This window comes from Sciurus vulgaris (genome assembly GCF_902686455.1).
Source record: "Sciurus vulgaris genome assembly, chromosome: 6".
In the NCBI taxonomy this organism is placed as follows: Eukaryota; Metazoa; Chordata; class Mammalia; order Rodentia; family Sciuridae; genus Sciurus; species Sciurus vulgaris.
This window is the reverse complement of record NC_136466.1, coordinates 130,852,736-130,924,824: the sequence shown is the minus strand read 5'-3', so window position 1 is coordinate 130,924,824 and position 72,089 is coordinate 130,852,736.

The window sequence follows — 72,089 nt, the reverse complement described above, 5'->3', positions numbered from 1 at the left end:
GCAGAACCAACCTGGATGATCTGTGTCCTTTGGTCCCTGGACTCTAAGTCACCCAATGTTAAAAATAAAAAGAGGCATACATTATGTGGCGGTTGTAAGGGTTGAAAACATCTGGCTGAGCCTGCAGCACATATGAGCTTTCCTATAAGCAATCATTAGTCTACATGATTCCCAGTGGAGGAAGTAACACAAACACAATTACAGCAAACTCAAAACAAAAAAGTTGTTCAACTGTGTAGTCAGCTGACTTCTCAGGAAGTCCATTTTTACTGAAAGAGTTTAAATGGATAAATGGCCACACATGAACTATTTTGTAAGGTCCTTTCATTTCCATGATTTGAATATTTACTGTCATCTCTGTCACTGTGGTGGAGTTTAGGAAAATGTAAAGAAGTGTATTGTTTATGAATAACATGTATTATACTTACTAATGCAGCAAAATGACTTTAATGTATTAAAGTATCTTCACAGAATATCAGAAAGTTCTTGAAAGATAGCACAGGCTTTGAATTCCAGCTGTATCACTTGGCAGCCTAGATCTCTTTGACAAGTTCTAAATGTCTCTTACCATTAATAAGTAGAGCATGTAGAGGTGATTATCATCTCACAGAGTCATGGAACTTAAATTTCTACACTTGGTGCAGACTTTACCACATTGTAATCACTCACTAAATTATATCTTCTCTCCTACTCCCTAGAGAAATAAGAAGTTATGATTTTTTTCTCTTTTGTTCTAATTTTTTATAATGAAAACCAAGATGCAATATCACTGTTGTAGCAAAATAACGTTTGAGAAGACACCCTTATGGTTATTCCAAATAAAAAGTAATCGATTTATTGCTGGTTTTTAAAGAACAATGAGCCAAAGAGTCAGACAATAAGTATTTAGTAAAATAAAGTCTAGCACTGATGCTGACACATTCTTAGCTTCATACAGAACAAACAAGGAAAGTGCTCCTAACTAAATAGGAAGAAGCCACAAGGTAAATATAGATGGTACAAAGTACTGTGTGTTTTACTTAATAAATTATACATTTTATTTCAAAGCTGCCAAATGCATCATTTGTATGAAATAAATAGAAAGACAGTGTCACTACATACGAAATAATTCTTTGTCAACACAAGACTTTATTTCTTCCAAGCAATAATGAATTATAATGATCAAGGTTTTTACTTTTATAGGAAAAATTGAACAAGTAAGTTAAATTGAACAGGCAAATTAAAAATTTTCAGTGAGTTAGTTCTTAAAAAGTAATTATATAATTTAGAGTCTTGTTAGATGGCAAATAATGTGAGGGAAAATATCTGTTGTTTGCTTTTATATCTCTAGTTTTCTATAAATATAAGTTCAATGATTACATTTTGAATAGATAAATGAATTCAATGGGACACCCATAAGTTTATCCCAGAGAGGAACCAACAATGTGTTCCTATTCTCCCCTTCATGCCCACTTCATGGGTACTCAATATATCCCACCCCTCATCACAGACATATTTGATCAATTTTATTATTTTCTTGTTTGGTTTTTTTGATCAGAAGACTTATCATATTAGTTTTGCTTCCACACTGGGGTAATAGGAGGCCATCAAAAGTGTCCTGTAAATGACAGAACAGAGACCTAATAATGTCAGGGAAGAGAACAGTCAATGCTGACAAGTTTCCGGCAGTCTGTGACTTGTCAGCTGCTTCAGCATTGAATTATTATGGCCATTATTCCTACATTTCTATTTCTGTTACACATGCCTAGAAACATACTTAGAAGCAAGAATTATATTCAAAGTATTCAACAACTGCTAGAGAGTGGGCACTGACCCATCAAACTAGTGGTCATTCTTAGAACATCCAGTTAGAGCAAAGTCTCAAAGTCTGCTTACAATGCTAAACATCATATTGTAGATGCAAAATAGTAAATTGGGCCAGGGGGTGCTGGGGATGTGACCAACTGGTAAACTGGGGTAGGAGAGGGGCACTAGGGGGCATTGAGTAATGGCTATTTACCTACTGGAATAGAAATATTTGAAAATCTTTACACTCAGTTTGGCTATGCTGGAACATATTGACTGAATATCAGTTCTTAGGAATACACGTTAATACAAGAACTGGCAGAATGTCAACCAGTTTTCCCAGCTGGAATCCTGCCAATTCTTTTTAACTACCACAACTCTTAACAATCTCTGCTAACATCCCTTTTCTTGAAGAATGCAGACTGGAAAATGAATGGGAAATTTTAGTATCTGCAGAAATGTGAATGGTATAACTCAATATTTTACAGAAGCCTGATTTATAGGAGGGGAATGGGAAATTACGTGCGAGATCTAAAATTGCATTCTCTTGGGATATTTTCTAGTTTTCAAAAGAGAGGCAGGTCAGGTCAGAATTTTATTATTTTTGGCTAACGGCCAATGAAAGTCTTACAATGTGATCTTAACATGTTATAAAAAGTCAAATCTAAACAAAGTTAGAGTGAGATTCTTAGGGTAACAGTAATAAAAGTGGAGAATTAATTTCATAAAAAAATGACAGCAGTCTAATACTTCACTGTGTCATTTCACTTGTGGTGTCTCAACTTTTCCCTGTTAGAAAAAGATACTCTAAAATATTCTAGACCTAAAGAGTGTCTTCTTTTGTAATTTTAAAAATCAGAACTTTACCCAAGAAGCTTGGTATAAATTTGCAGATTTATGCAACAGAATGCAAAACATTATAAATGGGGTCTTAGCAGAAGAATTCCAAAGTCACCAACTCACTGCCTTCCATGAGTCCTGCATTCTTGCTGTTAGTCATAGCACTTATCATGACTTTTTGCAGTTGAAGAAAGCTAAAAACTAAATGCGAGATTAAATCTTTTATGAAATACTTTAACTTCTATTCATAGTGGAAATTGAATATTTGCAAATTCCTCACAACCAGAGTAACTCCATGTCATGTACAATCACAACAATGGGATTCTAATTAGAATAAGCTCTACTCCAAATAAATGTCAGAATACACTATCATGTATGTCTAAAAAGATTTTTCAAAAAAGTCACTCCAGAGAGACTCTACGGTACATATTTGGCATCGTACAACCTTCTTAATAAGAGGGGTGAGAAAAATAGAGGTGCCTAATGAATCCCAAATTTTCTTAGTATGTTTCTTTGTGTGCATCCCCTTCCCTATAGTTAAACCTGGTGATGAAGAGAAGGTCTGGTGACAGTAGAATGTCCTCTGGATTTTCAAGGTGTGCTGATGTGTCGAAGAAAGAAACAGAAGCCATGCCAAGAAGAATGAAGGACACATTCACCAAGAACAAATTAATAATTACTTTCCACTGACAACAGTCATGCGTGCTGGTCACCCCTTATTTCTGGATCGATGCTTCTCAGGATCTTAGTATCATTACATTGGCTGGACATTTTGAGGTTGTAAAAAGTGACAAGTACTGGCCTGTGAGTTGAGTAAAGGGGTCACTTTCTGACCACAGTATTTAATTGTGTTAAAAGCACAAATTGTCTTTCCTTCTAGCTCAGCCAAAAAGAAGGTAGTGGCCCCTCTATCGTCTTGCTCCATAAATCTGCCTATCTTGATGAGGAGAATTCCCCTGCAAATCCTGGGTGGAAGAAAAACAGGATAGAGAAATAAGTCTACAGGGTTGTAATACCCCAGGACTTGGGGATCACTTGTTACCCTAGTGTATTTTTACCTACCAGATGCATCGCTGTACCCCCATATTCAGGTCTTGTGGAATTGAATTGGTGAATATCTTTGCATATCTTCATGCGCACTAGTGAAAAATAATGCAAACATATAAATTTAGGACATTTTCATAATTCAAATGAAATGTTGTTCTCATTGATTCGTAGTTTTTTCCAAGGTCGAATTTATTATACGTTACTGATTCTACGTATAGCATTTTATATGAAGCAACTGGCATATTTCTTTATTTAATAATACTGAGTATAATATTATTTAATAATACTGAGTAATAATATTATTATTATAATAATACTCAGTTTATAATTAGGGTAGAACTTTCAAATGAAAAGAAGGACAAATTATGTCTTCTGTAGAAAGTGTTCTTAATTTGGGAAGGTAACACTGTTCATAATGGAAGTTTTAAACAGACAGCCCTTCTCTTTTTTACACTATATGATGTATAGGTCTTTCCAAATTAAATTATTCACACTTAGAAATATAAGGAAATAAACAGGGAAGTATAATTATCAAGGAAACCTTCAAACAAGCTCTCAGAATTGCATCTAGAGAAAAATAGATTACAATAAAATACTGCTTCACTTTGGCAATAATTAAGCCTACTAAAGTTTCATGTAAATGCTAGGTTATTTTATAAATATTTGTTTGCTCTTATATTTACAAATTTAATTGAATACATAAATTTTGTTAACTCACAAATTATAGTGAGATGAAGTATAAACTAATGATTCTGTCAACTGAGCAAGTAGCTATGTACATAAAAGTTGGTGTATAGGTAACCTTTCGAAAAATTTGTCTGCAATGAATTTCCAAAATTTTCTGAAGACACAACATATTTCAAATAATTTAAAAGCAGGAGATTATAACTAAGTGCTAGTCAACTATTACTCATCAAATTTTAAAATAAAACTAACTTTTTAAAACAAAACTTTCTCACTGGTTATGTCAATCATCTTCCAAAAACAAAAACAAAACCATAGTCTTAATGAAAGAGAAAAATCACCAAAACCTTTCTGAGTATGTGTTTGCACTATGATTTAAGTATGCAATATCTTGGTACACATTATACAGTCATAGCAAAATTAATTTTTACTATAATTGCTTATTTGTGATGTATGTGATACAAACATCTGAAAATTGTCTAAGTTGCAAGTATGGCATTTATTACCTGTAGAAATAATTAAAATATATGAATGCATATTTTTTCTCACCACTGATGAAGTTAAATGGTTATGTACACATATAAATAAAATACATGTTTAATTATATCTCAATACTAGTTAGTTAATTTTATGATTTATATTTACATTATGTAAGCAAATATGCAAGTCCAAGGACAAAGATTTTGGTTTTTTTATCCATGAAAAAAACAGGAAGATAGAGGGGAACTCATGGTATAAAGTCTATTATTCTTTACAATATTAATTATTTTAAATCATTACAGGCAACAAATACTTTTATAAAAAACAGCCTCCTCATATCTAACAACATATTTAGATTCACAGGGGAAATATACCATGAGAACAGATGCCTTATGGGCTATTTCTGAAAGTAATCAAATTGTTTTATGAAGCACACTGCCTAATTCAAGACAACACAGAAGCCCAGGTAGGGGAAGTGAATCAGATTCTTATTTTTGAATAAAAAGTTTAATATCTGGGTTTATAATGATATGCATTCATCACAGTGAAAGAAAAGTCTTAAGTCCTCTTTCCTATATAAAGTCTGAGTTCTCTTTCCTGTATATAGAGAAAAATGGAAAGAAGAGAAGGGAGACAGGGGTGGGAAACAGGTAGTAACAGGCATTGAACACAAGGGCGTTCAACCACTGAGCCACATGCCCAGTCCCATTAATTAATTAATTAATTAATTAATTAATTTATTTATTTATTTATTTATTTTTGAGCCATGTTTCACTGGGTTTCTTATAGCCTTGCTAAACTGCTGACGCTGGCTTTGAACCTGCAATCCTCCTGCCTTAATCCCCCAAACTACTGGGATTACAGCATGCACCACCACACCTGGATACATCATTCTTATATTATAACTTCCTTCCTACATGAAACAACCACCAGAGAAATAGCTTTAAGATTGCCCAACAAACTAATTGATCACTTTAAAAAAAAGTTTTACTCAGACATAAACTTCAGTACTTTTCTATGAAGAGAAAAAAAGCAGGCATAAAGAATGATTCTTCCAATTGCTCAGACTTTCTCTTAGAAAATTACCTGGCTTCAAAATTCATGTTTCAGGATTAATTTTCCTGAAGGCACTAATGGAAATGCAAACCAGGAACAAGTAAGGAATTTAGGACAGGAGAAAATAATATATAAATTGGAGAAGTATCTTACCTACAATATTCTTTATCTTCCCCTCTTAGAAGGGGAGCATTTCAAGACACTTGAGCTCTATTTGAATAGTGGGACAAAAATTAAAATCAACTACCACCGTGAATATATATGTACAACATGAGATCCAAATTATAATTTTCATTTATTCCATTATTTAGCTTTTAATGAAAATAGTATTCCTATAGCTTCTTATTGCATACTTTCTGTGTACCACCAAGTGCCGATAGTTTTATGTTATTTAATTTAATTATCTTAATCACCTTAAATTATTTCTTTTTCTCAATTTACACACAGTAACCTTGAGGTACAGTCAGGTTAAATAAACTGGCCAAGGTTGTACATCTAGTAAATGGTAGACCCAGGATTGATAGTAAAGTTGTTTGGTTAATGAATCTTTATTTATTCCACTGTGTCACAATGAAATTAATTCAACGTGAAGGTAAACATCCAGCGATAATAGCAAGCTTTTATTGTAATTACAATAGTTGATACTTACTGTGGAAGGATTATGTATTGTACTTACTGTGGGAGTATTAAGTATTTAGTTAACTAAAATATTTTTAAAATGTATTATTTAATCCTCCCAATAGCCTAACAGCATTATCACTCTTATGATTAAAAAAATAAATTAAAAAAACTGAGCCACAACCTGGTTAGGCCATTGCCATAATCTCACATGGTTAGACAGTGCTGGAGTTGTGATTAGTTCCAGAGCAGACAGATGCTATAGCCTGAAGAATGTTTATTATGTGAAGTTTACATTCTTGGCATGAACATATATGGAAAGGAGGGATGAGCAATTGCTTAGTAAATTTTCATTTATATACACAAGGTAGTTTACCAATGATGAAGGTAGTTACGTTAACATTTCACTACACTAACCTTCCCAGACAGTAACAAAACCATAGTGTAGTCAATACTAAAATCTTGTTTGTTTACAATCAATAAAATTATGCCTAAGGGAAATCAGAAAAAGTCTTTTGGCCCAAGTGATGGTCTTCTGTTTTTGTTTATGTGCTACTGCAAAGGTTTTATTTAGGAAAATACTCTAAACAACAACAACAAAAAAGGATAGGCGAAGGAAAGACTTCGCAAAGACTCTTAACAAAGATTTTTAGGGTGCTGATTCTTATATTCTTGTATATAGATTATCCTTATATATAATTGAGAAAGTACAAAGAAGTAGAAAGAAGTGCATAGACACAAAGGATCTACAGCAGGTGGGCTATGTAGTAAAGTAAAACAGTGTTTGACAATTAATGTTTATGAGTCCACTTGGCTAGGCCATAGGCCTGGTTATTTGATCAAATATTAAACTTGCTGCTGCTACAAAGGTGTTTTGCTGTTGTGGGGAACACCTACAATCAGTTGACTTGAAAAGGAGATTACCTAAATATATGAGTGAGCTTGTACAATTAGCTGAAGGTCTCAGCAGAAAGAGCGGAGGTTTCCAGCCAGTCTCAAGACTACAGCATGAACTCCTATGAGTTCCCAACCTGTTGGACTATCTCACAAAATAAAAAAAAAAAAAAAAAAAAAAAAAAAAAAAATTAGTTGTAGATGGACATAATATATATTTTTTTTACTTATTTTTATTTGATGCTGAGGCTCAAAACCAGTGTTTCACATGTACCAGGAAGCGATCTTACCAATAAGCCACAATCCCAGTCCCAGCCTCTCATGTTTTAAACTTTCCAGCCCCCACAATTATGTGGGCCAACTCCTTACAATAAATCATATATATCTCACTATACACCTATTTGTACCTGAATGATACAAGCATTTCTTACACTCATCTTGAACTGTAATGGCATTAATGCCCATTAATAGTATGGTATGTTCAGGTCACAGCCAACTGCAGAGAAGTCCATCTTATGACTTCTGCCATCATTTGAAACACTCATACAATGCTTAGATACAAAAAAATCTGCTGGAAAACATACTTTATGACTGAGCACTGTGGCACATGCCTGTAATTCCAGCGATTCAAGAGGCTAAGGCCAGTAGAATTACAAGTTCCAGAACAGCCTGAACAAGACCCTGTCTCAAAATAAACAAAAAAATTAAAAAATAAGGGCTAAGGATGTAGCTCCATGATAAAGTACCCTGTGTTCAATCCCCAGTACCTCCCACCAAAATGTCACTTTCCTAATTTTCAGAACACTGACTTCATTTTGACAACAAATCACTTTGATTTGACTATTGGTCAACGGAGTTCAGCATTGTGATCTATTGTGTTTGAAGAAGAAAACTTCTTGTTTTATCAAAGTAATATTTCTGAATTTTTAAAATATTTCTGTGATTTAGAGGAAGATAATAAATTTTTCTTATGACCAATACTTTTATAGACAAGTGTATGTAAATTAAAATAATGAAAAACTTAAGAAAATAAAAATGATGACCTTATTACAATTTTTATTATTCAGGGTTATTCTGATAATCATTAAGTTAAAATGCTACCCAGTTATATTGATAAACTTGATAGCTTCTAGTAAGATATTGTAGGAATATCACTTACTATTCAAATTTCAACAGAGGTGGATTAATATTAAATGTTTTACTCTGAAAGTCTTGAGTAATGAAAATAATTTTTCTAAATTACTGTGAATTTACTGTGGTAATTTTAATAAAATTATAACAAAGTATTTTCTACATATTAATTTTGAATACAAATTATTATATGCAAATATAATACAGATCGTCTCTCCAGAGAAAGGAAATTAAAAGACTTATTTATTCTGACAGTCTCACCAATGACTATGGATTAATATTATAAGTAAAAATCAGTGTAAACAAATTATTTATGTCCAGAATAGTGCTAGTATTTTAATTATAAAACAAAAAATAATTCATGAAAATGTTATTTCCTAATTTCATGGTGACTTTAATTGAAATTGCATTTCTTATTTGAAAATAAGCTACCAACACAATCACAGTCAAATTCATTAAAAAAAAAAGTTTAGCAGTGAAGAGTATTTCATTAGCAAAGAATAATGAACTGATTGCACATTTACAAAATGTTCTTATAAGTAAGATTCATGAAGTCAACAAAAAGAAAAGAAGTCACAATATATAAAGTTATAAACAGTTGCTGACTTTTGCTTGGTCTGAACACCATTTTTCTTCAATTTATTTAAGATGAACCTTCAGATTAGGGTGCCCTAACAACAAAGTCAAAGTTAATTAGTCTTAACTAACAGACAAGTAGTAAACTTCTTGAGGTCAGCTCCACCCCCAAGAAGGTAGACATTAGGGAGAGATTTTAAAGCAATGTCTGTTTTTATAGGCAGTGCAGGGAAAGGCTAAGCCAATAAAATGTAATGGTTCCCTTCTATATTTTAATAGCCACCTCCAAAGGACAGAGCACTTCCCTGTGATTTGAAGGCAAAGCCTTGTACCAGGTTAAAAATGACACGTGAGCAAAGAAAATTACTGTCATTTTACTTTCATCCTGAGCACTGAATGTAACAAGTGAATAGCAATCAAATACATACCAATCATTGGCATTTGGGGTGCAGGATCACTCTGGGCCCCGGGCCAGGAGGAGACCCAGGGACTGCAGTGAAGCTCCCTCAGTTTACCTGGTTGATAAACCATGGGAGGAACACATAGGTCTGTGCTTGGGAGGGAGAAAGAAATACCCACCCAAGAGTCTTGGGATGCTGTTAGGAAATGTTAGGGTGAGCAGCTGTAGTCAATTATGGCTTCATTTTCTCTTCAGTCGTCTTTGGTTGCATGCCATAACTGCATGGGGCATTGAGGTTTATGGCTCTAAAATAGCCTTGTCATTTTGTGAAGCCTAACAGAGCAAAGAGGTTTGATAAATGGTTAAAAAAAATGTTACTTAGAAAGCTGCTTCAATCAGATTAGTTTTCTGTTATTTGTTTTCAAAATCTCAGTAGTACTCGAGCATCTAGTAGCTAAAGACAGATGGCACCAAATTGATAAGTAAAGTGAAAGCTCAAACAAATCCTTTTATTTATTTGTTTGTAAGGTGTTTATGCTGAATTCTATGGTAAATTAGTTCAAAAAATGGTGTGTGTGTGGTTTACTCTTACAGCACTTTCATGTTATAAATCAGTCACAAAGAAGATATGGTCTTCAACTCTGAATGGTTCAAAGTTTTTTATTTTATTCCCAGAAAGAAAGCCTGATTTGTTTTAATGACATATTTTTTATTTATGTCATCACTTAATGAAGTTATGAAATAATGCACAATTGTGTATTCCAGCATCAGTAGATCTATCAGAATGCTTACAGTGTGAAAGAAGAGAGAGAGGTCTACTTAAATACAGAAGGCGCTTTCTAGACTCAATCATTTAGTTTAATATTGAGAATCCACATGTAAACAAATTTCAACTTACGAAAATCATGTGGAATTCTGAAGCAAGGGACTTGAAATTTTTTTATTAACTTGCAGCAGATGGCAGAAGCAACAGGGTTTTATCCTAGGGGTGTTCAATGTAATTTTAACAGTGATGGGATCCGGACTCTCCTCCATGTGAAATTTGTCTCTCATCCAATCAACGCAAACAACTAATGCACTGCAAGGTATATTATATTCCATCCACTTCCCAATAAAGCCAGTGGTGTCCAATCAGACACCTATTGTTAGCAGAGAACCTGAAATTGATACAATCATCACATTGATCCAAAGTTGTCAATCATCCTACATCTTTACTTCCTTCTCCCACTTCTCCTAGAATTTATAAATTCCAATGAAAATTGTCGTATTTATTTTAAATTTTAGAAAGTAGATTGTTAAATAATAAGTTTTCTAATTATTGGAAGACATAATTTTTAAAAAGTGCTTCAATATTTTTCCTACTTGACACTTTGACAAATATTACATACTTTTAACTTAAAACTAGTTTTATACTAAATGGATTTATTTTATGTATTCTCTATTAAAGAACTATATAAAGTCTATGCTATATCATAAAATTTGGGGACATACAGATCTCTTTAAGATGAGTGAATAAAGAACATTTGGTATATATATACAATGAAGTTTCACTCAGAGATAAAGAAGAATGAAATTATGGCATTTTTTGGTAAATGGATGGAAAAGGAGAACATCATGCTAACTGAAATAAGCCAGACTCAGAAATTCAAGGGTCAATCATTTTCTCGCATGTGCAGAAAACCAAACTATTTTTTTTTTAATGGGGAGGGGTTGGTGAGTCTTATGAAAATAGAAGGGAAATCAATGGACTAGTAAAAGGCAATTGAGGGGGAGGAAAAGAGAGAAAAGATGGAATGAAATTGACCAAACCATGCTCTGTACATATATGAATATAGCACAGTGGACTTCACCTTTGTGTATATCTATAAAGCACTAATTTTAAAAAAGTTATAAATAAATGGAAAGAAGACAAGTATAGCAGAGGAAGGGAAACATGGAAGGGAGGAGGCAAGGACAAGGGAAAGTACTGAGGACTGATGCAATGCTGTAGTAAAAAAAAATGTAAAACCCTCTTGAAGTTTCATCTTATTTCCATTTTAAATATAAATATATAATTTATATATATAAATAAATATATATATATAATGTATGTGAATATATGTATGTTCACACACACATATATATGTCAGTTCTTTCATTGCCTATCAAAAGACATAACAAGAACAATTTCTCCGTTGCTTTGTGTCAGAGGTGAGGCAGAATATCAGGGAAGAAGGGTGTGACAAACAAAAGCAGCTCAGAACACGATAATTAGAAGCAGAGAGCGCTCCTTTCATTGCACACAAAATGTAAACACCAAGGGCACATCACCAGTGATCCACCTCCTCCAGTCACACCCTACCTGCCTATAGTTACCACCTGATTCATCTCCATCAGTGGACGAATGCATTGATTAGATCAAGGATCTCCTAACCCAATCATTTCACCTCTAAACTTTCTTGCATAGTGTCACACATGAGTTTTGCTAGGACACCTAATTTCTAAAACATGATGTACACACACACACACAATGAAAATATATATATATATATAATGTCATTTATGTGTATATATATACACACACATACATATATGTGTGTATATATGTATATACACACATACATACTTAAGCATGTATGCAAAGCTGAGAACTATCAGGTATGCTGTTTCTTTAAAAAGTTGTTTATTTTTCTGCTATAAACTCTTGTGCTTTTTCAAATGAGTAGATTGTAAACTTCTCAAAGTTAGGAGTGATCTATGTATAATTATAATCTTAAATATTCCATTTATTTTCGAATTATGTTAAATAGTAAAAAAATTAATGGATTTTATGTTAAATAGGTATCTCCTTTATTACCACTTTTTTTCTGAAGGTGTCTGAGTTTATTATCCATAATATTTGTGTTTGATTTTTTATAGTATGGTGGTGTCATTTCTTTAAATGTTAGGTGATTTTAGGGCACTAGTTGGAGCAAATTAATAGATTACACATAAAAGACCTCTGGTCTTAACATAGTAGTAGAAGCATTAAAATATTCCTTGATTCTTCCTCTGGAAGTGTGAAGGAATCGACTTTCATTCACATTTAGGTCTCCATCTAATTATTTCATACCATTTGTTATAAAATTCTGTTAGTGTATCAAGGTTGGTTATGAGGTAGTATTTTTTTTTTAGAATTGCTCTTATGACCAATCTAAATAACACAATTGATTTAAGAAATTATATTTAAATAACAAGAGCAGATCTCTAAATGATATATTTAATGAAATAGATCAAGTTCACAATGATACTAAAATTGAGATGAACATTTAAGATATTTTTTGTTGAAAATTAAACATAAAGGTAGAAAACAAGAATGTAGTCCAGGAATGTCAAATTTATATATTCAGACATCAGAATTTATTTGTACTGTTCTCATTGAGAGCAAAATGTATAAAGTGTTTAAAATCTCATCTCATCTGTGACTCAATGCAATGAAGAGTTCAAAGAGAACATTACTGAGTCTGTTTATCCTAATTCATTAGAAACAGATAAGTAAACCAATGTGAATCATATATATTAATACAAATGTGTTTTTACTATATTCATTTCTGTATCACAAATAGAAAGATAATTACCATTTCTCAGATTCTGACTTCCCCACCCTCAACTACAGTTGCTGTTTGTTTCAAAAACGACTGCTAAGAATTTATGTATATATACATATATGTATATCAGCGGCATGGAGAGCAGATGCAACCCATAGGGTAAATGATGTCATTGCCATTCAAACTATTAGATAGTAAACAGTGACAAAATTAGGTCATTACTGACCAGGGCCATGCACATGTTACAAAATTATTTCACAAAGGGAAGAATCAAAGCACCTGTTTACAGAGTTGCTATTAATATTCATATATCCATCCAGAAAATTATATGTAAGCAGATGGATGAAATTTGAAACCTGTCAAAGCACAATTTCTTAATTGCTTTAAATAAAATATTCCTGCAGTTGGTGGAGAAGCTATTAGATGCATGCTATATTCATTATCATTTTCCAGTGTCACAGTTTTTATAATTAGGAAAAACTAATATGCTGGGAATTTATCACAACATTGGTGATTGGTACAAAATTCAACTTGCAGATCTTTAATGATAACTGTAGAGAATCCAGGCACACTTAGTGCCATATAGGTAGGCAAATGATGTTTTGAAATATGTTCAAATTATTATGTCATTATTGTAAAGTGGATTTTTTTCTGGTCATATTTAATGTTAGAAAATGTAGTACTATTTAACAAATAATGTCTAATGAAATAATTTGTCATGATTTTTATAGGTGGATGAATAAAACCAACATGGAAAAGTGGATTAGTTGGACCTACAATTTGAACCTTCCATATTTTGAAAAATTTGCACTTTTTAACCAGGGCATTTCATATTATAACCATAGACTTTATGCTATGTAGTCGTTGCTTAGTGGAAAAATGACAATATAATCATGTAATATTGAGCTTTATAGTTTGTGTGTAATTTCAAATTTTTTCTTACTACTTTTACTTCCAAAAAGTAATTCTGAATTGCCATGTTTAAGTTATCAGACACTATTGCTCATTTCACATTGAGAGGGTGACATTGATCTGACTATTGCTTAGAGGAAGGATCCAAGGGCCAAAGCATTCAAAACTCTTCACAAATTAATATTTTTCATTATGACCCCCAATAAAAATCTGATTTTATATAAAGAAATCGTAGGAAACCAATAGACACTTAGAATTTATAAAAATGACTAGGTACCAGATGAATGCAATTTTGTAGGGGTTCCTGTGTTTGAGGAATAATCAATTTACAAATTTCATGATAAAAATTTATAGATTGAAAATAATAGAATGAACAAAACACCAGAAATGTTCTGAAAAGAAATATGATAAATCAATATATAACCCAAATTCTTAATACTTGTTACAAACATGTATTTGACTAGTTGGAGAAATTGTGTGTGTGTGCGTGTGTATGTGTGTGTGTGTGTGTGTGTGTGTGTATGTGTGTGTCTGGGGATTGAATGAGGGTGATGTGCATGCTAAGCCTGTACTGTATCATTGATCTACACCCAAGCCTTAGAGAAAGATCTCCAAATGGCAGTATGAGTAGTCCAGAAAGGATGAACAGTAAATGTAAATGTCCTTCCTTCAGAAACAGTAAACAGGCATACTTCAGAGACATAATAGGTTTATTTCCAGTCATCACAATAAAGCAAATATCATAGTGAAGTCGTATAAAATATTTGGTACCCACATGCATGTGAAAGTTATTTGTATGCTATACTGTACTCAGTGTGCAAATGGAATATGTAAAAAAAAATACCTTAATGTCAAAATCCTTCAGTGTTAACAATTCTAATGAAGATCTGAGCCTTCAGTGAATCATAGGTTTTGCTGGTGGAGGCTGTTGTCTTGATGTTGATGGCTGCTAACTGATCACGGTGGTGGTTAATGATGATTGAGTTGGCCTGTTACAATCTCTTAAGGTAAGTTGGAATATCGAGTTTGCCATATTGATTGACTCTTCACACACACACACACACACACACACACACACACACACACACAATTTCTCTGTATCAGGTAATGTTTGATAGCATTTACTCATTCTAAAGCTTTCAAAATTGGAGTTGATCTTCTCAACCCTTGCAACTTCTTAAACAACTGAGGTTATGGAGTATTTTAAGTTCTTGTTTTCATTTCAACAATGTTCATGATATCTTCACCAGTAGTAGATTCCTTCTCTGCAAATCTCTCTCTTTATTCATCTATAAGAAGTCACTCTACTCTAAGATTTCATCTCACTCCAATTAGAGCCTACAGAGTGGGAGAATATCTTTGCCAATCATACTTCAGATAGAGCACTAATCTCCAGAATCTATAAAGAACTCAAAAAACTCTACTCCAAGAATTCAAACAGTCCAGTCAACAAATGGGCTAAGGAAATGAATAGACACTTCACAGAAGAAGATCTACAAGCAATCAACAAACATATGGAAAAATGTTCAACATCTCTAGTAATAAGAGAAATGCAAATCAAAACCACCCTAAGGTTCCATCTCACCCCAATTAGAATGGCGATTATCAAGAATACGAGCAACAACAGGTGTTGGCGAGGATGTGGGGAGAAAGGTACACTCATACACTGCTGGTGGGGCTGCAAATTAGTGCAGCCACTATGGAAAGCAGTGTGGAGATTCCTTAGAAAACTTGGAATGGAACCACCATTTGACCCAGCTATCCCACTCCTTGGCCTATACCCAAAGGACTTAAAATCGGCATACTACAGAAATACAGCCACATCAATGTTCATAGCTGCTCAATTCACAATAGCCAGACTGTGGAACCAACCTAGATGCCCTTCAATTGATGAGTGGATAAAGAAACTGTGGTATATATATACTATGGAATATTACTCAGCCATAAAGAATGATAAAATTATGACATTTGCAGGCAAATGGATGAAATTGGAGAATATCATGCTAAGTGAGATAAGCCAATCTCAAAAAGCCAAAGGACGAATGATATCGCTAATAAGTGGAGGTTGACACATAATGGGGGGAGGGAAGGGTTAGAGTTAGGGTTAGGGAGGGGGGCAAGTATGGAGGAAGGAACTACTGTATAGAGGGTAAAGAGGGGTGGGAGGGGTGGGGGGAAGGGAAAAAAATAACAGAATGAATCAAACAACAATGCTCTATGTAAATTTATGATTACACAAATGGTATGCCTTTACGCCATGTACAATCAGAGAAACAACATGTATCCCATTTGTTTACAATAAAAAAAAAAAAATAGGATAGCAATTATCAAGAATACAAGCAAAAATAAGTGTTTGTGAGGATGTGGGGGAAAAGATATACTCATACATTCTTGGTGGGACTGCAGCTTGGTGCACTCCAGAAAGCAGTATGGAGATTCCTTAGATAACTTAGAATGGAATCACCATTTGACCCAGCTATTCCACTTCTTGGCCTATACCCAAAGGACTTAAAAATCAGCATACTACATTGACACAGCCACATCAATGTTTATAGCAGCTCCATTCACAACAGCTGGGTTATGGAACTAACCTAGATGCCCTTCAACAGATGAATGGATAAAGAAACTGTGGTATACATACACAATCATACTCAGTCTTAAAGAAGAATAAAATTATGGCATTTGCAGGTAAATGGATAGAGTAGGAGAATATCATTCTTAGCAAGATAAGTCAATCCCAAAAATACAAATGCCAAATGTTTTGATAGGTGGATCCTGATACATAACAGGGGTTGCGGGAAGGGAAGAATGGAGGAACTTCAGACTGGGCAGAGAGAAATGAGGGGAGGGAAGGGGTCATGAAGGTGGAAAAGATAGTAGAATGAGACAGACATCATTACCCTACATACATGTATGATTGGTGTGACTCTACATCATGGACAAACAGAGCAATGGAAAGTTGTACTCCATTTGCATATGATGTATAGAAATGCATTCTGCTGTTGTGTAAAACTAAATAGAATAAATAGAAAATAAATTTGCAAAGTAAAAAAAGAAAGAAGCCATTCATCTTCCCTTAAAATTTTGTCCTAAGATTGCGGCAATCCAGTCACATCTTCAGGCTCCATTTCTAATTCTAATCATCTTGCTATTTCTACCATATTTGCAGTTACTTCCTCCACAGAAGTTTTGAACCCTTCAAAATTGTCAACAAGGGTTGGAAACAACTTCATTCAAACTCCCATTAATGTTGATACTTTTATCTCCTTCCACAGTTCATGAATGTACTTAAAAGCCTTTTGGTGAAACTTTTGGAGGTTTTCAACTTACTTTTCCCAGATTTATCAGAGGAATCACTATCTATAGTAACTATAGCCTGTGAAATGTATTTTTTAAATAATAAGACAGAAAAGTCAAAGTTATTCCTTAATCCAAGGACTGCAGAATGGATGCAGTGTTAGCAGGTATAAAAACAACCTTAATCCTATTGTATATCTCCATCAGAATTCTTGAGTGACCAGGTGCATTGTCAATGAGCAGTGATATTTTGAAAGAAATCTTTTTCCCTGAGCAGTAGTTCTCAACAGTGGGTTTAAAATATTCAGGAAACCATGTTGAAAACAGATGTGCTGTCATCCAGGCTTTGTTATTCTATTTATAGAGCACAGGCAGAGTGGATTTAGCATCATTATGAAGGGCCCTGGGATTTTCAGGATGGCAAATGAGCATTAGCTTCAACTTAAAGTAACCAGCTGCATTAGCCCCTTACATGAGTCAGCCTGTCCTTTGAAGATCTGAAGCCAGGAATTGACTTCTCTTCTCTAACTATGTAAGTTCTACTTGGCATCTTCTTCCAATACATAGCTACTTTTCCTACATTAAAAAGTCTGCTGCTGTAGTGTAGCTCTTTCATCAGTCATTTTAGCTAGATTTTCTGGATGACATTCTGCAGCTTCTTCATCAGCACTGTGTTTTATCATGTACTTTTATGTTATGGAAATTGCTTTTCCTTAAGCTTCACAAACCAATGATTGTTGGCTTCAAACTTTTCTTCTGCAGATCTCACTTTTCTAAGCTTTAATAAAAGAAGAAAATTAGGGTCTTGCTCTATATTAGGTTTTGGCTTAAGGGAATGCTGAGGTTGATTTGCTCTTCTGTACAGATCACTAATATTTTTCAATATCAGCAACTGGATCAGCACTTTTAATTTTTCCTTTGCATCCAAAACCTGACTAATTTGTCCAAAAAGCCTAACTTTCAGTCTCTCAGTTTTCCACATGCCTTCTTCACTAAGCTTAAACAGGACTAGTTTTTGATTTAAAGGGAGAGACATGCAACTCCACCTTTCACTTGAATACTTACAGACCATTGTAGGGTTAATACTTGAGCCAATTTCAATATTGTTGTGTCTCAGAGAATAGAGAGCTCAAGGAGATGACGAAAATGGAGAGATGAGGAGTCAGTGGAACAGTCAGCTTTCCATTGCTGTGAAAAAACACCCGAGATAAACAATTTAAAGAGAAGAAATATTATTTAGACTCACAGTTTCAGAGCTTTCAGATTCTGGTCATTTGACCTGGTTGATTTTAGGTCTGTGGCAAAGGAATACATCATGATAGATGCATATGAGGGAGGAAACCTGCTTAACTCATGGTATTAAAGAAAAAGAAAGAGAGGGAGAAAGTGTTCCAATATGACCTATGAGGGCACATCTCAAAGACCTACTTCTCACAACTGGACCCTACCTCATCAAGCTTCCACACCCAGCAAAAGCCCATTAAGTTATGAATCCATAAATGGTTAAATTTGTTGATGAGGTCAAAGTTATGATCCAATTACCTTCCAAAGAACCCACCTGTGAACACTGGTACAATGGGGACCAAACCTTCAATGAATGAGCCTCTGTAGGTGCAGTTTGTGATGCTACTGTAATTGTATAACAATTACAACAGTAACATTGAAGATCAATGACCACATTCACCATAACAGATATAATAATGATAATTAATAATAATAACATCTCCAAATATTGTGAAAATCACCGAATTTTGACAAGATAAAATGAACGTTTGCTTTTAGAAAAATGGCATAGTTAGACTTACTCAATGTGAGGTTGCCACAAACTTTCAATTTGTAATAAACAAACAAAAAAGACACAGCATTTGCAAAATACAACAGAGCAAAGAACAATAAGTTGAAGCATGCCTATACTCAGTGAGAAGAACTGGAGAATAGACACTATTTCATAATTCTCAGTTATAAAGAAAAAGAATGAACTAAAATAATGCTGGAGAGGTAAATGGTGATAATAATGAAAAATTTGTTTTCCCAGGAGCAATAGGTCTCACTGAAGATTTAAAGCAGGGATGACATGAACAGAATTTTAGTCTTTAAAATGATTACTCTGCTGTATAAAGAATTCAATAAGAGGTACTCAAATGGAGGCATAGCGATCAATTAGGATGCTCTTTCAATTGTTAAAGAGAAAAATGATGAGGATTTGGAGTAACAGATTTGCAGTGGAAACTGAGAAAAAAGTATTTATAAAAGTCTTTAAGTACTAGAATTTACAGGAGTTGGCAGTTGCATGGTGTGAAAGAGGGAATATATGAGAATGATTCCCACTATTCAGGCTTGAGTATTTGGTAGTGGCTTCATTAGATAAAATAAGTGGAAATGTAGGGAAAAAAATTGAGGAGAGAAAAAAAAATCAATTTGGATATGGTTGGTTTGAGATATTTGTGAAATATCTAATTAAAGAGTTGAGTAAGCAAGTAGATATAGCTATTGTCACAATCTAAAATATAAACTTCAGAATTAACAAGAATAGATAGTGTCTGAATTAATGGGAGTGGTCTTGATCACCTATGGATAGAAAACAATAAGATGAAAAAATGCTAATAATTTAATTCTGAGTACTCCTGTGCAGAGGAGAGGATGAAAAACTGGAAAAGAGTCCAAGAATGAAGAAGCAATAAGATAGGAGGAAAACCAGCAATACAGAGCTTCAGAGACTTGAGTTGTAAGTCATAAAAAGAAGAGAGGAGCCAATTCTGAATAATTCTGCTAAATTTTAAGGTAAGTTCAATAAATAAAATAGGCCATTACATATTGCATCTTGAAAGTCACAGAATTTTTTTTTTTTTTTAAGGTCAGTTCTGGTAGAATTCTAGTGATGAAAACAATTTACATAGTTTTAGGAGGAAGTAGATAGTAAGAAAATGAGTAGACAAATCAAGAAAATTGGTAGGAGGGACATGATTTTGAATAATAGGATTTAAAAGATGTGGTGAGTCAAACATTTTGAAGGGAGAAGAAATAATGGAGATCTTATGGTTTTAGTAGAAGAAAAAATATGTGAAGTCCCAGGGGAGAGATACCATACCCTTGTGGGTACCATAGAGGCATGAGAGAACTTCTGACAGGGAAATACATTATAAAGTTGCTCTGGGAATTATGTGGCTCAGATGAAGATGTTAATTTTTTTCTCGAAATAAACCTTATTACATAAAATTATTTAAACTATGCTAGAAGAAATAATAAATACCAAAGGGAAAGTCCATGTGTCATGCTCTCAGGAAACACTGCCCTAGCATGTCCATTCCAGGTACTGTCCTAAGAGCTGGAAAAGGGTATAGGAAAGAACCAAGTTGAAAATTTTCTCATGTAATGTATTTTAGTGGAGGGAGATAGGTTAATAAGCAAAAGATATACGTTAGGTTACAGAGGAAAAGCAGGAAAGAAAGATGCAGAGTTTGGGGGAGAGGGGGTGCTTTAAATAAATGACCAGAGAAAGTCTTTGAAAACTTAAAGCTTGAGAAATGTCTGAAGATGTCAAGAAAATGAGACATGCTATTTAAGCATAATACATGAAAAGACCCCCAAAATGTGAGCATGACTAGGATGTTTGGAGAAAATACACGAACCATTATAACTAGAATAGAGCAGAATGAGCAAGAGGAGCATGTTCCCAGAAAGCTCAGAAAACATGAGAGAGACTGAATGTGCTCAGTGTATGGAGATCATGCAGGGCTCTTATGGATTGCTATAAACATGAATCAAGTGATCATGAGGATCTGAGCACAGGAATGCTAGGATCTACAGTAGTGGAGTAAGGAAGAAGTTAGGCTCTTCCAATAATCCAGAGGCAGAGCTCAGTGGTATAGTAGTTGCCTACCATGTGCAAGGCTCTTGGTTCAATCCTCTGAGCTCCAAGAAAGTAAAAATCTAAAAAAAGTATCATAATCCAGACCAGATGTGATAGTGACCAAGAGAAGGAGGGTGTTGGGAAAGTGTTGATAAAGTAGCAAGATGCTGGGATATCCAGACACTTCGAAGAAGAGCTAGCAGGATTTGCTAAAATATTTCATCCAAAGGGTCAGGGTTAGTAAAGGAGAATTCCAAGGTCGGAAGGCCACAAAACATATAAAGTGACAAAGGACAATGATTCAGCTTACCATCTCTGCAGCCAGTCTGTTGATACTCACAACTGTGGCTCCTTCATGTGCATGACCTTGGGCACGTGATTCACCTCTTAATATCTCCATCTCTTTACCTGCAAAATTGTAGTATGATCCTATTTGTTTAATAAAGTCTTTATGAGGCTTAAATTGGTTAATATTTAAAAGTACAAAATTAAAAGAAAAAATAAAAGTACATACATCAGGGTCTGGCACACAATAACAAATGGGGAGGATGCTGAAGAGAGTATTTGGAGGGATGGGTGGAAGGTAAATTCTGCGTTCCTTTAGTCTGAGTTACTGTAGATGTAGGTGTGATTTCATGAAGGCAGGAAACACAAGGGGAAAAATCCCATTTTGACATAATCAGTAAGGTATCCATGTAAAACTGGCATTTAAAGTTGAATTTAGAGGTGAAAATGCACTGATGGACTGAATCATGAAGACAGCTTAATTATAGGCATGGAAGATGAAGAAGGAAAAGCAGAGCCCATGAGGACACAAAAGAACAAGAAGGGGCATACGGTGTGTAGTGACCAGTGGAATTAACTACTGCCAATGGGTCAAGAAAGTTAGGGACAAGAACTGAACATTGGAGTTAGTAGTGCTGTGATCATTAATGATCTGGACCTAGATAGAATCCTCTGAAATATGTGGTAAAAACAAAACCTGACAGGAGTAGTTTCAAGAAAGCACAGGAGCAGGGAGAGGAAGGTGGTGTGTCACCTTTTCCCAACTGCAGAAATACTGGATCTAATCCAATTATATAGAGGAGGCATGGGGGTAAGAAAGATAGCAGAATGAATCAGACATTATTAACCTGCGTACATACATAACTATACAACTGGTGGGATTCTACATCATGTATAACCAGAAGAATGAGAAATTATACTCAATTATATATATCAAAGTGCATTCTACTGCCATGCACAACTAATTAAAACAAATTAAAAAGTTAGAAAAAGAGCAAAGCAACATGCTAATTCTATTGGCAAAATGTATTATAATTTAAATGTATTTGTTGAAGTAGATGATTTCCTAATAAAACTACTGTTTTTGAAAAAAAGAAAAAAGAGAGAGAAAACGTTTATTTTGACTCATAGTTTTGGAAGTTTCAGTCCATGATGGCCGTGTTGCTTCTGGCTTTTGGCAAAAGTAGGACAACATGGTGTAAGTGGTGGAGAAAACCTGCTCACTTAATGGCTAGGAAGCAAAAGAGTGAAAAAGGAGTCAGAGTTCTACTATCTCCTCCAAGGGAACAACAACCCCAATGACCTGATGACTTCCAACAGGTCCCACACTTAAAGGTTCCATCACCATCCACCTGGGGACTAAGCATTCAATACATGAAACTTCGGCACACATTCCAGCTCTGAACTACAGCACATAGTAAAATTAGACCTTTATAAAAGAAGGTCTGTTCTAAAGGGAAGGTGAGAATAGTCAGTAGCTCTGTTAGATACAAAAGTATCTTATTCATCTACCATCCTTTTAAAATGCTAATCACTGTACTCAATCAATAAGGTTTTCTTTATTGAATAAATTGATGTCCTATCCAATTGTCAAGTAGAGGACATTAAACCTCATCATTATCCAACTCTATCCCTTGCTAGAGTGTGGTCTCTAACTGTAGCCCTATGGGACTGTGGTTAAAGCACAAGTGTGGGATTGGTTCAACCTGAAACTGACAGTATAAACCATACAAAATTTTAAAAAATGGGAGCAAATTTAAAACATAACATCTTCCCTGTCCATCATTTAAAGTCTTCTCAGAAAACTCTGAGAACTACTCAGGCATGTGCAAAAATTGAAGGAGCAGACAGGAGACACTAAATCATTCCCAGATCTGTAGCCAAAGGAAGGCTTCATCACACTCAGAATTGAGGGAGAAGGGAGGAAAGCAGTGGTCCCAGAGTACAGAGAGAGATGGGTCACAGAGGGTACCATCCAACAGAAGCAGTACTCATGAAGAGACAAGGTTGAAGTCAGCACTGAAGCAGTGCAGAAGTGGGGGAAATTGACCCCCATGCCTTTCACGACTCTCATTCATAATTTTTGCCAGTATTTTCCATTGGCAAAAACTAATGGGAAGTCATTCAACAAGACTATTCTTCTAGAACCTAAAACAGGTCTGCGAAGGCAGAGAATGGATCTGGGTGTGTTGAGATGGAGCATGGAGTAAGAAAAAACAAAATAAGTGCACAACACTTAATATTTACTCTTTCCACTGAAGTTTTCATACATATACATGCATATATACATATTTATCATACATACACATATATCATATATAGATTTATATACATCATATATGGTTATATATACATATTTCAATTTTATATATATATATATATTTGCATTTACATAACTGAAGCAGTTATGTAAATATAGATTGCTTTCTGTTATTTTGGAACTATGAAGAATGGTGAATTGAGATGTCAGTAAACAGTGATACTGCCTACAGAGTGGGACTAATATAAAGTTCACATTTATTTAAATTTTGAAGAGACTGAAATTGTGTTGACCATGTTTTTCAGGCTCTTGAATTATAATATTGAACCTAGTCATGCATGGTCAGTAATAATGTGTTCGTGCCTGACATGGAAAATCCTTTCTGTCAGTCATATCACTTCTGTTTCTAATCACCTTGAATGCATGCATCTAAAGGGTTAGCATTAATAGAAGGCAAACATCAGATTTGATAACCTTTGTAGTAAAATATATTCTAAGCAAATTATAGGGGAAAATGTTCTACCTCTAAATTTTCAGGGTAGACAATGAAAAGAGAGGACATAGGATCTGGGAATTTATACTACCACTTTATTCTTTTGGAATATATGTAGGCAAATCACCCTCAACGATAAAGGTTCTGGACCTGTCTGGGAGAAAGAGAGAGAGAGAGAGAGAGAGAGAGAGAGAGAGAGAGAGAGAGAGAGAGAGAGAGAGAGAGAGGAGAGAGAGAGAGAGAGAGAGAGAGAGAGAGAGAGAGAGAGAGAGAGAGGAGAGAGAGTTTTGTATTTTTAAATGATTTCCATGGATATTTTATATTCTTGACTAAAGTGGGTAATGATTATACAATCCACACACCACTGTCTAATATATGTTTAATTAATATTGCATGAAAGGCTTTCTGTGGTTTTTTATGCAAATAGGACCGTAAGTGTATCTGTGGGTTTTTTCTTTCCTACTTCTCTCTTTTGGAGTTTTGCTCTCCTGAGGTACAAAACTGAGCAACAAAATTACCTTAAAGAGGGTTTATGAATCACAAAGGAGAATTCTTTATGTACCTTGTTTCCATATGAAAGTAGCAACATTTGTGCATAAATGGCTTGCATCATTTTTTTATGAATTGGGCCTTAAGTGCTCATGATTGTCCTTGGTATTCAGTTTTTAGTCATTAAGTAGCGTTGAAACAACAGGAGGAGAAAAAAGGAAACATTTTGTACCTGTGGTACACACTTGGACAACACAGCTTTAGGAAAATAGCTACACTCTTATCCTTTTATATGTAAAAATTATGCAGGGACAAAGACAAGTGTGAATTGATGAAAAGGCAAATAATATATTTTTGAGACATTAATAGTTAAAGCCATACTCAGGCTAAAAAATATGCATTGATTTTCGTATTTGATTCATGTGCACTCTTATATTTTGCCAATCCATATGGTCCCATTGACAGAATTAGGCTGCTCTGGATAAAGAAAGGAATAATTCACTTCCTAACTATAGGGTGATATGTCACCTTTCTTACAACATTACCTAATAATCACCCTCAGTGACTGAGGAAGAGGGGCATGACATACAGATTTTTTAAAGGTCGGTTTTAGTGTTTATTATTTTATGTTACAGAGAAAGATGAAATATTTGAAACAAGAGGAATATTTCTTTAGAAAATTTGAAAGCATATAAGAGAAAAGGTCCAAGGATTTTTCTATTTCTATTATGTGGGGTACTGTGTTCCCTTAAAATTCACGTGCTGTAGTACTGACCCTCAATATCTAAGAATGCTATTGTATTTGGAGATAGGGTCTTTAAAGCAAGAACCTGATAAAATGAAGTCATATGGGTAGGTCCTAACCCACCATGACTGTGGTCTGTATAAGAAGAGATTAGGACACAGACAAAACAAAGCAAACCACATGGCCATAGGCAAGCTGAGAGTCCTCAGAAGAAATTCTCCCTGCTGACACCTTGATCTTAAATTTCTAGCTTCCAGAATTGTGAGAAAATAAAATTCTGTTATTTAAGTCACTCAGTATGTGTATATGTTATGGCTGTCCTCAGAAACAAATTCAGTCTCTAATTCCAGGTTATGAGGACATTGGATACAGATGATCAAATATTTCCCCTATCAGTTGAGGTCAATAGGGGTGAGTGAGCTGTTAGAGGCAGAAACTTTCGCCATTGGCACCTATTGAATGTTGAGCACATTTCTTTCTAATATTTCCTAAACTTTCATCTTGTGTATTACATGTATATAAAGCATTGTCTTATTATTCAAGCTATTATCACTCATAGTCTTCCTTAGATTTATTGTGTAAGGCAGGCTTTATTTTGTTTAAAGGTGGAAAAGCAAAGGTGCAAATACACTCTCTGCATCCAGTTAAAGTGCATCTCTGTTTGGCATGTTCCCCTGGATCCTGATGCATCCTTCATTGCCTCAAACATGTTTCAGGAATTAATGAAGCCTCATACTGCCTGGGAGTCTCCATTTAATCCTTTTCAGGAGTCTGAAAAACTCTAACTAGGACATAATATCCATGTAGTAGCCATTTGAAGAACTAATGGATGAAAGAATGCTTTCTCTACCAAGAAATTCCCAAACAAACAAAACAAAAAAATACATTTAAAAGCACAATGTCAATGAGTGCTAAAAGATGATCCCATGACCCAAAGAAAATATTTTTTCAGTGTGAAGTATCCCAATTGGTTTTCAGAATTATCTCAATTCATATTACCATTCTGTTATCTGCCTATATTCTTGATATTAAAATGTATGTATAAACAATTCTATAGTATATTATTTCCAATTTCTGATCTCAATTTCATTCATTTTTCAGTGTTAGGGTTTGTATTCAGGGCCTCATGCATGCGAGGCAAATGCTCTGGCCACAGAGACTACCACTGAGTTATACTGTTGGACCTAAAATTTTTTTACAAACAAATTCAAGGGAAGATAGTTGTGGGTGATGAGAAACTGATGTCTGTAATGTGTAATGCTGCTCCCCCGCCCATCAGATACAGCCATTTTGCCCACCTCCCAACCACTTGTCAATCTGTGAACATCCTAGCTAGCTATTGGTTCATCAGTCAGCTTGCAAGTATCCTTCTCCGATATTGGTCCCCTGTTAGCCTGGCAGAATTCAATTGTTTCACTGTAGCTTCCCCGCCATCTTTTTCCATTCTTCTGTCTGCCCTACGCACTTTTCTCTATCCTTCTGGCTTTCCATTCTCTCTAGCATGCGCCCTTTCCCTTTCCTTTCTCTTTTCCTCTCATTTTCTCTCTTACTCTGTAGGGAGACACTGTTTGCTTAATAAATTCCCTTATGTGATTTCCCCTGTCCGGCGTGGTTTTGTGGAATTTCCTTACAATGTCTAACTCTCTCATTACCAAATAAGAAAAGAGACTCCTAGAATCATGCCATATTATCTAGGAACTAAGGCACCCAGGGACTGAAGTATGTCAAACACTACAGCAAGCATGTGGTGGAGTCTTTCAACTCAGGCCATGGAGGTGGCTGTCAGCTGTCCACACATGAGACACAGTCATGTATGCAACACTAGACTGGTAACATATATGGCTATAATATAATAGTCTCTAAAATGCTTACCAATTTATGCCAAGTGGAAAAATTAAGAAAAATATACAAACTAGGGAAATTTAAAAATTCTCAAAATTAACTACTGGATTTTAATAAAAAGATGACTGAAACTTATTGAGACTAAGTAGAAAAGGATAGCTTTTCCCAAAAATTTTGGAAGTTCAAGGAGTGATAAATTTAAAAAATGTGGAGGTGAGACTATATTTCAGACTCAGCAAAGATGTTTTACCTAAAGGGGCTGGTTAGGATTCCATGATGTATCTTTTATACAAGTTCTAAATAACAGCTCACACGTGGGACACATTTGAGTTTGGTGCTCTATTATTAAATCAATCAGAAAGGTGAAATCAGGCACTGAAACTGAAACTTGAGCTCTAGTTTATGATGAACATTTTATCACCATTTTTGTTATCTTTATTATTCATTCACAATTTTGGTTTTGTTGCACATCCAATTGAACACTTATCCTTCATACTAAGCTTTTACTTTTAAGTGTCTAGAAGACCCTGGGAGCAATGATGATGATGATGATGACGACAATAACAACAGCAACAAAGATAAGAAGCCATAGTGACTGCTTTTACAGAGAACTGTGGGTAGGGTACCAAGCAAATTCTTCTGCACACATTTCCTCTTTGAATTTTCATAAACCCTCTCATTATCCTTGATTTCCATATGAACACAACTGAAGAACAGGTAAGAATTTTCTCAAAGTCACATAACTAATGTGAAAGAGAACCACAATTTGAACCAAATTAATTCCAAATATAGTGCATTTCCTCATTTCATGACACATGGCAATGGAAGCTTTGGGGAAAACCATGATCCATGGAAAAGCATTAACTTAAAAAATTAATTAAATAAATTAGTCACAACATTGACAACAATACCAGTTAATTAATCTAAATGTTCTGTGTAATTAGTTGATGAAGATTGAGGGTCTATGCTAAATTTCTCAAGCCCTATGTTGCTATCAAATGCAGTTCCATTTTGTTCTTTCAAGTTGACAACAAATAGATTTAGACTTCAAATAGAAATTGTTTTAGGAGAAGCCTATTTTTGTAGGTAATTTTAATTGATATGCTTTCTATTAAAATGTCAATTAACCTTAAGTTTCATCCTTTATTATTTAAAATAGGTACTGAATAATTTTGTTGCAGATATAAAATTGCAAACCTTTAATGAGGTAAATTGCTTATGGAGCTCCTGCTTAATTAGTTCAGTCACTTGCTGTCACTTCTAATTAGATAACTAAATTTTCTACATTTATAAAATATCACATTTGGTATGAACTTAACACTGACAGCCATTAGTATAATATCCAATGACTTCATTTGTGGGTTCATTTAAGAAATCCTGGCTTTGTAAACATTTATGTTTTACTCATATTTTAATTTCAATATGTACTGCATTGTTTTTTATTTATTTTTTCTATGCCAAATTAGTTTATTCAAAGTAATGCTTTTGGAAACATGCTTTTTTTAAAAAAATTAAATATAATTGATTGTTGGTGATTGGGTTTGTTCATTTGATCGTTAACATGCATGCACTTGTCTTGTAAAAACTTCTTACATTTTTTTCAAGAAGTCCACTAATATATTTACAACATTCTTGCTAAGCACAAATTCCTTTTTATATATCTTCTGTGATTTCTGTTGAGCATGTTCTCCTTCCTGTCCTTTGTATGTGTGCTAAACTCAAATCTGATGCTATCAAAACTCCTTAGACTTTTACTTCTTTTTCAGGTTTAATTTGTCTGCATTGCATAATTTGTCTTTTTTGTGGTAGGTTAAAAATGACTCATATTAGGTAAAGTAAATACTGTTTTCTTATATTTCTTAATCTTTGGATTTTATCATCTGCATAGGGAATAAAGAAACTATTTTCATATTTTGAGTTATTTTCCTGAAAAAAAAAAGCTTAAAATAATATGTTTTACTCTTACAATGTAATTAAGAATTCAAAGGACTTCGCTTAGTCTGTAGACATCACTTGGTTTTTTGACCTTGAAACATTCCTCCTATTCACTCTATTTTAAAAGTCAACCATTTAATTCCTTTGGTTTTTCCATCTTTGATGCTGTGCTATTTAGCTACCTGCAAAAACAAAAAGATGCTTGTCACTGTGTTATAAATCCTCACCTCATATTCTGATACAGGTATAATTGAAAATGGACAAGATCTTGCAAGGTTTGTGCCATCTTATAAATTAAATGAAAAATTTTACTTTATGATCTTAATTGTAAGTTATTCAATATAATATGTTTAAGGGGAAACAGTTAAGTTTATTTTTCAGTGTTTAGTGTAAAATTTTCCAGATAAAGAACATTTATAGACTTTTTAATTTCCCATTTTATGACTTGAGAATCACTCAAAGTAATATGCAGCTAAAATGTGACATATTTACCTTTAAAATAAATACTGAAATACCCTAACAAAATGTAAACTATTTTATATTTATCAAGGCAATTCCAAAAAGAAAAAATATTGGAAATTGCTTAGTATGGATTATTTTTAATGAAAATGCAAAAACTAAAATTTTAACATTGATTTTCTATATAAAACAAAGTCTTGGCAACTTTTGCATATTGCTTTCATTCCTGCCTACTTCATACTTAACAATCAACCCCTTTGTGAAACTATCCTGCAATCACATCAGGATGACCACTCTCTGATGCGACTCTGAAATGCCTTTAGATTCAGAATGATAGATCATGCCCAGCAAATATATTCATTTTGCACATGTCAATCATTAATGAGGAGGAAGGACAAACTCTTAGTAAATCTTTACCACAAAAATAGTGCATATACTTATATATTTTGTTATAGTATTTTCCCCCAAAGTACTCAAATGCAATCAGGAATATTAGTATATATTAAAATGAGGAGATAAAATATCAAAGTATTTTCATGGGCAAAAATGACACAAGGTTATAGTGATGGATAAGAAGGGACAGTGTTATAAATGTAATTGAGAAAGTGAAAGAATTGTGATTATATCAGCTTAACATTTTGCTGTAAGAAAAGAGTTTAAGAGTTAAAAGAAATAACTAAAATAACAATAATTTTTTAATTTCTCTTTTTGGAGAAATGATGAGAATACAATCAACAATTCTTAGAATTTCACATGCCATCTCTGTGACATTTATTTTTTAAACTACATGTGAAACAACCACTGTTTGGTATTACAAAGAGTGCCTGTCAGACTCCACTTATCAGTCACTTAGAGAAAGGAGAACCATCATGGGTATTTCTTCCTCACTGTCCTGTTTTCTCATCTTAAAAATGGATCTCCTTCTCAGTAAACAGACTGACCTTATAGAAACAGTGGATGTGGACCTTGTTTTTAATGCAAATATAAGAATCTCAAAATATAATTGCAATCTGATCATGATTTGAAAAATTAAATTGCTTTAAGATAAAACTAAATAAAGACCTGAGACTTTTATTTTTATTTTTTTCATAATTTCTTGACATTTCTATATGAACATCTTTCTAAGAAATCACCCAGTTTTTATTATTTAAAATCATCCCAACATAATATACAGAAAATATCTAAAGTAATTTTAAAAACATTAATGCTAGTGCTAATTACTGACAGTTGCTTTGATACATAAAATAAACATAATCAAATCATAATGCACTGGCATTAGAATGTTGACTATGTTCTTTAGTGGAAGAATGTTATTAACATTTTGTCATGTTCCCAATCTGCTTTGGGTGCCTTTAGACCACGGCAATGTGCGACCAAGCTATTGACTTATTGCAATGTAAAGTTTCACTTTTTCATTTTTAAAATGTTTTTTTTCTTGTATTTTTCCTAAAATGATAGTATCATTAAAGTTTCCTCATTTCAAAAATAATTATTTTCTTTATTAATAATAGCCATTTAGCTATAGTCTATCATATTCTAAATATTTTGCCCATAATTTGGCATTTTTAAAAAAGTAAACATTTTAACTTAATGGTAATTTACTAATTTTATTAAGAAAATTTACCCCCCAAAATATATATTTGACATTGGCAGATTACCTGTATTTGTTCATTTTGAATGAACAACCTTGACACATCCATATGTATATCATATATGTGTGTGCATACACACAAAAGTTCATGTTATTATCTTGTCATTCTATTAAATGATAAAAAGCGTGTGTTGTGATTTTGAAAATAAGCTGCATGAGAAGATATACATGAAAGGTTAAGGATTATTATTTCGGACATAGGGGATATATTTGTTTTCATCTTTACTTCCTTGTACTTCAATATCAATGTTTCTCACACTGTGGGGCCTGATATTCTTGGAGAAGCACTGGCACACTGGCACATATCAAGATGTCAAGTGAGTGTTCAAAGGGTAATGGGGACTTGACAGGTATGGGCGAAAGACTTTTCTGGGGAAACTAGGCTTTTGCCATGAGAATTTATGTGGCACCACAATACTGAAACCAAGATGGAACAGAGGAATGTTAAAGTGAGAGAGTGAAGCAGGGAGTGGATTCCTAAGAGATACGCTATGAGGTTTTACTTGAATGCAGGGTTTCATCACCAGGGATGTAAATATGCATGGGAAACATTACAGACATTGCACTTTCATATTGGCAGGCTCCAGTTTGTGGATATTGTTTCTGTGGTTATTGTGGCTGTTTTGCCCTGGTTTAATTTTTGTTTTACAAACTCCTTCCCATGTGTGGCAAAAAGTCTATGAAGAGATGCAGTACACTTATACCCATATACCTATACAGGTTCTCAGTGAGGTTCAAATGTCCTGGGGAAGGGAACTGCAGGGTGAGGCATAATTTTTAATATCTAAAATTATAATTGTATAAGAATTTGATAACAATTTGGCAAAATCTCAACTGTGAAATACAAAGTTTTCTTATTTCAACAAGAATATAGCATAGATTTAATATGGAAATTAAAACATAAAAGATAATAGTAGCTATAATGACTAACACTTCTACAGTATGTTATTTTGTGTTTCTTTAAAGTGTCTAATTTAAGACATTTAATAAATTATTTACAAAATGACCTTTTAGTGCCTTGGTGAATACTATTTTTTCCAGCTTTATTTTAAAGGGATAACTCAGAAATTTAATATAAAACCCTTTAAGATATGCATACATTATGGGTATTTAAAATGTTGTCAGCCATGTGTAAACTACTTCAACATAAAATGACCATGATAAGACCGAGGGTAAATTGTTGGTATAAAGAGAAGGCTATTTTGAGTTCTGCAAATATGTACCGTGTGTCTGAGCTCAACTTTTGATCTAGTTTCTCTATACAAGTTGTATTTAACATCTTTGATCTCTGAGTTAGTGATCTAATCTGCTGTATAACTTAGCTTTTATTGATCTGTTCTCATGCTAAGCAAATCAAGTCTCACTTTTATGGGGTAGATTGAAAAAGATAGTAAAACTGCCTCTGAGACAACAGTTTAAATCTGTGCAATAACAGTGAAAGCAAGAGATAAGGCTTTTATTACACTGCCAAACTTCACATGAACTCAAAGTGTCATTAGATAGGTATGTGTCATTTGCCACAGATATTTATTTTACTAGAGATCATGGTTACCACCCATTTGGAAGCAATGCAGTACATTTTCTACTGTCATAGAATATATTGCTTTTCCAGGTACCTACATTTATAGTGGCATTTGGTGCATAACAGCATTCTTTATGAATGAATTATTTATTCTGATTGAGCACTGTCTGCATGTACTTGTTTTTCTTTCCTTTCAATGCAGTATCAGGAACAACAGAGAGGTTTATTTTGGGTTGCCTTTGTAATATTTGATTTTTAAAAACCATGTTCAAGGGAATAAAAAGCCAATAATATGTGTTGACTATTTTCAGTTGTCCCCTATGATTTTACATCCCTGCTATTTCAAGTGATATTTTACCACGAAGATAGAAGATGTTGTTGCAAAAATTGGGATTCAACTAATATTGACAGATTACTCCTAGCACTGTAAAGGACACTTTTTCCATCTGGCTATAACTAAGAATTCAGAAAATGTGGATGCATAAATGGAGGTAGTTTGACAATATAATGGGCTATAATCATAGCATGAAAAACATATCTGGATAGCATTTTGTTTTTTTATATGTGCATATACTTTAAAAATTGATGCATTATTAATAAATTATTTCTAAAAAGATCATAAATCTTTTTATGATGTAGATGACATTGCATAGTATGCAGCATGTATGGAAAATTGAAGAGAAGAATAAAATTTTTTACTATATTTCTAAAATTCAGAGTAAAGCATAATAAGATATTTAGCATTTCAATTTCAGCTATTTTCCTATAGATTTTTAAAACTAAAATTATTAGACTGATAAAAATAGTAACTATGTATGTTATTTTTCAGTTTGATACTTACTCCTCTAAGTTTATAGATTTTTAAAGGTTCTATATTAGTCTGTTATATGGGCACTAAGATTTATCATTCACCCAATATTGGACATGATGAATTTTTGAAGTTCAATACTGGTACAAAAGTACTGTCATGTCAAAAATCTTTAATTTGCTTTTCAGCCTTTTACCTTAACATAGAATTTTACAAATAAAATTACTGAATCAATGAGCATAAACATTTTGATACATTTTGCAAACTGTTTCCTAGAAAAGTGATGTCAGTTGTCAATACTTTTCAACCTCTTGGATGTGCCCATTCACCATTACTTTCCCTTGCATTGTTCTATATAACTATGAGCTTTCTTAATTTAAACAAAGCAAAGTGTTTTATTTTCAAGTTAACATTTCTTTCATTAGTATTAAGCTGAATATGTTCATATGTCCATTAATTATTTTATTTCTTCTTTTGTGAAGATTTTAGTTATCTATTGAAATCTCAAAGTGTTCTTGCCAGTTTTTTATTCTAAAAATTTGGTTTTACCATTGTTTTGAATAATTTTTTTCCATTTTATGTTTAATTTTAGTCATTTTCATTTGATAATTATGGACTTGAAAATATATAGTGAATAACATGTGATCTCCATTTTGTTTTAAAATGTCGAAGCTCAGTGGGTATGTTTACAAAGAACAGAGAGAAATTTGCTATGTTTTTCTAGCTTTTATACTTTCTTTTTTCCCATATGTTATTTAATATAATTTCAATTTATTTGTTGTCTGATATAAGCATGGATTCAAGTACTTTGGATAACCCAGATGGCTAACTAGTTTTCTGGTGCTGTTTATTAAATAAAATCATTAGTGTTTAGTTAGTTGTAGCATAGTTAAAACCATAGTTCACATGTCATTTATATGCCATCTTTCCATTTACCACTATGACTTCTATGACTTCATGGCCTACAAAATAATCAGTTTTAGCCTGAAAATTATTCCTTACTAATGTAGAAGTTATTATGAAAGATTTAACACCCCTGAATACTTGGAAATTTTTGGTGCTTTTGATTTTTTAGCATTATGAAAGTGGTTAACATGAGCAAATTTCTAAATGTTAATTTTTCTCATTTTATATTAGATATATAGACTATATTTCCAGGGGCCATATAGTAAAAATAAAGCATGTGAACTTTTTTTCTATTTGGAAGATATTGATAAAATGTTCTTGAATTGTTACATGTATTGAAACTGTCATCAGCAATGTGAGAAGAATGTTTCACTGTATTCTCCTGTGCTTTCCTTTGCAGGTTGATTGAATGGGTAAAACTTCATGATTGTTTTTATTGCTTTCCCTCAACTAATAGTGAAAGTTATAATTTTCTGCATAATTTGTTTATTTATATAATTGACTATTAGAGTATAATAATTATTATATATTTTAGAATATATTTTTGTTTGTATTTTGATTATTATATATGCTAATTTGTGCATTTAGAAATGTTTTCCATTCTTTAAAATAAACTCTGACATATATGCTCAAAAGATTTGTTAACTATGCAATGTCATTTTCCATCTGTTTCATAGATCAGAAATTAAATAATTAGCTAAAATAATTTTTACTCAAAGAATAAAGTTATTAAACAAATTTTAAAGGTCTTATCAAATTCCTTTAATATGACAGTAATCATTTTATTTAATCATTGTTATTAATTTGATGGCACCTAGAGAATCCTAATTCAGAAAATACTGCGGTTTTATATCCAAGTCAATAAAATTTAAAAAGACAATTTTAAAAGACAATGTAGCTAGAAAGTCTGAAGAAATGAACTTGGATCCTTTTAAGCAAGGGGATAGTCTAGGTCTTGTGCAAATTCTGAGCTCCTATATTTTCTTGTATTTATAAGACACAGGACTATTCTGAAGTGACCAGTGTGTCCTAGAGATAGTGGGACCACTCCTGGGCAGCTGACTGGAAGTCCCTGTATCAGCCATAGAGAAGGAGATCACCTGAGCCTTTGAGATGGCAGTTTCATTTAGAAATGAATGCGGGACTCACAAAATAAAGGATGTCTACCTCCCTTCGACATCTCATGTCAATTATCACTGCATTACTCCAAGACACTTAGAATTAAATTCATAGACATTACTTAGTGCCTTAATTTCAGATGGATGAAAAAATCATTAGTGAGTTTCAATATGTCGACATGTCATAGGGGACGGAATTCAATTTCATGGTTCAATTTTAAAGAAATGTTCTATGGTGTTTCTACTTATATAACATTTCTTCTTGGCAATAAATCATTAGGGCATTTCTACTTGAGAAATACTTCATTTCCCACTAAAAGTTGAAGAGAAGTTTTGCCAAAATAGCTTGTAGCTTATCATCAATGTCCATAAATGTGTCTCTCCTCTATTGTCAGAAATATGTGTCCTGCAAACCAACCTAAATAAATTCCTCACTATCAAACACAAGCAAAAACCAAATTCTTTGTTATTAATTTAAAAAAATTCAAATTTAATAAAAGTAATTTTATTTTAGGCTTACTTTTTTCTAAATAAAATGGTCTAATATAAAGTAATAATAAGAGAAAGTTGGAATCTTATTCAATTGATTTATCATATATGCAATCAAAGGAAATGAGGAGCTCGGCAAGCTGAGGAAGAGCAGTTGTTGATGATAAATGGAATAGTTAGCAATTACTCCATAACCTTCCTGCTTCAAAATATTACAGTCAGAAATGCTGGAGTAAATGGTATCATCTGACAGAGCTATTTCTTTGGTATTTTTGACAACTATTTAAAAAGCCTTTAATTTTCCTTACCTCTCATTAAAAAAATTCTAGTTCCCCAACCCTGAACCTGGCTTAGCCATGAGACTTGTTTTGACCAAAGAATTACCTCAGGAAACAGTTTTGAGTATCACTTGCTCATTGGGACCTTTCCCTTTTTATTTCTGAATTCTGTTTCTGCTGCGCAGAAATGATAGAAAAATTGCCCAGTTTTACTTGTTGTCCCACTCAATAGCTAGACTCCTCCCATCTGAGGCCCAACTGAAATTGCCCAAGGCCTACCTGAGTTTCCAGTGGTGTGTAGGTGCATAAAAGACACAGCAGAGATAAGCCGAGTCCAACCCAGGAAAATTGTCCTATAGACTCATAATTGATAAGAAATCTGTTTTGGGTAGTTTGATATACATTATTAGCTCACTGATGGAATTCGTCTTCTGCTCTAAGAAGTAAAACAAAGACCATTTAAAGGGAACGTAGAGTGACTTTTTAGTTATGAGGTACTTGTTTTGCTCAATTAGAGAGTAAGTAAGCAGCAGGGAATTTCAGAACACAATTCTTTAAATAGGATAAATATCATTTCAACCTCTTTTAGTTTGATCTGCTCTTCCCTAAAAGAGATCTACAAATTTTTATGTACAGAGCACAGTTGCTTTGTCTACTGAATTTTCAAGTATTAGGTGCCTTATAAGTAGTGTTAACGATTTCGTGGTCCTTTCTGTTTAGTAATGCAAGTTAAGGATGTAAAAGTATGATCTTATCTTTTCTTTCTGAAGAATTCCACCTACGGCCACTTTAAATGAATACCAGAGGTCAATAATTATTGTCAGGGCATGTTTTCTTTTATTCTTGTCAGAAGAAAGTATTTTAAACATCAAAACAAAAAGATAGTGATTGTGTGTTGCCTGGCTATATCCAACAGAATCTGACAACACATCATATTCATTGGTGGGAAACAGTAATGCTTTATTTGCATAATAAAACAAGTTATTTTTAAAAGGCAATTTTTCAAGGTAATAACAAGTCTATTTAAGAGAGAAAATTTTCCTTTCTTCTTTCAGTTTTTACAACCAGCTCACAGATACCATGACATTTAGTGGTGGACCACATGTAATAAACCTATATTCTAGCATTACCATTATAGAAAATGTTGAAAGTAAGTTTGAAACACTTCACATCACAGAAAATGAAGGACAGTAGAATTTAATATAAATTGCCCTTATAGAACCTTCTAAAATGAGAATATAGTATTTAATTTCATTCATTATATTTCCATATTTCCAAATATTGAGTTATCCTTAAAATCTAGATTAGAACTTCCAGATTCATATCAAATAATACTAGTATTTTAAATATTACTTTCCTATGTCATGATTTAAAATAAAGAGTAATCTTAGAACTTTTATATGCTCAAGTCACTATTTGCTCAGTGAAATGAATTAGTTAATTTTCCTTACTATCTCTTTGAAACAATTTTTAAGCATCTCGATTATCTGTTCTTTGGTTATCCTATTTAGAAATAAGTTGTATGTCTACTTTTCCATTATTTTACTTTCATGGCAGTAATGTAATGCATTTATTTTAATGAAATCATTGAAGTTTTCAAATTTAACAGCATGTCATTTTGAAAATTCTCTTGAATTCTCTAATTTTAATCATTGTAATCCCATTATATATAATACATTTTCCTCAAATAAACAATTCCATTTCAAATTTACTAACTATGGTTTTTACTGTCTGTACTGCTCTGTATGTACATTTGTATCTACTTATCAATATTTTTATCTGTTACTCATCCATTGCCCTATATATTTATTGATTTAGGTTTATATTTATTTATTTCACCAGTTTCTCCCCTCTTGTTCCACTTTTATTTTGATAGAATTGTTTTCTTTTTAGAATTCCCTTGAAATTGGCATTTTCTCTTTCTTTAGAATGCATTTGTTCTTTTTCTAACAAACTGAATTGAATTATTTTAGTTATTTTCTTTCTTTCCAATAGCGAAATGATAGTTGCCTGTAAATTTAACTCTTCAGTGAAGGAGAGTACATTAGAAAGGTATATGTTAACCAACCTATCTGCTGTATCTCACATGCTTTTCTGCTTTCTAGTAAGAAATAGTACTAGGTTTTAATTTTTAAATTGTAAATTTGTTGCTGATTTTCAAACTTTAAAAAATCTTTACCCAACTTCTTACATTCTCCAGTTGTTGCCATTTCTTTGTGTTAGAATAATTTCGTTACTTTCTATTACAAAAAAAATGCACAAGCAAGAATTGATGGCAATGTTACCATGCATTGTTATTTTGTCTTAGGTTTTGTAATTTCATAACCAAAGTCTCATTTGGTAAAGAACTAAGTATTGGGAAGAAGAGAAATAGTTTGAGAGAGTGAGAAAAAATATTTACATTTAAGTACACATTTCATATCATTGAGAAAAGAGACATTTGTACTGAAGATCAGAAAAAAAGAAAAACGAAAAATTTGTACTAAGAACTGAGTTCACCCATTTTACAACATTACATAGTCCTGCATGTCAATAAAATTATATACAGGTTACCCCTCCAGAGGGTTGTGGTGCGATGACCTTTCAACTACAGAATATAGTAATCTACATGGTATATGAAAGGACAGGCAATGACAGGTAACTAACTAATGAATTAATGAAGTATTTATTGTATGCATTTATTTATTAATCTATTCACAACATGTGAGCATTAACATTTTAGTGTTTAGTCATTAACATTTTAGTGTCTCTCAGGAATAAATCTGAGGGTGACTTAGCCAGGTGTCAAGAGCATCAGGGGAAAATGTTTTCAACTGTTGAAAGATCCCTTTTTTTCTGACTGCTACTGTTGGACAGTCAATAAAAGTGTATGGTAACACTAAGTCTGGTTACTTTTGTTAATCAATCATAAGGCACTTTCACTGATTCTGGAACTTGACAAAGCACTTATAAACTACAAACTTAATTGTTCTTCACACTTTTTAAAGCAAATATTATATTGTGTATCTTAAACCTCTTGTAAGTAATCCATAGCCTGTAATTACTAAAATAGCAAGGTATAGATGTGGCATAATAGGCAGTACAATTTAAGAAAAAAATGTATTTTAATAGTGAAATGGAGTTTCATTTCAAGTTTACAAAGGTTAATGAACGTGGCAGATTTTAAAGTTTATAATAATGGTGTTCTTAGACCAATATAGTAATTTTAATTTTGAGTATACATTAGGGATGAATATATAATGAATTAATTTGCAAGTCATTCCAATGAAGTATAAAAATCTTAATCTCTATTTCAAAGAGGATAATATAATCCAATTATTTTAATAAGATTTATAGAATTTTCTAAAAATTCAGGACACATCTATTTCTCATTAAAAGAAGTGACAGTTTCTCACTATCTCTAGCAAAGAATTATGTCAAGAGTGATAGGATTAAGAAGGACCAACAATCTCTACAGGAAGCACCAATAGACCAGAAAGGAAATGCTTATCTTTCCTTTCATCCATCTATCCATTTATTAATCTATCCATCATCCATCCATCTAAATAATAAGACAGAATTTGAGTTAAAGTTGGTAGGTTTTCACCAATATTACCTGCAAGTTGAAAAAACAGCAATCAAAGCAATTGTGAGCAAATATCAAGGAAATCTTTCAGCACTTGCCTTATTTGTGGGTAAATTGCAATAAGTCTTGCTGAATGATTTCATTCTGATAATAGCCAATTCTTATTCTTCATCTGCTGTCAGTGATGTCACTCCCAGTATTGTACAGCAGTCCTGCTCATCTCTAGCTCTCCTTGACAGCTAATTCCTTCTTGCTCTAGTACCTGAAGTTTAAGTCTTGTTATGCCACTTTCCTATTCAAAAGTCTCTATTCCAAGTGCTTCATGTAGCTCTGAAACCATGAAGGCAGACTACAATCTGGTTGTATACATCAAAATTTGGTATATTTTTGGATATACCTCAATAATCCTCTACCGACAGATTTTTAAATAATATAAAATTTACATACAGTAAAATATGTGAACCCTAAGTATACAATTAAACTGTTCAGTAAATGTATATATTTGGTTAAACAACACCTAACTTTCTCCTATAGAGAATTTACATCGTACTTTTTTTATTGGTGTAAATTAATTATACAAAATGGTGGTTATTGTTGTGGTAGATTCACACATACAGAAAAATATTGTTTGATCAAATTTACTTCCCAATATCTCCCCCACCTTCTCCTCCTCCCTCGCCCTGATTTCCTTCCTTTACCCAAAGTTCTCCCTTCTACCTTCAAAGCATCTCCTTTTTCCTGATTTTTTTCTCTCTAGCTTCCAATATGAGACAAAACATGATACTTTTATTTTTTACTTATGCCACTCAAATTTATAGTTTCCTGTTCCATTCATTTTCCTCTAAATGACATAATTTTGTACTTACATATGGCGGAGTAAAACTCTAATATATATAATTATCTTTACCCATTCATCTGTTGAGGGACACTCATACTGATTCCATAACTTGGCTACTGAGCTATTGTGAATTGTGCTGCCATAAACATAGGTATACATCTATCACTACAGTAATGACTTTAAATCCTTCGGATGGACAGCAAGGAGCAGTATAATGGTTTAAAGTGCCTCCTTCCATAGACCCTGTTCTAATTTGTATCATCATAGATAATTTTGCCTATTCTTGAAATTGATATACTCAAAATGAATGCATGTTTTGAGTTTGTCTCCTTTCATTAGCCTTGAAGTTTTAGAGGTTCTTCAATGGTGTTGTATGTGTCGGCATTTTATCCTTTTACTTTTTAAATAGTAATCCATAATATGAATATCTTATAATCTATTTATTTATTTTTATATCACCATTTAACATCTTTTATTGAAAGTTGAGTACTTTCTATTTTTTAGCTATTGGACATAAAACTGTAACAAATATTCTTATACAAATCCTTGTTAATGAATATATGTTTTGATTTTCCTTAATAAACAAATGGGAAGTAGGATTTGTGGTATACTGAATAAATAAATGTATGTTAAACTACCACAGAAATTCTCCTAAGTACATGCACCATTTTACATTACCACAATGAGTAAGATGTTCAGTAGTCCAACATATTTGCCTCCATTTAATTTTATTAGTACTTTTATTTTGCAGAGCAATATTTGTTATGGTTTTAATTTTCATTTACCTTAAGACTAATATGCTGAACATCTTTTCATGTGCTTGTTGGCCTTTTCATATGTTTGCTTTTAATTATTTAGTCCAGCTGTATGTGTGTAAAGTGTGTGTGTGTGTGTGTGTGTGTGTGTGTGAAGGTACAAAAAATATTTATTTTAGTCTTATTGAAGTCACATAAGATATATGCAGAATATTCTTCTTTTTTACTTTTTTGTAACTCTTCAAAAATGTGAAAATAATTGTTAGCTTTCGAGTCATATAAAAACGTTTTGCATTATATTTTGCCTGTGGATGGTAGTTTACTGACACTCGACCTAGTCTTTTTCCATTTGTATTAACTTTTCATTTTATGATTTATTTAAGTATTTATGTATTCTGAATCACGGGTCCATTTTAAAGACATGTGTATTCTATGCAAGTATTTGAGAATTTGACATTGTTTTTATTGTTATTGATTTAAAAGTTAATCATCGATGTTATAGGCAAGATATTAAATCTTTGAAGTTTTTTGCATCTTTTTAAATAACTGTCATATGCTTTAGCTTAGTAGCTGCATTTGCACTTGGAAAGAAAATGTATTCTGTACTTGGGGATGTAATTTTCCGGTAAGCATTAGTTTTACTGGGTTGTTTAATACTGTTCTTTAAATTTTTTTTTTCTTTTTTTTTTTTTTGGTAAAGAAAGTGTTTTCTATCAATACTAAGGAAAGGATGTGCAAATATCTACTTATGAGTATAAATTTATTTTTTCTTTTAGTTTCTTCAATTTATATTTCTTTAGTTTGAAGATTTGTTACTCGATAACAAAAACATTTAGGATTCCAGGGTGTGACTGTTTTTAGTTATGCGATGTCCCTTATTTTTCTTAATTCTTGGTATCTTGATATTTCCTTTGTCTGATATTGATGCTGCATACCAACATTCTTAAACTTAGTTATTACATTCTTAAACTTAGTTATGTCCTAAATTTCAATATGTATTTTTCATTTTCAATCTGCATTTTCATATTTAAAGTTTAATATCATAAATGTAAAATACTTGGGTCTCACTTTCATATTGTTTAACAATCTTTGCCTTATAATTGAAATATTTGACTATATTGAATATATATATCAATATCATTGTACATCTTTCTATTTTTTATTTATATTTTCTACCAAATTTTCTTTTTTTTCTTCCTTCAAGCATTTCTTTATTACTGTGTTTATTTTTGTTTGATTCTGGAGGTAGTAAAGCTAACATATTATTCATATTTTATTTTATTACCATTATTAGTATTTAATCATACTACTTTGTAGTAGTATAGCGATTACTCTAGGAGATTACTACATGGGTCCTTAATTTGAACTATTAAGTATAATTAGAAGTAAACTAATTTCAGAAACCATTTATTCTCCCATTAATTATGCTACATTGTAAATTTCACTTTTTATGAACTTCACAACACATTGTTATTATTTCTTACCTTAAGCTTAAAACTGTTTATTTAAAAAATAAGGAAAGCCAAACAATAGTCATATATTTACAATATATTTAACATTCAATTGTTATTCATTCTTTTAATTGATCATTTTTAATAGGTATGCTCTTCTCTTCAGCCTACAGAACATTAGCATTTACTATAGTTCTTGATCTTCTGTTGACAGAGTTCTCCCTACTGTGGAGTATCTGAACACACCCCTCATTCTGAAGCATATTTTTGTTATCTCTCCAGGACTGCACTGTCCTTATAGTTAAGTCTTGATGTCAGGTAGTATCAGTCTTCCAATATCATTGTTTTTTTTCAGTATTGTGTTGGCTATTTTGAGTCCTTTGCCTCTCTGTATAAACCTTAGGTAAGTTTGTCAATATTTGCAACATAACATTCTGGGAACTAGATTTGGATTCTGTTGCATTTCTATATAAATTTGGAAAGAATTAACAACTTTCCTAGCTATGAACATGGAATCACTGTGTAAGATATTTTTTAAAAAGTTGTATAGATGTTTGTATCATCTTTATTATTTATTACTGTAAACAAATGGGATACATGTTGTTTCTCTACTTGTACATGGAGTCAAGGCATACCATTTGTGTAATCATAAATTTACATAGAGTAATATTGTTTGATTTATTCTGTTATTTTTTTCCCTTCCCCAACACCCCTCCCATCCCTCTTTTCCCTCTATACAGTCCTTCCTTCCTCCATTCTTACCACCCTCCTTATCCCTAACCCTAAACCTAACCCTAAACCTAACGCTAAACTCTCCACCCCCAATTGTATGTCCTCATCCACTTCTCAACGAGATCATTCGTCCTTTGGTTTTTTGAGATTGGCTTATCTAACTTAGCATGATACCCTCCAATTTCATCCATTTGCCTGCAAATGCCATAATTTTATCATTCTTCATGGCGAGTAATATTCCATTGTGTATATATGCCACAGTTTCTTTATCCATTCATCAAATGAAGGGCATCTAGGTTGGTTCCATGATCTTGCTATGGTGAATTGAGCAGCAATGAACATTGATGTGGCTGTATCTCTGTAGTATGCTGATTTTAAGTCCTTTGGGTATAGACCAAGGAGTGGGATAGCTGGGTCAAATGGTGATTCCATTCCAAGCTTTCTGAGGAATCTCCACACTGCTTTCCAGAGTGGCTGCAATAATTTGCAACCCCACCAGCAATGTATGAGTGTAACTTTTTCCCCACATCCTTGCCAACACCTATTGTTGCTTGTGTTCTTGGTAATCGCCATTCTAATTGGGATGAGATGGAATCTTAGGGTAGTTTTGATTTGCATTTCTCTTATTACTAGAGATGTTGAACATTTTTTCATGTATCTGTTGATTTCTTGTATATCTTTTTCGGTGAGTGTCTGTTCATTTCCTTAGCCCATTTGTTGATTGGATTATTTGTATTATTGGTGTAGAGTCTTTTGAGTTCTTTATACATGCTGGATATTAGTGCTCTATCTGAAGTTATGAGTGGCAAAGATATTCTCCTACTCTGTAGGCTCCCTCTTCACATTACTGATAATTTCCTTTGCTGAGAGAATACTTTTTAGTTTGAATCTATCCCAGTTATTGATTCTTGCTTTTATTTCTTGTGCTATGGGAGTCCTGTTAAGGAAGTCTGATCCTAAGCCAACAAGTTGAAGATTTGGACCTACTTTTTCTTCTATAAGATGCAGGGTCTCTGGTCTGATTCCGAGGTCCTTGATCCATTTTGAGTTGAGTTTTGTGCAGGGTGAGAGATAGGGGTTTAATTTCATTCTGTTGCATATAGTTTTCCAGTTTTCCCAGCACAATTTTTTGAAGAGGCTATCTTTTCTCCATTGCATATTTTTGGTCCCTTTGTCTAGTATGAGAAAATTGTATTTATTTGATTTGGGTCCATGTCCTTTATTCTGTACCATTGATGTACCTGTCTATTTTGGTACCAATACCAAGCCGTTTTTGTTATAATGCTTTGTAATAGAGTTGAAGATCTGGTATTGCGATACCCCCTGCTTCCCTCTTTCTACTGAGGATTGCTTTAGCTATTCTGGGTTTTCTAGTCTTCCAGATGAATTTCATAATTGCTTGCTCTATTTCTGTAAGGTACATCATTGGGATTTTAATTGGAATTGCATTTAATCTGTATAGCACTTTTGGTAATATGGCCATTTTGACAATATTAATTCTGCCTATCCAAGAACATGGGAGATCTTTCCATCTTCTAAGGTTTTCTTCAATTTCATTCTTTAGTGTTCTATAGTTCTCATTGTAGAGGTCTTTCACCTCTTTTGTGAGATTGATTCCCAAGTATTTTATTTTTTTCGATGCTTTTGTGAATGGGGTAGTTTTCCTAATTTCTCATTCTGAAGATTCATCACTTATGTATAAAAATGCATTGGATTTATGAGCATTGATCTTGTAACCTGCTACTTTACTGAATTCACTTATGCGTTCTAAAAGTTTTCTGGTGGAATTTCCAGGTTCCTCTAAATATATAATCATGTCATCAGCGAACAGGAATAGTTTGAGTTCTTCTTTTCCAATTCGTATCCCTTTAATTTCTTTGGTTTGTCTGATGGCCCTGGCTAGAGTCTCAAGGATGATGTTGAATAGAAGTGGTGAAAGAGGGCATCCTTGTCTTGTTCCAGTTTTTAGGAGGAATGCTTTCATTTTTTCACCATTTAGAATGATATTGGCCATGGGCTTAACATAGATGGCCTTTACAATGTTAAGGAATGTTCCCACTATCCCAATTTTTTCTAGTGTTTTGAGCATGAAGGGATACTGTATTTTATCGAATGCCTTTTCTGCATCTATCGAAATAATCATGTGATTCTTGACTTCAAGTCTGTTGATATGGTGAATGACATTTATTGATTTCCGGATGTTGAACCAACCTTGCATCCCTGGGATAAAACCCACTTGATCGTGGTGCACTATCTTTTTAGCATATTTTTGTCTGCGATTTGCTAAAATTTTGTTGAGCATATTTGCGTTGATGTTCATTAAGGATATTGGTCTGAAATTTTCTTTCTGTGATGTTTCTGTATCTGATTTAGGTATCAGCGTGATATTGGCTTCATAGAATTAGTTTGGGAGGGTTCCCTCCTCTTCTATTTTATGGAATACTTTGAGAAGGATTGGAATGAACTCTTCTTTAAAGGTTTTGTAGAACTCGGCTGAGAATCCATCTGGTCCCAGACTTTTCTTTGTTGGTAGGCTTTTGATGACCTCTTCTATTTCATTGCTTGAAATTGATTTATTTAAGTTGTGTATGTCCTCCTCTTTCAGATTAGGTAATTCGGATGGTTTCAAGATGGCGGCCTAGAGGGTGGCTGCATTTCATGTTCTCCAGGACTCAGGATTCAAAAGAGGAGATATTGAGACACTTGGGACCAACTCAAAGTAGCCGGGTGACTCTCACCCGTTGGGAAGGCATCCCGGATGGGATGGTAGTCCCGGAATGCAGGGAACTTTGTGAAGTAGAGCTGCCGGCGAGACACCCCTCCCCCCGCTGGAGCAGTGAACTCGGAAAACGGGGAGCGCCGTAAAGGAGGCCGCTCGGCACAGCGCTGGGACTCGGAGCAACCACTGGGGCTCCGGCAGCTGCCCAGGGGAGGAGTGGCGAGGAGAGCTGTGTGGACTCAGGAAACGGGGCCTGCCCTGAGGAGGAGGAGGAGGAGCGTGGCCGCTTGGATTCGGAGTGACTGCACCAGAGCTACAGGCAGTTGCCAGAGGAGAAGCTCCGGGGCGAGCTGTTTGGACTCAGGGCAACCGCTTCTGAACACCGGGGCCTGCCCTGAGGACAAGGAGGAGGAAGAGGAGCGCGGCCGCTTGGATTCGGGGTGACTACACCAGAGCTACAGGCGGTTGCCAGAGAAGGGGCTGTGTGGCGAGCTGTTTGGACTCAGACCACTTCTGAACACCGGGGCCTGCCCGGAGGAGTAGGAGGAGGAGGAGGAGGAGCGCGGCGGGTCGTTTGGACTCGCAGTGACTGCATTAGCGCTCCAAGCGGCTGCTCAGAGGAGAAGGCGAGTGGTGAGTTGTTTGGACTTAAAGTGACAGCTCCTGAACACAGGGGGGCTGCCTGGAGGAGAAGCATGGTGGGTCACTTGGTCTTGAGTGGCCGCACCAGAGCTCCGGGCGGTTGCCCAGAGGACCCGTGCAGCGGGTCACGTGGATTCAGAGCCACTCAGAGCGACCACTCCTGAACACCCGGGGGGTTATCTGGAGAAGGAGGAGGAACGGGGAGGGTCACTTCGACTCGGAGTGATTGATTGCCCAGGGCTACGGGTGGTTGGTGGGAGGAGGAGGCACGCAGTGAGTTGCTTGGACTCCTAGTGACCGCACCGGAATACTGGGTGGCTGTCTGGAGGAAGAGGCCTGTGGTGGGTCTCTGGGACTCAGAGCGATTGTCTGGGGCCCCAGGTGGCTGCTCAGAGGAGGGGCCGCATAGCCAGGCAATTTAGTGCAGAGCAGGGTCCCAGGATCTAGGAGGCTTCTGGGTGGAAGAGCCGCACAGAGACAGGTTTAGGGCGGAGCGAAGGTTCCAGGCCTGCGGGCAGATCTCTGAGGAGGGGCAGCCTAAGGAGATTCATCTGCGAAGGGTGAGGCTCCCAGGCCCAGGAGGTAGGGCCGGGCCCCTGGGAACTTTGTGGAGGAAGGCAGCCCAGCCCAGGCGGTAGCTGTAAATTGAGGGGAACCTCTAGGAGGGAACTGACCAGCGAGACCTCCCCACCGGGTGAGTCTTCCCTGCTGGGTGAGGTTTCCCCACAAGGACGGTAAAACCAGAGACTCAGGCCCAAACAGGCCTTGCCTCAGCCCGCAGCCTAGGTCCCCTTTAGACGACCATTGGTCAACAAGTGGAGGCACCTCTGCCCACTAGCAGGGATTATACCCCACCTGAAGGCCACCACTCGTAGAGAGGCAGCTTCCTTGTGGAGCACCGCATTATCAACTTCCTCTAAGACTTCCGCCTACTGAAGGCTAAGGGGGGATATATATAGAAATCTTCAGGGACATTGTAAGTCAATAGAGGAAATCTGGAATATCTCAGCGGTCCACTGATACCTGAACAATATGAGAAAACAAGGAAAGAAAATGCTGCAAACAAATCTAGATGTTACATCAATAAAACCCAATGACAGCATGGCAGAAGAAATGACAGAAAAGGAGTTCAGAATGTACATAATTAAAATGATCAGAGAAGCAAACGATGAGATGAAAGAGCAAATGCAAGCATTGAATGATCGCACCAATCGACAGTTAAAAGAGCAAATACAGGAAGCAAAAGATCATTTCAATAAAGAGTTAGAAATATTGAAAAAAAAACCAAACAGAAATCCTTGACATGAAAGAAACAATAAACCAAATTAAGAACTCCATAGAAAGCATATCCAATAGGATAGAACACCTGGAAGACAGAACCTCAGACATTGAAGACATAATATTTAACCTTGAAAGCAAAGTTGAACAAACAGAGAAGATGGTAAGAAATCATGAACAGAATCTACAAGAACTATGGGATATCATGAAAAGGCCAAATTTAAGAATTATTGGGATTGAGGAAGGCCTAGAGAAACAAGCCAAAGGAATGAACAATTTATTCAATGAAATAATATCAGAAAATTTCCCAAATCTGAAGAATGAAATGGAAAATCAAGTTCAAGAGGCTTATAGGACTCCAAATACACAAAATTACAACAGACCCACACCAAGGCACATTATAATGAAAATACCTAACATACAAAATAAAGACAGAATTTTAAAGGCTGTGAGAGAAAAGAACCAAATTACATTCAGGGGGAAACCAATACAGATATCAGCAGATTTTTCAATCCAGACCCTAAAAGCTAGAAGGGCCTGGAACAACATTTTTCAAGCCCTGAAAGAAAATGGATGCCAACCAAGAATCTTATATCCAGCAAAACTTACCTTCAAATTTGACGATGAAATAAAATCCTTCCATGATAAACAAAAGCTAAAAGAATTTACAAAAAGAAAGCCAGCATTACAGAACATTCTCAGCAAAATATTCCATGAGGAAGAGATGAAAAACAAAGAAGCAAATCAGATTAGGTAATTCATAAGTCTCTCAAAACTTGTTGATATCTTCAAGGTTTTCTGTTTTGTTGGAGTATAGATTTCCAAAATAGCTTCTAATTATGTTTTGTATTTCACTCATGTCTGTTGTGATATTTCCTTGTTCATTCCGAATTTTAGTAATTTGAGTTTTCTCCCTCTTTCTCTTTGTTAGTGTGGCTAAGGGTTTATCAATTTTGTTTATTTTTTCAAAGAACCAACTATTTATTTTGTTATTTTTTCCAATTGTTTCTTTTGTTTCATTTTCGTTGATTTCAGCTCTGATTTTAACTATTTCCTGTCTTCTACTACTTTTGGTGTTGGTTTGCTCTTCTTTTTCTAGGGCTTTGAGCTGTAATTTTAAGTCGTTTATTTGTTGATATCTACTTCTTTTGTTGAATGCGCCCCATGAAATAAATGTTCCTCTAAGTACTGCTTTCATAGTGTCCCAGAGGTTTTGATATGATGTGTCTTTGTTCTCGTTTACTTCTAAAAATTTTTTAATTTCCCTCCTGATGTCTTCTGTTATCCATTCATCATACAATAGCGTATTATTTATCCTCCAGGTATTGGAGAAGTTTCTGTTTTTTATTCTGTCATTTATTTCTAATTTTAATCCATTATGATCTGATAGAGTACAAGGTAGTATCACTATCTTCTTGTATTTGCTATCAGTAGCTTTGTGGCAAAAAATATGGTCTATTTTAGAGAAGGATCCATGTGCTGCTGAGCAGAAACTGTATTCGTTCTTTGTTGGATGGTATATTCTATATAGGTCGGTTAAGTCTAAATTGTTGATTGTGTTATTGAGATCTATGGTTTCTTTATTCAATTTTTGTTTGGAATATCTATCCAGTGGTGAGAGAGGTGTGTTAAAATCGCCTAGTATTATTGTGCTGTGGTCTATTTGATTTCTGCAATTGAGAAGGATTTGTTTGATGTACATGGATGAGCCAATGTTTGGGACATAGATATTTATGATTTTTATGTCTTGCTGATTTATGCTTCCCTTAAGCAGTATGTAATGTCCTTCTTTATCCCACCTGACTAGTTTTGGCTTGAAGTCCACATTATCTGAAATGAGGATGGATACTCCAGTGTTTTTGCTGTGTCTATGTGCATGTTATGTTTTTTCCCATCCTTTCACCTTTAGTCTATGGGTATCTCTTTCTATGAGATGAGTCTCTTGTAGGCAGCATATTGTTGGATTTTTCTTTTTAAACCAATCTGCCAGTCTGTGTCTTTTGATTGATGAGTTCAGGCCATTAACATTCAGGGTTATTATTGTGATATGATTTGTGTTCCTAGTCATTTGACTCATTTTTGTTTTTTGATGTGATTTGGTTTCTCCTTTATTTGGCTATTCTTTTAGGCTAGTTCCTCCTGTTGCTGATTTGCATCGTTGTTTTTCATCTCTTCCTCATGGAATATTTTGCTGAGAATGTTCTGTAATGCCGACTTTCTTTTAGTAAATTCCTTTAGCTTTTGTTTATCATGGAAGGATCTCGTTTTGTCGTCAAATCTGAAAGTATTTTTGCTGGATATAAGATTCTTGGTTGGCATCTGTTTTCTTTCAGGGTTTGGTACATGTTGTTCAGGTCCTTCTAGTTTTTAGGGTCTGGATTGAAAAATCTGCTGATATTCTTATTGGTTTCCCCCTGAATGTAATCTTATTCTTTTCTCTCATGGCCTTTAAAATTCTGTCTTTATTTTGTATGTTAGGTATTTTCATAATAATGTGCCTTGGTGTGGGTCTGTTGTAATTTTGTACATTTGGAGTCCTATAAGTCTCTTCTACTTGGTTTTCCATTTCATTCTTCAGATTTGGGAAATTTTCTGATATTATTTCATTGAATAGATTGTTCATTCCTTTGGTTTGTTTCTCTAAGCCTTCTTTAATCCCATAAATTCTTAAATTTGGCCTTTTCATGATATCCCATAATTCTTGGAGATTCTGTTCATGATTTCTTACCATCTTCTGTATTTGGTCAACTTTGTTTTTAAGATTCAATATTTTGTCTTCAATGTCTGAGGCTCTGTCTTCCAGGTGTTCTATCCTATTGGTTACGTTTTCTATGTGGTTTTTAATTTGGCTTATTGTTTCCTTCATTTCAAGAATTTCTGGTTTTTTTTTTTTTTTTCAGTTTCTCTAACTCTTTATTGAAATGATCTCTTGTTTCCCATATTTGCTCTTTTAACTGTTGATTGGTGGGATCATTTAATGCCTGCATTTGCTCTTTTATCTCCTTGTTTGCTTCCCTGATTGTTTTAATTATGTACATTCTGAACTCCCTTTCTGACATTTCTTCTGCCGTGCTATCATTGGGTTTTATTGATATAGTATCTAGGTTTGTTTGGGACATTTTCTTCCCTTGTTTTCTCATATTGGTCAGATTTCAGTGGGACTCTGAGATATTGCAGATTTCCTCTATTGGCTTATAGTGTCCCTGTAGATTTCCAGTGTATCACCTCTCAGCCTTCAGTAGCCTGAAGTCTTGGAGGAACTTGAAAATGCAGTGCTTCTGAACAAAGCTGCCCCTAGCCCACTACTGGTTCCAGGGCTTGGAGCTGGCTCTGTGTGGAAAGGCTCTCACTGGGGGCCTGCTCCAAGAAGCTGGCCCTGTGGGAGGAGCCCACTGCTGGAGTGTGCAGGGCTATCTGGGGAAGAGTCTAGCTGCCCTGCCCTTCTCTAATAAGCCGCCCCTATCCGTGCCTGCCACCTAGGCCGAGCTTCACCTGGTGGGGTAGACTCACCCGTGGCTCTATTTCAGTCCGAGTCTCTCAATGCCTCCCCTTATTGAATCCTGGGTTCTGGAGGGCTGGAGATGCACTCACCCTTTAGTCCGCCATCTTGGATCGCCCAGTGGAAAGAGCCTGCAGCCAGAGGGTCAGGGCCACCTGGAGAAGTCTCTGACCACCCTGCCCTGGTCCCAGAGTCTGCCTGTGGGTCGGAGCTCTCCGTTGGCTCGGGGACTTGTGGCTGGCTCTGTGTAGAAAGGCTCTCACTGGGTGGTCTACTCCGAGAAGCTAGCCTTGAAAGGTGGCTCCCACTGGAGGGGGCCAGGCTGCTTGGGGAAGTCCCTGGCTGCCCTGTCCTTGTCCCTGAAGCTGCCTGTGGGCCAGAGCTCGCCGTGCTGGCTCAGGGACTTGGAGCTGGTTCTGTGCAGAAAGGCTCTCACTTGGGGGCCTGCTCCGAGAAGCTGGAGAAGCTGGCTGTTAGGAGGAACCCAAGGAGTGTGCAGGGCTGCTGGGGAAGACTCTAGCTGCCCTGCCCTACTCTGATAAGCCGCCCCATCTGGGCCTCTGCCCAGGCGGAGCTTCACCCGGTGGGGGAGACTCACCCTGTGGCTCTATTTTAGTCCGAGTCTCTCAATACCTCCCCTTCTTGAATCCTGGGTTCTGGAGCAACAGGAGATGCAGTCACCCTCTGGTCCACCATCTTGGGTCCTGTATCATCTTTAAACAAGCATTCTTTCTTCAAATCAAAATGAATTTTACATTTCACTGTCAGGTAGAATTTTCTGTATGATGTTGGAAAATTAGTAAGATGGAACAAATTGCCTAGTTCATAATCTTACTGAGAAAGCTTCATATTTCTCTCTACTAAGTATAATGTTAGTGATAGGGTTTTTGTAGATATTTTTTATTATGAAAGAAAAGTTCACCTTTATTCCTTGTTTTCTGAGTATTTTTAAAGTTATGAATAGATACTCAGTTTTGTCCTATACACATAGATAGGATCATTACATTTTTCTTCATTAGCCTATTGATGCAATGGATTATATTGATATTCAAATATCAAATTAATCTTGCAGATTTGAAGTAACTCCTATTTGGTTAAGTTGTATAATCTTTTCATACCTTGCTGACTTTGATTTACTAATATTTTGCTGAGGACTTTTTACATCTATATTCATGAGTCATATTGATCTTTGGTTTTCTTGGTGTGCTTTCTCAGGTTTAGTACTAAATACTAGTACCATGGTAGCTTCTAGTTTCTGAAAGAAACTAGAGAATTGGTAATTTATTCCTTCAATGTTGGTTAGAATTCACCATTAAACCCATCTGTGCCTGCTACGGATTGCATCTTTCTAGCAATTAGTTCTTTTCATGGTTTAATTATAAATTTGTGAGTGTAGAATCATTTATAATGTAGTTTTATTTGCCTTTTAATGTCCATAGGGTCTGTAGTGATGTTCCACTTGTATTTCCAATATTAGTAATTTGTAGCCTGTCTCATGTTTTTCTTATTTAGCCTAGCTAGAAGCTTGTTGACTTTATTGACCTTTTCAATAAACAAGGTTTTTTATTTTATTGATTTTCTTTATAGCTTGATTTCTATTTTAATCAAAAAATTTATTTTCTTGACCTTATTTTGAATTTAATTTTCTATTTTCCTGAGATAAAATATCAAAAGTTGACTTTGAAAACTTCTTCTTTTCTAACATATCCATTTGATGTTTTGAATTTTCCTCCAAGTATGACTTTCTCTGCATCTCACAAATTTTGATGCTGTGGTTTTATTTATTTTAAAATATTTTTTAAATGGTCTTGGGTCCTTGTTTGACCAATGTGTTATTTAAAGTTATTTGATCTCTAATTCTGAATTGATGCTTTATTAATTTGTGTGTTTGCTTTTCTCCCACAAAGTCTTTCAAACATGCTATTATATTATTTGGGGGCTTTCATTGCTTCACATGTGAAATCAGCTTCCATTTCTGATGTTGATCTTCTTTAGATAATGTACCTTTTTCATGTTTTAAGATATTTCTCCTTATTTTGGTTTTCATCCATGTGACTGTGATACCTAGGAATGATACCTAGGCGAGGTTCTCTTGTTATGTTATAGTTCCTTTAATTTGTTTGGTTTCTTGGACCTGTAAGTTGGAATCTTTTCATTAATTATTTATTCCTTTAAGTATTTTAAGAAAGGAAAATTTTAAAAGTGATATAGAGATAGAAAAGAAGTGAAAGAAAGGACATCAAGGCAGTTTTATATATTAAATTATGTTAACAACTGACTTGCTCATCTCATATCTTGCAAGGCACAGCATGGACCCATACAAAATACAGAACAATCATTGGTTGGATTTTGATGCATTCATAGACCGTATCTCAGTGGTTGTCAGATTGGGGAGTTCTCCTGTTAGGGACACTTGGCGATGGTTGGAAAAATGTTCACTTGTCGAAACTGGGGAAGTTGCACTGGCATCTAGAGGATGAATGCCAGGGACACTGTTAAGAATCTTTTAATGCTCAGCACAGTGCCTGAAAAGAAAGACTTACCCAGGTCAATGTATCAACAGAGTCAATGAAAAATTGTTCTATTTGAATATAAATATTTTCTCTGTGTACAGTTGTGTATATATTATATTCACATAAATATCAATTTATTCAAATAAAACCCTGACCTATTAATGTAATACTGTATAGTACACTTTATCTTTTTTATTGTTTAATTAATTACTTTTTCATGTAGTCTTTCTCCACATGCAAATTTCATGAAAAGAGAGACTTCCCAAGTTCAATCAGCTGGTGCATTTTCTTTACCTTGTCCATTGCTTGGCACTTAATAGGTATTCATGAGTAGTGAATGAATATGCAAAAGCATGAATAGTTCCCTCAATTTTCATAGATATTATTTTACTTATATAATTCATACTTCTGAAGCTCTCCTTGAGTAGAATAAAAAAAGAAACTCAAAAAATATTAAGGTGCCACTTCCAGAATTGCTTTGTTGAAATCTGGAGTAAAAAATATAAAATATAGCAAATGATATTCAATTCTTCTTTCATTTATAAACCTAATAATAAGTTGCAAGTAAGTTTTATTAACCTTATTTTATTAGGAATATTAAAAAATAACTACCTTCTCTTTATATATCAATCTCTTTATATATCTCTATATATTAAGACTAAATTAAATAGTATTCTTGTATTACTATTTACAAAGTAGAATTGTTTATCCCTTAGTTGTATTTGGATAACTTAAGAATAGTGAACATACACACACAATACACATATGTGTGTATGCATGAGTGGAATTGTTGAATGACTTCTTTAAAAGCTATTTCCAATTAAATTTTTCAGGGAAAGTTTATATTACACTTCTCTCCATAGTTGTCACTTATTTAACTAATTATTTTCTTGAAAGCAACCACATACTATCTGTTTTTGTTTTTTTGGTTCTCTCTTGAGGGGCCGAGGATTCAAACCGTTACCCTTGCACATGCTAGGTGAGTACTCTCCGAAACCGAGCTGTTTCTTCAGCTCCAACACATACTATCTGAATGTCAAAGAAGAAAAAGAAAAAACAGAAAATAAAATGGTCCCATGATAAAACCAACATATTTAACATATCGATATATTAGTTTCATCAGTATAAACATTGGTCTTTACAGGAAGGAATTACATCTATTTAACTTTTTTTTTTTTTTTTGTCTTTCAGCCTAAGCCATATGAGTTGAGGGGGGATTAATAGAACATGATAAAGCAAAATTAAAATTATAAAACCCTTCTTTGTGCTTTGCCACCTTGGTTCTATTTTATGAATTCCATCAAAGCCATGGAAATTGAGACCTTGAAAGAACTTTTGAGATAATTTAGTTTTACCCTATAAAATAATTTTAGAAATTAGATTACTGAAGTCCAGGGTATCTCATGGCAAGTCTAAAACCACATACTATTTAAATTCTCTGATTTCATTCCACTATTCTGTTAAATTATACTCATGAAATATATTCTAAAGTTTTATTGTTTAAAAAATAAATAATAGCAAAGTCAAATATATGATTTTTGATGAGTAGAAGTACAATTGAATACCTACTTTGAAAAACTTCTGAATAATGTGTTAAACCTGAATAAAAAGTTCTGACTATCTCAGAACTAATTTTAATTGTTCACCCTGTTCTGTAGATTATCTTTTTAAAAATTTAGATGTAAGGATATCCTTGTATAAGAATTGGAAGAGGAAGACACAGGTCTAGAATACAAAAGGTCTGGGAGATTTCAGTTTGCACAAAACAAAACTATCACAACAATTTCTTCTAAATACTCTAATTAATTGATAATCTCATTTTAAATAACAGTAACGTTAGGAAGGAAAAACTAATCAGCATTCTTCATGTTAGTGAAATCTAATTTATTTTCTATGCCTAGAAACTAAACTTTGTTGGTGTGTTGGAGTATGGAAATATCATTATAAATTTAGAGATGAGAATATTTTGAGGTAGGAGGTTACACTTCCAGAGAAGCATAACTGAATGGCATACTACAGTTGTATATTTGAGGATGACAGGGGAAGGCAAGTTTCAAGGTTATAGAATGGTTGTCTAGAGCAATATTTACTTCAAAGACTTTATGTACAGGTGACTAAGATGATTTTGCTCTAACTTCAGAGAAAAATGTCCCATAAAATTCATTCACATTGGGAATAAAAGTTGAAAATATTCCCAGAGAAATAACACATTCTTCAGAGTTATCTGCTAAGGTTTGCTTACAGATTTAAATTGTAATTAATACTTCTGCTTATTTGAGTTCCCAATTTTATGAAACCAGAATTCTTTTTATCTGGTAATGCAAATTGTAAGGGAATTGTTCAATTACAATGCCCAGAAGTCATTTGCTGTCCTGAATATGCTACAGTGTTGATTTAAAGGTCCACCAGCCCATGAAGCTTTTCAAGTGACGCTAAACAGTATACCTAGGAACTTTGATTTTATTAAAATAAAATAAAATGAAAATCAAAAATACACTGTAATTTCATCATACTTCAGTTAGAACGGCAATCATCAAGAACACAAATAACAATAATTGCTGCTCAGAATGGTGACGAGGTACAGTCATATATCATTGGTGAGACTGAAAATTAGTGCAACCATTTTGGAAAATGATATGGACATTCCTCAAAAGATTAGGAATAGAACCACCAAGTGACCCAGCTATCCCACTCATTGGTGTTTGTCCAAAAGAACCAAAATCAGCATACTACAGTGATATATGCATACCAATATTTACAGCAGTGCAGTTCACAATAGTCAAGTTACAGAACCAGCCTACACATCTGTCATCAGCAAAATAGATGAAAGAAGTGTGATATATGTACAAAATGGGGTTTTACTCAGCCATAAAGAAGAAAGAAATTATGGCATTTTCTGGTAAATGGGTGGAACTGGAGAACATTGTGCTAAGTGAAATAAGCAGAATTAAGAAATTCAAATGTTGATTCTCACATTATGGAAGTGAGAGAGAGGATAAAAAGTAATGAAAGAAAGAGTTCTGGCAAAAATTGAAGAGAGACAGTAGGGTAGAGGCAAGGACCAATAGAGCTGGAGGAGGGGAAGGCATGGGGAAGTACTGGAGAGGGACATTTACCCAAATTACCCTATGTCTGTGTATGAAAATACCACAATGAATTGTGTATATATATATATATATATATATATATATGTGTGTGTGTGTGTGTGTGTGTGTGTGTGTGTTTATAATATATATAATATATTGTAATGCCCTAAGTAAAATAAGAATAAGAGGGAGATCAGTAGAGTATGGCAAGCAGATCCAAGGGAGGAAGAAGGGGAAAGGAAGGATATTAGGGAATGAGACTGATGGAATTATTTTACATGCATGTATGATTGTGACATAGTGAATCTCACTATTATGTATAACCATAATGCACCAATACAATAAATAGATAAAATAGAATATAGACTGTCTATTGAGTATAAGAAAAACGAATAGATATCAACTGCTTCATATATATTAAGTGAGAAGAGAATATACCCTATTACTATAAGCTTTGCAGAAATTATTCCAAAACACCTAAAATAATCTCTAAAAGCATGTATCTATTTTAGGCAAGACAAAAGGACCTGCAGTCCCAGTAACCATGCATATAGGATAGGTTCTAAAAGCATATTAACACATGATCTCCTTCTAAATTGTTTCCTAGTGAAGCATGTGGAACTTCAGCCTGAAAGAAATAGTCTAATATTGGTTTGATTCTATTCCCCAAGGTAAATTTCATGTTCATCAGCACAACTATCTGACAGGTTGTTTCAAATCTCCATACAAAAAACAGCACTGCTTCTTGCTAGGTATTTAGAATGTATGTAACTTCTGCTTTGCCTGGTTAAAGGAGTTCTTTTCCCATTAAAGAAGTTTGTATTCTTCAGGGGTAAAGTTAAAAAGAGAAAGGTCAGAGTGGGATTGGAATTTAGGAGACAGGGTCATTTAAAACAGATCAAGAGAATCTTGATCTTCAGAAGCACTAAAATACTTTGGAAAAGATGAGTGGGGCGAGAAGGGGCAAGACTTTTAGAATAACATCCTGAAATATGGATCCAAACACACCATGATCGTTTGTCTAATATTCCAGAATTGATTTTAGGAAGCAAAATATTTTGGCTAGCAAAGACATATGGCACATCCATTGAGAAATGTGAGCTGTAGAGTTTAGTTCAATCAAAGTTTAAGATAAATTAAGAAGGTTAATATTTCCTGAAAAGTGTTTTAGTTCTTTTTGCTTAACCCCTTGTTTACAGTAAGTCTATCATTATTATTTGGAAAGCTTGCTTTCTTCTTCTTTTTCTTTCTTTCTTTATTCTTCCTGTAAGATCATATCTCTGTACTGTGAATCTGGTAAATCGTTTCTGAAGTACTAGTTAAAATACCCTTGATCCTGCTCTGAGACAGCCCTGAAAATTTAAATGGATGGTGTTTCGTGATCTCAGTTCAGTCCCCAGTAAATGTCCACATCACAAAACCACAACACTTAATTGTAAGTGATTGATTATCTCTGCTTAGCTTAAACTCAGGCTTGAGTCAGCCAGAGGACTTTATTACCCTCTGTTCCTGTGAGGGTGGTCCAACCAGGTCAAAGTCGAGGTCAATAATAGGGCGGGAAGGTACTGGCTTTGCCCATAATCAGGTCTACTCTCTACCAGAACAAAGAACGTCGCTCCTCAGAGATGCTGTCTGCACAAACAAATGCAGTCACCACTAGTACTGAGTGGTGACCCAAAATTCAAACAGCATATTTGATTAAGCAAAACTCTTTTCATTTACAAGGATTTGTTTACTTTTTAGTCTAGGAAATAAAGCATTAAAATGATTAACTTATCACATGCTTAAAACATTATAATTACATGTTGTGTCATTAAAGTAACTATTCAAACATTAAAATTGAAGGTACAATTTTAAATAGTAACTTTTAATAAAAATCTTTATAAACAATAGACTTTCAAATGTAAAATTACACACTAGTATACTGTGAAACTGGTAAATAGGATCACAGTTTTTTACAAAAATAAATTTTGTATTTCTTTTTTACAAAAAGAAATTTTGCAAAATGAAAACATCTATGCATTTTTATTTAAGAGTCACATTTTAAATGGAAGTGAATATTACTCATTGTACAGGATTTCAGATTTTGTCATTGCAGCAAAATAAGATAATCCATTAACCCCGAACATATATAATTACTTTATATGATTTTAATGGAAAATTATGAGATATTGATTGCAATAGTAACTTTAAAAACATAGCACTAAAATATAAATATGTATAATAAGTTATTTAAAAAAATAAATCTGTCTCAAGTATTCTTTTTTTTTTGGGGGGGTGCTGGAACCCAGGGCTTTGTGCTTACAAGGCAAGCACTCTACCGGCTGAGCTATCTCCCAGCCCCTCAAGTATTCTTAATTAAAAACTTTCATATGAATTAGCCTATTAAATTATAAGGAGTAATTGCTAAAATCTTCAGTATGTTTTTGAAGTACAAATTATATTTTAAATAAAACATAAGCTAAGTAGACCAGGATGAAAATGAGAAAAATAATAGACCTATATGAAAATAGATATGATAGGGTTCTAGTGGTCAGCAAAATTGATCTCTATTTAAACACCATTGTTATCTTTTATTGTAATGTAACTTTGTAGAAGTTATTGAATCTCTGCAAACATTTGCCATGAAGTGGTGAGTTGAAGGATGAATGCAGAATCATTTCTACCATTTGACTTTGTTGTAAAGGATCAAATACATGTAAAAGTATATGATATTTATTGTTCATTAAACATTAGTCTTTTATGTAGATAAAGACTGAAAAAGATGACTTTAAGAAAAGGACTATAAGTCAAAACTTAATGATTGTTTTTCAACTTTATAATCTTACTCAATAATTTAATAACTTTTCTACCACAGTTCATTTTCTAGGTTACATCTAATGGAGTGGATATAATTTAAATTTGTGTCATTCATCAATTGGAAAATTAGTTATAATTCATATTGCACAGTAAGCAATAGATATTCCCTTCTGTTGCCATGATGTGAAGTAGTGTGGACGTGTCCACGCTGCTAGAACAAGTGACTCCTGGATTGACTTTATAATTCCCCTTCACATCTTAACAATCAGTAAAGACTACCACCACTACCACAGCTCAGCAGCAGCAGTCAATTCGTATCACCGTGACAACCAAAATGAATCAAATGTGTTCTGATTCTCTTAAGAAACCTAAAGAGAAGAAATTTAACACAATATGTTTTAAACAGAAAATGTTACTTCTAAAGCTATTCCAAAGTTAGTTTGATGTATAATTTCATTAGAAATCAAAAGTTCTTCTAATATTTCATATTTTTAAAGATAAAATTAAAGTACAATTATAGTAAAAACGTATAAAGACTTTACAGAGATGCTGAAAATAAGGGAGAATTTACAATCCTATTTTTCTTGGATAAAATTGCTTAGTTAATATTCATCCCTCAAATTTTTATGTGTGTATAAAATATATATTTTATGTATTTAAGCACAAATAGGATTAGACACATGCATATCTCTGTATGTATGTGTATTATATTATGGAAACTTACAATACTGAAATACTTTGGTCTGTTTAGAAAAATACTAAGAGCCTGGATGCCTTTGGATTTTTGTTTAGTTACATAAACTTTCTATGTCACTGTTTAAATCATATTAAAATGCAGTGATTAGAATAATCATCCTAGCATAGTTCTAACATATTATGTATGGTCAGTAATAGTAGTTGTTATTTCACGTCAGAATACATAGTTTTATTAGCTTAAAGCTGCAGAGAATTGGATCTGTCATATTTATTTAACTAACATTGTGTTGATTGACTTTTATGTTATCCCCATTTTTACTTATTATAAACAAAGTAATAATGATGTGGAGGAGGCCACATTGGCTCCCTTGCACGTAAGTATTCCCTTCTACCTCAGTATTCACCGTTTTCCCCTTCACAGGCCTTATCTTTCCTGGCTTTTGTCCTGTTAAGTTTTACTCATTAGTTAGAGCACAGCTTAAATGTTTCGTCCTCAATGAAGACTTCTTCCACATCAAACCATGCCCTTCTCTGTTCTATATTTAATATTCCCATGGTCTTTTTACACCAGTATGTACTTTGGAAATTCTTAATATACTTGCACCTGCCCTCTCCCCATTAATTACTATTTATGGGACAAAGTCTGTGTTGCTTCACCCTCGAACCCTCAGACTCTAGCAGAGTGCTTGACATGTATTTAGTCTATTATAAATATTGCTTGATGGAATGAAGGAATACATGCACAAACGAAGAAATAAATCCTCCCCAAGTGTTTACTCACTAATTAGAGAGTTTGAATCTAAGTGCTAGTATTATATCCTGGGCAAAGCGTCCCTGATCTCCTCCTCTTTCTCAAGATGCTAGCTACCTCTTCTCCTGTGCCTTTTTGGTGTTCCCTGTTCTGATATTTTATTTTGCATCTTATTATAATGAGTTATTTAATCCCCTAATCCCCTTACTTTTTTGTCCATGAGATAAGAAATGTCCTTGCCCTCTCCATTTCTCTCTCTTCCGCCCCCTTTTATTTTTAATCCCTGGTGTCTGGAAAAGACCAGATCCTCAATCATAACTTTGTAAATTAAATAAAATGAATTTTAAGACTGTCTTTCACAAGCTTATTCTGAAACTCTGAATTAGACAATTAACCTCCCTGCGTTTCAGTCTTCTCCCTTATAAAGTGGAAGCAAGTTGAGAGAACTCTTTGGAGGAAGATGTTCTATGCTTTCAATTACATGGTGGTTACCTAGTGGTACAACATGGAACTCATCCAAGTGTACACTTAAAATTTTATTTATGCAAATTCTAGATCATTGAAGTTACAGGGGAAAAAGAAGGCATGAGACTAAATCATGAAATAGTTGTTCAACAATATTTTAGGTTTGCATTTAGAGTGAGTCATTATCTATTTAAACTTATTTAAGGGAACCTGAACACCTAAACTTTTATGATTCTGCTTTCATACAAAATAGATCATAATCAAGGGTCATTGCTGAATATGAAACCCACCTGAGATTGATGTGAATTCTTAATTTTTTAGTTAATGAACTTTATTAAGAATGGTTTGTGTTTAGTTGCTGTGGAACAAGTGCAATTTGAATTAAGTTTTAAAATGTAACTCATCTTCCTAAAAATATTATACATTATAGGAAGATCATTAAGATTTTTTCCTGTGATGAGTATAGTACAATATTTTGCCAGAAAAAAAAAGAGTGTCAATGAAGATAAGTATATTGTTTCTGAGAACCATATAATGTCTTTTTTAAATCATCTTAATCTTTCAATATTAATATAAGAAATTATTTCATATCTACTTTGCTATTTGAAAAGTTATATTCTTTAGAACTCAGGAGCACCTGTCTGGGTTTGCAGGTGGGTTGTTTTTAATTTTATTATGCCAGGAAATTGTTTTTCCTTTCCATGTGTTTGTCCTCTTATCACTCATCCCATCTCCTGCTTGGAAATCCGTCCTGACTCTAATAGGCTGGGATGATTAATCATCATAGAAGCTGACATGCAGAGCTCAGAGCAATAAAGAAAGGCAGCAAAGGGCATCTGAGTGCTGCACAGCTACCTTTGATAAACACGAGAAGACACCTCACTTTGAGATTATGAAAGAAGAATTTCATTGTAATCCTATAAAAGGATAAGTCACCCTTATTTCTTTACTTTTCTTTGGAAAATTATATGCCACACACAATCTGGAATGTACACATAAAAACAGAGTGTATGTTTTACATATTTTTTTAAAAAATTAAGATGTGAATTATTGACAGACTCATGTTTTTGTTGACAGAAGAACCAAAGAGTAATTTCTGTGGCTCACAACATAAAATTCACTTTACATTAAAAATAGATTTTCTTTCCTTTTTGCTAAAGAAAATATATAAATTGAATATTTCTCATAATTTGTTGTGAAACTTTTTTTCTAATTAAATTATGGGTGTTAAGTATAAAAAAGAAGGGGTAGAACTATTGCCTGTCCATAAGGTAGTAAAGTAGTATTTAAGTGTAATCAAAAGAACAGGTAAGTTCAGTTTTCATCTTTAGGTTACTAATCCAGAAGAATGAGAATACTGTCCCACTATCTCCATGTGCTTGGTATTGATGTCATATTTTCAGAATGTGATAAATGCTAAGGTTATATAAGGTCATAAAAGAGTTTCTTAACTTGACAGCATGCCAGAATCAGCTGGAAAATTATGAAAATTACAGATACCTCAGTTTTCCCCGGTATTGCAGATTCAATATTTCAATTTTTTAACAAGCCCAGCAAGTGATAAAAGTGATAATAATGCATCTCCATCTTGATCTCAGACTGGAACTTCTAAACCCCGTAAGTATTGGGGATACTAAAAATAAATGAGTGAATAAATAAATAAATAAATAAATGGAAGAGTATATGATCATAATATAATTTATTTTGACAGAGGTAACAGGACATTTTATGATAGTTTTTTTAAGATGAGTATTCAGTTGGCTGTCATCTTGTGACAATTATCTGCAAATACAGTAACAGGAAGACATTATTACTTAATAAATCTGCTTCCTAATGACTCATGTATTTGCAGAATTTTTTATTACTGGTTTCAGAAAAGGAAGGGGAGAAAAGGAAGAGGTGGCAAAGGAACAGTTCCTGAATGCTCAGGAGAAAAACAGTAGAGATAGAAAAATAAAGTGAGGTGCATTGGGAGGTGAGTATATGGGTCACAAAATACATGTCAGTCAATGTAAGTGTTCTGTGAGTGTGTGAGGGAACTAAGAAATGAGAGAAGCTAGGGAAGGGAGAAGAGATAAGAAACTAAGATGTGTAGAAAGAAGGCAGGAAAGAGGACTGAAGTGATGCAAAGGAAATCTGTGAAAATGCACGGATGACGATGAATTCATTAAATGAGAAAGAAAATCCAGAGTCAGAGAGAGTTTTCAGGTCTATATTGTGGTGATGCTGCTGGGTGTGTCCAGTTCCTTACAGCTCACCCTTGGATGGATTCATTGCAAACTATTCTTCAGAGCATATCTAACACAGGCCTATCCTGAATCTGCTGTGTCAATGAACTAAATTGTTTTTCTTTTTTAAAAATTTCTACGTGGGACATATGGACTGAACCTTATGGACAATGACAGGATAGAATAATATTAGTTAACTTATTGAATATTTAGTAAGCATTTACTAGGTTCCAGCAGCTCTGCAAAGCACATGGATAAGCTGGGAAGGAAAAGGACCACTTCCTGCCCTCTTACAAATGTAAGCCCACCAATATACACTACAGTAATCTAAAAGGCTATTGCTTAGTGATTCACATTCTTGAATTTTCATCTGATTATGGTATTTTTAAACTTGAATAATATTTTATGTTCTATTCTACACAGAAAACTCTATTTTTTGCAAACTCCTGTACTACACAGATACTATTATTTTCTAGTAGGAGTTGTATGGTAAAATTTAAAATGTGTATGTAAGCATTGATAGAAAAATACAGATATCAAATTCGACTGAAAGAGAGGCACATTTAAAAACTGACTCAGGATAGTACTGTTCTCATGTGGCACAAAGGCTATGAGTGAAAAGTTCATGAACTCCCCCAAATTGAGTAATTTATTGAAAAGGAATGAATCCATACAACTCTGCTTCGTTTCTTGAAACCCTCACATAAGCCCTTTCCTATGATACTGAGAGTTCTGAATTATTGGGTCCTAATAAATGCCCAGTACACTACTGCACATGCTTCATAATTTAATTAAAATCTCTTAGCAGCATATATTATGATCTCCATTTTAAGAGATATGGATACTGAGACTCAATGATATAATAATTTGTCCAAGTCAGGTAACTAGTAGGTAACAGAATCAAAATTCACACTAAGGTCTAGGTTCATAGTCTGTGCTTATCCCACCAAATTAAGATTTTCCTGATAAAAATGACAAATAGATGGATAGAATTGGAGAATATCACGCTAAGTGAAATAAGCCAATTCCAAAAAACCAAAGGACGAATGTTTTCCCTGATAAGTGGATGATGATATATAATGGGGTAGGGGGTGGGGAGTGAGAGAAGAATGGAGGAACTTTAGATTATGCAGAAGGAAATGAGAGGGAGGGAGGTATGGAAAACGGTGAATGAGACAGACATCATTATCCTATGTACATGTATAATTACACAAAAGGTATGAATCTACATCGTGCACAAACATAGAAACAAAATGATGTTCACCATTTGTGTACAATGAATCAAAATACAGTCTATAAAAAATGAATAAATAAAAAAGTTTTTAATATGAATCTAAAACTAAAGATTTTTTTAACACATTCAGATAATGAATATTTACCATTTCAGGTTGACATAGTATCATAAAGTGACATACAACTTGTCATCATTAGTTAATACATGTGTGTCTATAAAATTATTTTGTAACTTTAGCAGAGAACCATTTCTGTGAAAATCTCCAAGTTACTAAAAGATAAGGGTACTGTTTGCTAAGTTCCAGTTTTTCAGATGTTTATGAATCAAGTAATTCTATGTTTAAGCAAAATTGGGGCAATATTGCTTTCTTCCTTCATCTCTCCCTCCCCTCACCCCTCTTCTTTATCATCATCTTCTTATGTTTCTTATGCTTCTTTTATTATATTATTATGGTTTTCTGTGTACTAACACCATTGTCTCACATAATGAAATGTTGATTACAAAATATTAAAAATGAAAAGTTTTCAAACATGTCATACATTCAGCTTTTGCTTTCAGAAAGAAAGGCAAATATAAACTTGTTTTTCTTCCCCAGCAGATCAGGGCTATCTTTCAAATCAAATTACAAACCATCTCTTAGAAAGAAAAACTTTCTTATTTCCAAGGAACTAGAGATTTTATCCTGAGGAAAGAAGATTAAATAATGAATTTTTTTACCATCCTCATGTACAACACTTATCTCACTGGATCAACTAATAGACAAAGTTATTAATCAAAGTAGGAAGTGTTTTCACAGAAGAAATTTTATGAGACAGTTGATACAAAATGTAGATCGTTTGCTGTGCTTTCAGCCTGTAGGTACAAAAGACAAATCTTTTTCGGTTTTAAAGCTACAATTTCTGTTTTGAAACAGAAGTTCAGCAAACATATAAGGCTTTTATAACAAAATTATGTTGTTATGTTGTGTGCATGTACTAATATGTAACAACAAATCCCACCATTATGTACAACTATAATACACCAATAAAAAATTTTAAAAACATGTTGATTTCTATCCATGTATGTGGATCATATTTCACCCATGATTAAGAAGTATTTATTAACATTATTTTGCCATTGACATTCTGCAAGATTGTCCTAACCCTAGGTAACATAATTGATAAACTGAATTTTTATATCTCAAAGTCAACAGGAAATGGCATGTGCTTCAGTTGGTAGAGTGCTCTTCGAGCATGTGTGTGACTGGGTTTGATCCCAGTGCTGCATGGAAAAAAACGTTAATGTGCAATTTTTGTAAAATCCCGTTTTTGCATTCAAAAGTAAGTTCGAACCCAGTCAACTGTTTTAAAATTTTGAATTTAATAAAATACACACAAGTTACAAACATGCTTTTCTTCCTTTAAAGGATCATATATTTTCATAATATTTATGTATGTTGACAAGCATTTTCAAGTATATACATACTATATAAAAACACATTTGAGTAATAATTGCCACATATATATAAGCTTATTAAATATTAAGTTAATACAACTCTATAAAATAATTAAAATATTTGTTTTCAAATATTTTCTTGGGATAAATGATTACATTAATTTTCACTTTTATATATTCTCCTTGAAATATTTAAACTGCAACAGAAAACACAGTGGAATGAATCTGATACAATTTTCCAATGTACATATATGAATATGCCACAGTGAATCTCAACATTGTGTACATTCACAAGACCAGAATCCTCATTAGAATAAGATATACTCCATGTTTGTATAAATATGTGAACATAGACACTACTGTTATATAGAACTAAAAAGAACAAATAAAAATTCAAAATATACAATATTGCAGAAATGCACTTGATATTCTTAATGTACATGAAGAACTGGGGATAAAAATATCATTTTCAAGCCATGAACCCAGTAATACAGGTTATATAATTATTCAGACCTGGAACAGCATGTAAACAATTGCATATTTGTTCAATCTCAGAAATCTAGGCTTATGTATCTAATTATTTAAGACTTCTTTTCAACTTCTGACTCTTAACATCTGCAGGTCTTCTGTGAAGAAACAAACTACATTAAAATAGGATTATGTCTGGTTTTCAAAGAAAAATGAAAGAATAAGTAGTGGAAAGAAGCAAGAAAGATCAAATATTCTTTTTTCAATCAAAATTTAAGTATTTTTCTACTGTATGTCAATTCTGAAAGTCAGGAAAAATCTGTTCAATACACCTTTGAATGAAAACCAAATAGATAGTTTTACCATCTAATATCATTTGAAAAGGTGATTATTAGTGCATTCACAAAGGAAATCTGAATTTCTGAGAATTGAAAGAATTGGTGAAGATTGGAACATAGAGCTACTTGTAGCTACTTGTTTATTTTGTTGTATTTTGCCATGATCTCTTCTGAGAGAACGATTGGGAGGAATGACAATCTGGCAACTGGAGTTCATGTGTTCACATTTCCTTTTTCTCTACTTTGGAGTGGGGTTTAGTGAGTATTTCCTCCAAGCCATTTTCTCATATGGGTTATAAAATACACTAAAATATTTCCAAAGTATGCAAGATCATCATATCAAAAATTAAAATAAATAGATTAAAAATAAGTTTAAATTTTTATCAGTAATATTTCAAGAAGCATAAGCTTAATTATTATCAAAGGCATTAGCCATAATTCTTTATCTGTGATAAGGGAGACTTTTGCTTGATGACTTCTATGACTATTTTGCACTTCCTGAACACATAAGTCTAAGGAAATTATAAAATGTATTTTTAGCTTAATACATACTTTCTAAAAACACATACAAAATCTACATAGGAAAGGCTAGAGAATAAATTCTTATTTTTACTCAGTTCCAGGTAATGCCATGTAGATTTTTGGCTTCTTTCTTCTAGGCAACATAGTGACATAAAATTCCCCCTTTATAGATGAAAAATCTGCCAATTCAGAAAGTTTAAGAGGTATTTGTTGTCTCATATTTGGAGGCTAGTTTATCAAAGTCATGATGTGTTAGTTCATGCTACTATAACAAAGTACTTTAGACTAGGTGACTTATAAACGACAGAAGTTCTGGAGTTTAGATATCTGCAATCAGTGCATGTATAATTTGGTTCTGGTGAGATCTCAATTCTAAGTTATAGATTGTGAATTTCTTGTCATATCTTCATGAGGCAGAAGGTGTATGAGCTAGCTCACTCCATAACACAAAATAGTTGTGGGATTGGCTTGTTATTAGGGTTGTATGGACCAAACTGTTCCAGATCTCTCTTTGCCTTGTACATATTTTACCATCTTCTCCCTGCATCTTCACACCATCTTTCCCTCTGTGCCATATCAGTGCCCAAACTGCTTCTTCTTGAAGGATTTAATTACTCAAAGATCTTACCTCCAAAAAAAGACTACATTCTGAGAGACTAGGAGTTAGGACTTTGATGTATGCAGTGGAGAAGAGGGGCACAGTTCAACCCATAAACACTTGCCATATCAAATATTAAAATAAATAGTTTAAAAATAAGTCTAAACATTTTATCACTAACATTTCAAGAAGCATAAACATATTATCTAGGGTGCTAGCCATAATTCTCTACTTGCCAAAGTTATCTTAATAAAATGTAAAGAAACTGGGAATTCAAACAGTCATGACTAATTTGAAAGCCTATAGTCTTTACACAATAAGGTACTGTCTTCTTTTTTATAAATTTTTAAAATTTTTTATTTTTTTAATTTTTTACATACTGCATTTTGATTCATTGTACACAAATGAAATACAACTTTTCATTTCTATAGTTGTACATGATGTAGATTCACACTGTTCACATGATTCATACATGTACATAGGGTAAAGATGTCTGTCTCAGTCCACTACCTTTCCTTCCCCCACCCCTCCTGCCCCATTTCTCCCTACAAAATCCAATATATCTTAATACTTCTCTTGCCCATGACCCCCCATTACATATCATCATCTACATCTACTTATCAGAGAAAATATTTGACCTTTGGTTTTTTGAGTTTGGCTTATTTCAATTAGCATGATATTCTCCAACTCCATCCATTTACCAGCAAATGCCATAATTTTATTCTTCTTTATGACTGAGTAATGTTCCATTGTGTATATATACCACAGTTTCTTTATCCATTCATCAATTGAAGGGTATCTCATTTGATTCCAAAATCTAGCTATTGTGAATTGAGCAGTTATGAACATTGATGTGACTGCGTCAGTGTAGTATGCTTATTTTAAGTCCTTTGGGTATAAACCGAGAAGTGGGATAGCTGGGTCAAATGGTGAGTCCATTCTAAGTTTTCTGAAGAATCTCCATATTGCTTTCCAGAGTGGCTGCACCAATTTGCAACTCACCGTCAATGTATGAGGGTGCCTTTTTCCCCACATCCATGCCAACACTTATTATTGCTTGTGTTCTTGATAATAGCCATTCTAATTGGAGTTAGATGAAATCAGGGTGGTTTTAATTTGCATTTCTCTAATTACTAGGGATGATGAGCACTTTTTCATATATTTGTTGATCACCTTTATATCTTCTTCCATGAAGTGTCTGTCCAATTCCTTAGTCCATTTATTGATTGGGTTCTTTGAATTTTTGGTGTAAAGTTCTTTAAGTTCTTTATAAATTTTGGAGATTAGTACTCTCTCTGAAGTGTGCTTGTGGAAAAGATTTTTTCCCACTCTATAGGCTCTCTTTTCAATGACATTCTTCAAATAAATAGAGAAAGCAATCATGAAATTCATCTGAAAGAACAAAAGACCCAGAATGCCAAAGCAATTCTGAGCAGGAAGAGTGACACAGGAGGTATCACAATACCAGACCTTAAACTCTGCTATAGAGCAATAGTAACAAAAATGGCATGGTATTGGCACCAAAGCAGGTAGGCAGAACAATGGTACAGAATAGAAGACACAGAGATATACCCACATAAGTACAGTTATCTTATACTAATCAAGGGTGCCAAAAACTTACAATGGAGAAAAGATAGCCTCTTCAACAAATGGTGCTAGCAAAACTGGAAATCCATATGCAGCAGAATGAAATTAAACCCCTATCTCTCACCCGTACAAAACTCAACTCAAAATGGAGCAAGGATCTAGAAGCTAGACCTGAGACCCTTCACCAAACAGAAGTAAAAGTAGGCCTGAATCATCATCAGGTTGGTTTAGGACCAGACTTCCTTAAAAAGACTTCCAGAGTGCAAGAAATATAAGCAAGAATCAATAAATGGGATGGATTCAAACTAAAAAGTTTTTTCTCAGCACAGGAAACACTCAATATTATGAAAAGAGAGCCTACAGAGCAGCACTGTCATCTTGAGGCAAGTATGACATATTTAGTGGCTAGTTATCCAGCAAAGTATTGAACTTACTTTCTCATATCATGGAATTTTATACAGGAGGCTGCTATTTATCAATTCTAGAGAGAAGAAGCCTACTTCCCAGCCAAGGAAAGAAGCCACACAAGTGTCTTATGATACAACTTAGGGTAACTGGAAATGCCACCTCCTCTGTAGGTCAACTCAAATGCTGCCTTTACTTATAGATTGCCTTAATTTCTTGATTTTATAACTAATAAATATTTTAAGTGCTTTTCAACTGTATAGTATGATTAATTTTTTCTGTGTTCAACTATACCAACAAATGATGAAAGCTTTGTGGTTTGATTCTAATAAAATAAAAAGAATAAAAACACAAGTAATAAAAAATTATATTTAAGCAAGTATACAATAAAATCCCCATTGGCTACCATGACCTAACTACTGGGATGGTTAAGATTGAAAGATACTCTCAAACCTGCTGAAACTCCCAGGCATTGCTTGTGGGAAAGAGATATTTTATAGCCACTCTGAAAAAGAGTTTGTTTCTGTTAAAGTTAAACATATACCATATGACCCCAAACTCCAACTCCTGGGTATAAGCTTTGTGCTTACTTGTGAAAAAAGAAAACTTGCATTCATGGAAATGTTTATGCACAAATTCTGCTAATAGGTTTATTTAAAATAGTGAAAACCTGGAAACAACCAAGATGTTCTTTATTAGGTGGATGTACAGAAAATTTGATACTTTTGAATGGTAAAAAGTATAAACTACTCACGCCACATGCAACATCTTCAACAAATTTAAGTAAATAAAATAATCAAAATATATATTTTGTATTTTTTTCATTTATAAAACATACTTGAAAAGAAAACTGTGATACAAAATGCATCATTGATTTCCAAGGTTTATTTGTGGAAGAAGAGTATGAACATAGCAGGATGTAATAGAGGAGTTTTCATAGGATGGAATTATTTTCTATCTTGTTTATGGTGATAGTTTCATGAATGTATACCTGTTCTAAAATTCATAAAATTGAATACCAAAATAACAATGAGTTTTAATGCATAATATTTTTTTGAATAAAATTAAAA